The following is a 72,089-nucleotide window of genomic DNA, read 5'->3' as shown; positions in this document are numbered from 1 at the left end:
TCTGAAAAAATATTTCGGCTTCTAGCAGTGTTTGGGACTTGTTCTATTAGTCCATCCATACTGACCTCCATCAGGTTACAAATTCAATATAATTTTTTTCTGCATCGAGCTCTGAAAAAATATTTCAGCTTCTAGCTGTGTGTAGGACTTGTTATATTAATTCGTCTATACTGACCTCCATCTGGTTGCAAATTCAATATAATCTTTTTCTACATCGAGCTCTGAAAAAATATTTCAGCTTCTAGCAGTGTGTGGGACTTGTTCTATTAGTCCATCTATACTTACCTCCATCAGGTTGCAAATTCAATATAACTTTTTTCTGTATCTAGCTCTGAAAAAATATTTCGACTTATAGCAGTGTGTGGGACTTGTTCTATTAGTCCATCTATACTGACCTCCATCAGGTTGCAAATTCAATATAATTTTTTCTGCATCTTGCTCTGAAAAAATATTTCGGCTTCTAGCAGTGTGTGGGACTTGTTCTATTAGTCCATCTATACTGACCTCCATCAGGTTGCAAATTCAATATAATTTTTTTCAGCATCGAGCTCTGAAAAAATATTTCACCTTCTAGCAGTGTGTGGGACTTGTTCTATTAGTCCATCTATACTGACCTCCATCTGGTTGCAAATTCAATATAATTTTTTTCTGCATCGAGCTCTGAAAAAATATTTCAGCTTCTAGCAGTGTGTGGGACTTGTTCTATTAGTTCATCTATACTTACCTCCATCAGGTTGCAAATTCAATATAACTTTTTTCTGTATCTAGCTCTGAAAAAATATTTCGACTTATAGCAGTGTGTGGGACTTTTTCTATTAGTCCATCTATACTGACCTCCATCAGGTTGCAAATTCAATATAATTTTTTCTGCATCTTGCTCTGAAAAAATATTTCGGCTTCTAGCAGTGTGTGGGACTTGTTCTATTAGTCTATCTATACTGACCTCCATCAGGTTGCAAATTCAATATAATTTTTTTCAGCATCGAGCTCTGAAAAAATATTTCACCTTCTAGCAGTGTGTGGGACTTGTTCTATTAGTCCATCTATACTGACCTCCATCTGGTTGCAAATTCAATATAATTTTTTTCTGCATCGAGCTCTGAAAAATTTTTTCAGCTTCTAGCAGTGTGTGGTACTTGTTCTATTAGTCCATCTATACTGACCTACATCAGGTTGCAAATTCAATATAATTTTTTTCTGCATCTAGCTCTGAAAAATATTTCGGCTTCTAGCAGTGTGTGGGACTTGTTCTATTAGTCCATCCATACTGACATCCATCAGGTTGCAAATTCAATATAATTTTTTTCTGCATCGAGCTCTGAAAAAATATTTCAGATTCTAGCAGTGTGTGGGACTTGTTCTATTAGTCCATCTATACTGACCTCCATCAGGTTGCAAATTCAATATAATTTTTTTCTGCATCGAGCTCTGAAAAAATATTTCAGCTTCTAGCAGTGTGTGGGACTTGTTCTATTAGTTCACCTATACTGACCTCCATCAGGTTGCAAATTCAATATAATTTTTTTCTGCATCTAGCTCTGAAATTTTTTTTCGGCTTCTAGCAGTGTGTGAGACTTGTTCTATTAGTCCATCTATACTGACCTCCATCAGGTTGCAAATTCAATATAATTTTTTTCTGCATCGAGCTCTGAAAAAATATTTCAGCTTCTAGCAGTGTGTGGGACTTGTTCTATTAGTCTATCTATACTGACCTCCATCAGGTTGGAAAGTCAATATAATTTTTTTCTGCATCGAGCTCTGAAAAAATATTTTCGCTTCTAGCAGTGTGTGGGACTTGTTCTATTAGTCCATCTATACTGACCTCCATCAGGTTGCAAATTCAATATAATCTTTTTATGCATCGAGCTCTGAAAAAATATTTCAGATTCTAGCAGTGTGTGGGACTTGTCCTATTAGTCCATCTATACTGACCTCCATCAGGTTGCAAATTCAATATAATTTTTTTCTGCATCTAGTTCTGAAAAAATATTTCAGCTTCTAGCAGTGTGTGGGACATGTTGTATTAGTCCATCCATACAGACCTCCATCAGGTTGCAAATTCAATATAATTTATTTCTGCGTCTAGCTCTTAAAAAATATTTCGGCTTCTAGCAGTGTGTGGGACTTGTCCTATTAGTCCATCTATACTGACCTCCATCAGGTTGCAAATTCAATATAATTTTTTTCTGCATCTAGCTCTGAAAAAATATTTCGGCTTCTAGCAATGTGTGGGACTTGTTCTATTAGTCCATCCATACTGACATCCATCAGGTTGCAAATTCAATATCATTTTTTTCTGCATCGAGCTCTGAAAAAATATTTCAGCTTCTAGCAGTGTGTGGGACTTGTTCTATTAGTCCATCTATACTGACCTTCATCAGGTTGCAAATTCAATATAACTTTTTTCTGCATCTAGCTCTGAAAAAATATTTCGGCTTCTAGCAGTGTGTGGGACTTGTTCTATTAGTCCATCTATACTGACCTCCAGCAGGTTGTAAATTCAATATAATTTTTTTCTGCATCTAGCTCTAAAAAAATATTTTGGCTTCTAGCAGTGTGTGGGACTTGTTCTATTAGTCCATCTATACTGACCTCCATCAGGTTGCAAATTCAATATAATTTTTTTCTGCATCGAGCTCTGAAAAAATATTTCAGCTTCTAGCAGTGTGTGGGACTTGTTCTATTAGTCCATCTATACTGACCTCCATCAAATTGCAAATTCAATATAACTTTTTTCTGCATCTAGCTCTGAAAAAATATTTCGGCATCTAGCAGTGTGTGGGAATTGTTCTATTAGTCCATCTATACTGACTTCCATCAGGTTGCAAATTCAATATAATTTTTTTCTGCATCTACCTCTGAAAAAATATTTTGGCTTCTAGCAGAGTGTGGGACTTGTTCTTTTAGTCCATCTATACTGACCTCCATCAGGTTGCAAATTCAATATAATTTTTTTCTGCATCTAGCTTTGAAAAAATATCTCAGCTTCTAGCAGTGTGTGGGACTTGTTCTATTAGTCCATCTATACTGACCTCCATCAGGTTGCAAATTCAATATAATTTTTTTCTGCATCTAGTTCTGAAAAAATATTTTGGCTTCTAGCAGTGGGTGGGATTTGTTCTATTAGTCCATCTATACTGACCTCCATCATGTTGCAAATTCAATATAATTTTTTACTGCATCGAGCTCTGAAAAAATATTTCGGCTTCTAGCAGTGTGTGGGACTTGTTCTATTAGTCCATCTATACTGACCTCCATCAGGTTGAAAATTCAATATAATTTTTTACTGCATCGAGCTCTGAAAAAATATTTCGGCTTCTAGCAGTGTGTGGGACTTTTTCTATTAGTCCATCTATACTGACTTCCAGCAGGTTGCAAATTCAATATAATTTTTTTCTGCATCTAGCTCTAAAAAAATATTTTGGCTTCTAGCAGTGTGTGGGACTTGTTCTATTAGTCCATCTATACTGACCTCCATCAGGTTGCAAATTCAATATAATTTTTTTCTGCATCAAGCTCTGAAAAAAATATATCAGCTTCTAGCAGTGTGTGGGACTTGATCTATTAGTCCATCTATACTGACCTCCATCAGATTGCAAATTCAATATAACTTTTTTCTGCATCTAGCTCTGAAAAAATATTTCGGCATCTAGCAGTGTGTGGGAATTGTTCTATTAGTCCATTTATACTGACTTCCATCAGGTTGCAAATTCAATATCATTTTTTTCTGCATCTAGCTCTGAAAAAATATTTCGGCTTCTAGCAGAGTGTGGGACTTGTTCTATTAGTCCATATATACTGACCTCCATCAGGTTGCAAATTCAATATAATCTTTTTCAGCATTGAGCTCTGAAAAAATATTTCAGCTCCTAGTAGTGTGTGGGACTTGTTCTATTAGTCCATCTTTACAGACCTCCATCAGGTTGCAAATTCAATATATTTTGAAGCATCGAGCTCAGGAAAAATATTTCAGCTTCTAGCAGTGTGTGAGACTTGTTCTATTAGTCCATCTATACTGACCTCCATCAGGTTGCAATTTCAGTATAATTTTTTTCTGCATCTAGATCTGAAAAAATATTTCGGCTTCTAGCAGTGTGTCGGAATTGTTCTATTAGTCCATCTATGCTGACCTCCATCAGGTTGCAATTTCAATATAATTTTTTTCTGCATCTAGCTCTGAAAAACATTTTGGCTTCTAGCAGTGTGTGGGACTTGTTCTATTAGTCCATCCATACTGACCTCCATCAGGTTGCAAATTCAATATAATTTTTGTCTGCATCTAGCTCTGAAAAAATATTTCAGCTTCTAGCAGTGGGTGGGACTTGTTCTATTAGTCCATCTATATTGACCTCCATCAAGTTGCAAATTCAATATAATTTTTTTCTGCATCGAGCTCTGAAAAAATATTTCAGCTTCTAGCAGTGTGTGGGACTTGTTCTATTAGTCCATCTATGCTGACCTCCATCAGGTTGAAAATTCAATAGAATTTTTTACTGCATCGAGATCTGAAAAAATATTTCGGCTTCTAGCAGTGTGTGGGACTTGTTCTATTAGTCCATCTATACTGACCTCCAGCAGGTTGCAAATTCAATATAATTTTTTTCTGCATCGAGCTCTGAAAAAATATTTTGGCTTCTAGCAGTGTGTGGGACTTGTTCTATTAGTCCATTTATACTGTCCTCCATCAGAATGCAAATTCAATGTAATCTTTTTATGCATCGAGCTCTGAAAAAATACTTCAGATTCTAGCAGTGTGTGGGACTTGTTCTATTAGTCCATCTATACTGACCTCCATCAGGTTGCAAATTCAATATAATTTTTTCTGCATCTAGTTCTGAAAAAATATTTCACCTTCTAGCAGTGTGTGGGACTTGTTGTATTAGTCCATCCATACAGACCTCCATCAGGTTGCAAATTCAATATAATTTTTTTCTGCATCTAGCTCTGAAAAAATATTTCGGCTTCTAGCAGTGTGTGGGACTTGTTCTATTAGTCCATCCATACTGACCTCCATCAGGTTGCAAATTCAATATAATTTTTTTCTGCATCGAGCTCTGAAAAAATATTTCAGCTTCTAGCTGTGTGTAGGACTTGTTATATTAGTTCGTCTATACTGACCTCCATCTGGTTGCAAATTCAATATAATTTTTTTCTACATCGAGCTCTGAAAAAATATTTCATCTTCTAGCAGTGTGTGGGACTTGTTCTATTAGTCCATCTATACTGACCTCCATCAGGTTGCAAATTCAATATAATTTTTTTCAGCATCGAGCTCTGAAAAAATATTTCACCTTCTAGCAGTGTGTGGGACTTGTTCTATTAGTCCATCTATACTGACCTCCATCAGGTTGCAAATTCAATATAATTTTTTTCTGCATCGAGCTCTGAAAATTTTTTTCAGCTTCTAGCAGTGTGTGGTACTTGTTCTATTAGTCCATCTATACTGACCTACATCAGGTTGCAAATTCAATATAATTTTTTTCTGCATCTAGCTCTGAAAAAATATTTCGGCTTCTAGCAGTGTGTGGGACTTGTTCTATTAGTCCATCCATACTGACATCCATCAGGTTGCAAATTCAATATAATTTTTTTCTGCATCGAGCTCTGAAAAAATATTTCAGCTTCTAGCAGTGTGTGGGACTTGTTCTATTAGTCCATCTATACTGACCTCCATCAGGTTGCAAATTCAATATAATTTTTTTCTGCATCGAGCTCTGAAAAAATATTTCAGCTTCTAGCAGTTTGTGGGACTTGTTCTATTAGTACATCTATACTGACCTCCATCAGGTTGCAAATTCAATATAATTTTTTTCTGCATCTAGCTCTGAAAAAATATTTTGGCTTCTAGCAGTGTGTGGTACTTGTTCTATTAGTCCATCTATACTGACCTCCATCAGGTTGCAAATTCAATACAATTTTTTTCTGCATCTAGCTCAGAAATTTTTTTTCGGCTTCTAGCAGTGTGTGGGACTTGTTCTATTAGTCCATTTATACTGACCTCCATCAGGTTGCAAATTCAATATAATTTTTTTCTGCATCGAGCTCTGAAAAAATATTTCAGCTTCTAGCAGTGTGTGGGACTTGTTCTATTAGTCTATCTATACTGACCTCCATCAGGTTGGAAAGTCAATATAATTTTTTTCTGCATCGAGCTCTGAAAAAATATTTTCGCTTCTAGCAGTGTGTGGGACTTGTTCTATTAGTCCATTTATACTGACCTCCATCAGGTTGCAAATTCAATATAATCTTTTTATGCATCGAGCTCTGAAAAAATATTTCAGATTCTAGCAGTGTGTGGGACTTGTTCTATTAGTCCATCTATACTGACCTCCATCAGGTTGCAAATTCAATATAATTTTTTTCTGCATCTAGCTCTGAAAAAATATTTCGGCTTCTAGCAATGTGTGGGACTTGTTCTATTAGTCCATCCATACTGACATCCATCAGGTTGCACATTCAATATAATTTTTTTCTGCATCGAGCTCTGAAATAATATTTCAGCTTCTAGCAGTGTGTGGGACTTGTTCTATTAGTCCATCTATACTGACCTCCATCAGGTTGCAAATTCAATATAATTTTTTTCTGCATCGAGCTCTGAAAAAAATATTTCAGCTTCTAGCAGTGTGTGGGACTTGTTCTATTAGTCCATCTATACTGACCTCCATCAGGTTGCAAATTCAATATAATTTTTTTCTGCATCTAGCTCTGAAAAAATATTTCGGCTTCTAGCAGTGTGTGGGACTTGTTCTATTAGTCCATCTATACTGACCTCCATCAGGTTGCAAAATCAATATAATTTTTTTCTGCATCGAGCTCTGAAAAAATATTTCAGCTTCTAGCAGTGTGTGGGACTTGTTCTATTAGTCCATCTATACTGACCTCCATCAGGTTGCTAATTCAATATAACTTTTTTCTGCATCTAGCTCTGAAAAAATATTTCGGCTTCTAGCAGTGTTTGGGACTTGTTCTATTAGTCCATCTATACTGACCTCCAGCAGGTTGCAAATTCAATATAATTTTTTTCTGCATCAAGCTATAAAAAAATATTTTGGCTTCTAGCAGTGTGTGGGACTTGTTCTATTAGTCCATCTATACTGACCTCCATCAGGTTGCAAATTCAATATAATTTTTTTCTGCATCGAGCTCTGAAAAAATATTTCAGCTTCTAGCAGTGTGTGGGACTTGTTCTATTAGTCCATCTATACTGACCTCCATCAAATTGCAAATTCAATATAACTTTTTTCTGCATCTAGCTCTGAAAAAATATTTCGGCATCTAGCAGTGTGTGGGAATTGTTCTATTAGTCCATCTATACTGACTTCCATCAGGTTGCAAATTCAATATAATTTTTTTCTGCATCTAGCTCTGAAAAAATATTTTGGCTTCTAGCAGAGTGTGGGACTTGTTCTGTTAGTCCATCTATACTGACCTCCTTCAGGTTGCAAATTCAATATAATTTTTTTCTGCATCTAGCTTTGAAAAAATATTTCAGCTTCTAGCAGTGTGTGGGATTTGTTCTATTAGTCCATCTATACTGACCTCCATCAGGTTGCAAATTCAATATAATTTTTTTCTGCATCTAGCTCTGAAAAAATATTTTGGCTTCTAGCAGTGGGTGGGATTTGTTCTATTAGTCCATCTATACTGACCTCCATCATGTTGCAAATTCAATATAACTTTTTTCTGCATCTAGCTCTGAAAAAATATTTCGGCATCTAGCAGTGTGTGGGAATTGTTCTATTAGTCCATCTATACTGACTTCCTTCAGGTTGCAAATTCAATATCATTTTTTTCTGCATCTAGCTCTGAATAAATATTTCGGCTTCTAGCAGAGTGTGGGACTTGTTCTATTAGTCCATCTATACTGACCTCCATCAGGTTGCAAATTCAATATAATTTTTTTCTGCATCTAGCTCTGAAAAAATATTTCGGCTTCTAGCAGTGTGTGGGAATTGTTCTATTAGTCCATCTATACTGACCTCCATCAGGTTGCAAATTCAATATAATTTTTTTCTGCATCTAGCTCTGAAAAAATATTTCAGCTTCTAGCAGGGGGTGGGACTTGTTCTATTAGTCCATCTATACTGACCTCCATCAGGTTGCAAATTCAATATAATTTTTTTCTGCATCGAGCTCTGAAAAAATATTTCAGCTTCTAGCAGTGTGTGGGACTTGTTCTATTAGTCCATCTATGCTGACCTCCATCAGATTGAAAATTCAATATAATTTTTTACTGCATCGAGCTCTTAAAAAATATTTCGACTTCTAGCAGTGTGTGGGACTTGTTCTATTAGTCCATCTATACTGACCTCCAGCAGGTTGCAAATTCAATATAATTTTTTTCTGCATCTAGCTCTAAAAAAATATTTTGGCTTCTAGCAGTGTGTGGGACTTGTTCTATTAGTCCATCTATACTGACCTCCATCAGGTTGCAAATTCAATATAATTTTTTTCTGCATCGAGCTCTGAAAAAATATTTCATCTTCTAGCAGTGTGTGGGACTTGTTCTATTAGTCCATCTATACTGACCTTCATCAAATTGCAAATTCAATATAACTTTTTTCTGCATCTAGCTCTGAAAAAATATTTCGGCATCTAGCAGTGTGTTGGAATTGTTCTATTAGTCCATCTATACTGACTTCCATCAGGTTGCAAATTCAATATAATTTTTTTCTGCATCGAGCTCTGAAAAAATATTTCGGCTTATAGCAGAGTGTGGGACTTGTTCTATTAGTCCATCTATACTGACCTCCATCAGGTTGCTAATTCAATATAACTTTTTTCTGCATCTAGCTCTGAAAAAATATTTCGGCATCTAGCAGTGTGTTGGAATTGTTCTATTAGTCCATCTATACTGACCTCCATCAGGTTGCAAAATCAATATAAATTTTTTCTGCATCGAGCTCTGAAAAAATATTTCAGCTTCTAGCAGTGTGTGGGACTTGTTCTATTAGTCCATCTATACTGACCTCCATCAGGTTGCTAATTCAATATAACTTTTTTCTGCATCTAGCTCTGAAAAAATATTTCGGCTTCTAGCAGTGTTTGGGACTTGTTCTATTAGTCCATCTATACTGACCTCCAGCAGGTTGCAAATTCAATATAATTTTTTTCTGCATCAAGCTATAAAAAAATATTTTGGCTTCTAGCAGTGTGTGGGACTTGTTCTATTAGTCCATCTATACTGACCTCCATCAGGTTGCAAATTCAATATAATTTTTTTCTGCATCGAGCTCTGAAAAAATATTTCAGCTTCTAGCAGTGTGTGGGACTTGTTCTATTAGTCCATCTATACTGACCTCCATCAAATTGCAAATTCAATATAACTTTTTTCTGCATCTAGCTCTGAAAAAATATTTCGGCATCTAGCAGTGTGTGGGAATTGTTCTATTAGTCCATCTATACTGACTTCCATCAGGTTGCAAATTCAATATAATTTTTTTCTGCATCTAGCTCTGAAAAAATATTTTGGCTTCTAGCAGAGTGTGGGACTTGTTCTGTTAGTCCATCTATACTGACCTCCATCAGGTTGCAAATTCAATATAATTTTTTTCTGCATCTAGCTTTGAAAAAATATTTCAGCTTCTAGCAGTGTGTGGGACTTGTTCTATTAGTCCATCTATACTGACCTCCATCAGGTTGCAAATTCAATATAATTTTTTTCTGCATCTAGCTCTGAAAAAATATTTTGGCTTCTAGCAGTGGGTGGGATTTGTTCTATTAGTCCATCTATACTGACCTCCATCATGTTGCAAATTCAATATAACTTTTTTCTGCATCTAGCTCTGAAAAAATATTTCGGCATCTAGCAGTGTGTGGGAATTGTTCTATTAGTCCATCTATACTGACTTCCTTCAGGTTGCAAATTCAATATCATTTTTTTCTGCATCTAGCTCTGAATAAATATTTTGGCTTCTAGCAGAGTGTGGGACTTGTTCTATTAGTCCATCTATACTGACCTCCATCAGGTTGCAAATTCAATATAATTTTTTTCTGCATCTAGCTCTGAAAAAATATTTCGGCTTCTAGCAGTGTGTGGGAATTGTTCTATTAGTCCATCTATACTGACCTCCATCAGGTTGCAAATTCAATAAAATTTTTTTCTGCATCTAGCTCTGAAAAACATTTTGGCTTCTAGCAGTGTGTGGCACTTGTTCTATTAGTCCATCTATACTGACCTCCATCAGGTTGCAAATTCAATATAATTTTTTTCTGCATCTAGCTCTGAAAAAATATTTCAGCTTCTAGCAGGGGGTGGGACTTGTTCTATTAGTCCATCTATACTGACCTCCATCAGGTTGCAAATTCAATATAATTTTTTTCTGCATCGAGCTCTGAAAAAATATTTCAGCTTCTAGCAGTGTGTGGGACTTGTTCTATTAGTCCATCTATACTGACCTCCATCAGGTTGCAAATTCAATATAACTTTTTTCTGCATCTAGCTCTGAAAAAATATTTCGGCATCTAGCAGTGTGTGGGAATTGTTCTATTAGTCCATCTATACTGACTTCCATCAGGTTGCAAATTCAATATAATTTTTTTCTGCATCTAGCTCTGAAAAAATATTTCGGCTTCTAGCAGAGTGTAGGACTTGCTCTGTTAGTCCATCTATACTGACCTCCATCAGGTTGCAAATTCAATATAATTTTTTTCTGCATCTAGCTTTGAAAAAATATTTCAGCTTCTAGCAGTGTGTGGGACTTTTTCTATTAGTCCATCTATACTGACCTCCATCAGGTTGCAAATTCAATATAATTTTTTTCTGCATCTAGCTCTGAAAAAATATTTTGGCTTCTAGCAGTGGGTGGGATTTGTTCTATTAGTCCATCTATACTGACCTCCATCAGGTTGCAAATTCTATGTAATTTTTTTCTGCATCGAGCTCTGAAAAAATATTTCAGCTCTAGCAGTGTGTGGGACTTGTTCTATTAGTCCATCTATACTGACCTCCATCAGGTTGAAAATTCAATATAATTTTTTACTGCATCGAGCTCTGAAAAAATATTTCGGCTTCTAGCAGTGTGTGGGACTTGTTCTATTAGTCCATCTATACTGACCTCCAGCAGGTTGCAAATTCAATATAATTTTTTTCTGCATCTAGCTCTAAAAGAATATTTTGGCTTCTAGCAGTGTGTGAGACTTGTTCTATTAGTCCATCTATACTGACCTCCATCAGGTTGCAAATTCAATATAATTTTTTTCTGCATCAAGCTCTGAAAAAAATATTTCAGCTTCTAGCACTGTGTGGGACTTGTTCTATTAGTCCATCTATACTGACCTCCATCAGATTGCAAATTCAATATAACTTTTTTCTGCATCTAGCTCTGAAAAAATATTTCGGCATCTAGCAGTGTGTGGGAATTGTTCTATTAGTCCATCTATACTGACTTCCATCAGGTTGCAAATTCAATATCATTTTTTTCTGCATCTAGCTCTGAAAAAATATTTCGGCTTCTAGCAGAGTGTGGGACTTGTTCTATTAGTCCATCTATACTGACCTCCATCAGGTTGCAAATTCAATATAATCTTTTTCAGCATCGAGCTCTGAAAAAATATTTCAGCTCCTAGCAGTGTGTGGGATTTTTTCTATTAGTCCATCTTTACTGACCTCCATCAGGTTGCAAATTCAATATATTTTTCAGCATCGAGCTCTGAAAAAATATTTCAGCTTCTAGCAGTGTGTGAGACTTGTTCTATTAGTCCATCTATACTGACCTCCATCAGTTTGCAAATTCAATATAATTTTTTTCTGCATCGAGCTCTGAAAAAATATTTCAGCTTCTAGCAGTGTGGGACTTGTTCTATTCATCCATCTATACTGACCTCCATCAGGTTGCAAATTCAATATAATTTTTTTCTGCATCTAGCTCTGAAAAACATTTTGGCTTCTAGCAGTGTGTGGGACTTGTTCTATTAGTCCATCTATACTGAGCTCCATCAGGTTGCAAATTCAATATAATTTTTTTCTGCATCTAGCTCTGAAAAAATATTTTGGCTTCTAGCAGTGTGTGGACTTGTTCTATTAGTTAATCCATACTGACCTCCATCAGGTTGCAAATTGAATATAATTTTTTTCTGCATCGAGCTCTGAAAAAATATTTCAGCTTCTAGCTGTGTGTAGGACTTGTTATATTAGTCCATCTATACTGACCTCCATCAGGTTGCAAATTCAATATAATTTTTTTCAGCATCGAGCTCTGAAAATATATTTCAGCTTCTAGCAGTGTGTGGGACTTGTTCTATTAGTCCATCTCTACTGACCTCCATCAGGTTGAAAATTCAATATAATATTTTTCTGCATCGAGCTATTAAAAAATATTTCGGCTGCTAGCAGTGTGTGGGACTTGTGCTATTAGTCCATCTATACTGACCTCCGTCAGATTGCAAATTCAATATAATTTTTTTCTGTATCTAGCTCTGAAAAAATATTTTGGCTTCTAGCAGTGTGTGGGACTTGTTCTATTAGTCCATCTATACTGACCTCCATCAGGTTGCAAATTCAATATATTTTTTTTCTGCTTCGAGCTCTGAAAAAATATTTCAGCTTCTAGCAGTGTGTGGGACTTGTTCTATTAGTCCATCTATACTGACCTCCATCAGATTGCAAATTCAATATAATTTTTTTCTGCATCTAGCTCTGAAAAAATATTTTGGCTTCTAGCAGTGGGTGGGATTTGTTCTATTAGTCCATCTATACTGACCTCCATCAGGTTGCAAATTCAATATAATTTTTTTCTGCATCGAGCTCTGAAAAAATATTTCAGCTCTAGCAGTGTGTGGGACTTGTTCTATTAGTCCATCTATACTGACCTCCATCAGGTTGAAAATTCAATATAATTTTTTACTGCATCGAGCTCTGAAAAAATATTTCGGCTTCTAGCAGTGTGTGGGACTTGTTCTATTAGTCCATCTATACTGACCCCCAGCAGGTTGAAAATTCAATATAATTTTTTTCTGCATCTAGCTCTAAAAGAATATTTTGGCTTCTAGCAGTGTGTGGGACTTGTTCTATTAGTCCATCTATACTGACCTCCATCAGGTTGCAAATTCAATATAATTTTTTTCTGCATCAAGCTCTGAAAAAAATATTTCAGCTTCTAGCACTGTGTGGGACTTGTTCTATTAGTCCATCTATACTGACCTCCATCAGATTGCAAATTCAATATAACTTTTTTCTGCATCTAGCTCTGAAAAAATATTTCGGCATCTAGCAGTGTGTGGGAATTGTTCTATTAGTCCATCTATACTGACTTCCATCAGGTTGCAAATTCAATATCATTTTTTTCTGCATCTAGCTCTGAAAAAATATTTCCGCTTCTAGCAGAGTGTGGGACTTGTTCTATTAGTCCATCTATACTGACCTCCATCAGGTTGCAAATTCAATATAATCTTTTTCAGCATCTAGCTCTGAAAAAATATTTCAGCTTCTAGCAGTGTGTGGGATTTGTTCTATTAGTCCATCTATGCTGACCTCCATCAGGTTGAAAATTCAATATAATTTTTTACTGCATCGAGCTCTTAAAAAATATTTCGACTTCTAGCAGTGTGTGGGACTTGTTCTATTAGTCCATCTATACTGACCTCCATCAGGTTGCAAATTCAATATAATTTTTTTCTGCATCGAGCTCTGAAAAAATATTTCAGCTTCTAGCAGTGTGTGGGACTTGTTCTATTCGTACATCTATACTGACCTCCATCAGGTTGCAAATTCAATATAATTTTTTCTGCATCTAGCTCTGAAAAAATATTTCAGCTTCTAGCAGTGTGTGGGACTTGTTCTATTAGTCCATCTATACTGACCTCCATCAGGTTGCAAATTCAATATAATTTTTTTCTGCATCTAGCGCTGAAAAAATATTTCAGCTTCTAGCAGTGTGTGGAACTTGTTCTATTAGTCCATCTATACTGACCTTCATCAGGTTGCAAATTCAATATAATTTTTTTCTGCATCGAGCTCTGAAAAAATATTTCAGCTTCTATCAGTGTGTGGGACTTGTTCTATTAGTCCATCTATACTGGCCTCCATCAGGTTGAAAATTCAATATAATATTTTTCTGCATCGAGCTCTTAAAAAATATTTTGGCTGCTAGCAGTGTGTGGGACTTGTTCTATTAGTCCATCTATACTGACCTCCATCAGGTTGCAAATTCAATATAATTTTTTTCTGCATCTAGCTCTGAAAAAATATTTTGGCTTCTTGCAGTGGGTGGGATTTGTTCTATTAGTCCATCTATACTGACCTCCATCATGTTGCAAATTCAATATAATTTTTTTCTGCATCGAGCTCTGAAAAAATATTTCAGCTTCTAGCAGTGTGTGGGACTTGTTCTATTAGTCCATCTATACTGACCTCCATCAGGTTGAAAATTCAATATAATTTTTTTCAGCATCGAGCTCTGAAAAAATATTTCAGCTTCTAGCAGTGTGCTGGAGTTATTCTATTAGTCCATCTATACTGACATCCATCAGATTGCAAATTCAATATAATTTTTTTCAGCATCGAGCTCTGAAAAAATATTTCAGCTTCTAGCAGTGTGTGGGACTTGTTCTATTAGTCCATATATACTGACCTCCATCAGGTTGCAAATTCAATATAATTTTAATCTGCATCGAGCTCTGAAAAAATATTTCAGCTTCTAGCAGTGTGTGGGACTTTTTCTATTCGTACATCTATACTGACCTCCATCAGGTTGCAAATTCAATATAATTTTTTCTGCATCTAGCTCTGAAAAAATATTTCGGCTTCTAGCAGTGTGTGGGACTTGTTCTATAAGTCCATCTATACTGACCTCCATCAGGTTGCAAATTCAATATAATTTTTTTCTGCATCTAGCTCTGAAAAAATATTTCAGCTTCTAGCAGTGTGTGGGACTTGTTCTATTAGTCCATCTATACTGACCTTCATCAGGTTGCAAATTCAATATAATCTTTTTCAGCATCGAGCTCTGAAAAAATAATTCAGCTCCTAGCAGTGTGTGGGACTTGTTCTATTTGTCCATCTTTACTGACCTCCATCAGGTTGCAAATTCAATATATTTTTCAGCATCGAGCTCTGAAAAAATATTTCAGCTTCTAGCAGTGTGTGAGACTTGTTCTATTAGTCCATCTATACTGACCTCCATCAGGTTGCAAATTCAATATAATTTTTTTCTGCATCTAGCTCTGAAAAAATATTTCGGCTTCTAGCAGTGTGTGGGAATTGTTCTATTAGTCCATCTATACTGACCTCCATCAGGTTGCAAATTTAATAAAAAAAATTTCTGCATCTAGCTCTGAAAAACCTTTTGGCTTCTAGCAGTGTGTGGGACTTGTTCTATTAGTCCATCTATACTGACATCCATCAGGTTGCAAATTCAATATAATTTTTTTCTGCATCGAGCTCTGAAAAAATATTTCGGCTTTTAGCAGTGTGTGGGAATTGTTCTATTAGTCCATTTATACTGACCTCCATCAGGTTGCAAATTCAATATCATTTTTTTCTGCATCTAGCTCTGAAAAAATATTTCGGCTTCTAGCAGAGTGTGAGACTTGTTCTATTAGTCCATGTATACTGACCTCCATCAGGTTGCAAATTCAATATAATCTTTTTTAGCATCGAGCTCTGAAAAAATATTTCAGCTCCTAGCAGTGTGTGGGACTTGTTCTATTAGTCCATCTTTACTGACCTCCATCAGGTTGCAAATTCAATATATTTTTCAGCATCGAGCTCTGAAAAAATATTTCAGCTTCTAGCAGTGTGTGAGACTTGTTCTATTAGTCCATCTATACTGACCTCCATCAGGTTGCAAATTCAATATAATTTTTTTCTGCATCTAGCTCTGAAAAAATATTTCGGCTTCTAGCAGTGTGTGGGAATTGTTCTATTAGTCCATCTATACTGACCTCCATCAGGTTGCAAATTTAATATAATTTTTTTCTGCATCTAGCTCTGAAAAACCTTTTGGCTTCTAGCAGTGTGTGGGACTTGTTCTATTAGTCCATCTATACTGACCTCCATCAGGTTGCAAATTCTATGTAATTTTTTTCTGCATCGAGCTCTGAAAAAATATTTCAGCTCTAGCAGTGTGTGGGACTTGTTCTATTAGTCCATCTATACTGACCTCCATCAGGTTGAAAATTCAATATAATTTTTTACTGCATCGAGCTCTGAAAAAATATTTCGGCTTCTAGCAGTGTGTGGGACTTGTTCTATTAGTCCATCTATACTGACCTCCAGCAGGTTGCAAATTCAATATAATTTTTTTCTGCATCTAGCTCTAAAAGAATATTTTGGCTTCTAGCAGTGTGTGAGACTTGTTCTATTAGTCCATCTATACTGACCTCCATCAGGTTGCAAATTCAATATAATTTTTTTCTGCATCAAGCTCTGAAAAAAATATTTCAGCTTCTAGCACTGTGTGGGACTTGTTCTATTAGTCCATCTATACTGACCTCCATCAGATTGCAAATTCAATATAACTTTTTTCTGCATCTAGCTCTGAAAAAATATTTCGGCATCTAGCAGTGTGTGGGAATTGTTCTATTAGTCCATCTATACTGACTTCCATCAGGTTGCAAATTCAATATCATTTTTTTCTGCATCTAGCTCTGAAAAAATATTTCGGCTTCTAGCAGAGTGTGGGACTTGTTCTATTAGTCCATCTATACTGACCTCCATCAGGTTGCAAATTCAATATAATCTTTTTCAGCATCGAGCTCTGAAAAAATATTTCAGCTCCTAGCAGTGTGTGGGATTTTTTCTATTAGTCCATCTTTACTGACCTCCATCAGGTTGCAAATTCAATATATTTTTCAGCATCGAGCTCTGAAAAAATATTTCAGCTTCTAGCAGTGTGTGAGACTTGTTCTATTAGTCCATCTATACTGACCTCCATCAGTTTGCAAATTCAATATAATTTTTTTCTGCATCGAGCTCTGAAAAAATATTTCAGCTTCTAGCAGTGTGGGACTTGTTCTATTCATCCATCTATACTGACCTCCATCAGGTTGCAAATTCAATATAATTTTTTTCTGCATCTAGCTCTGAAAAACATTTTGGCTTCTAGCAGTGTGTGGGACTTGTTCTATTAGTCCATCTATACTGAGCTCCATCAGGTTGCAAATTCAATATAATTTTTTTCTGCATCTAGCTCTGAAAAAATATTTTGGCTTCTAGCAGTGTGTGGACTTGTTCTATTAGTTAATCCATACTGACCTCCATCAGGTTGCAAATTGAATATAATTTTTTTCTGCATCGAGCTCTGAAAAAATATTTCAGCTTCTAGCTGTGTGTAGGACTTGTTATATTAGTCCATCTATACTGACCTCCATCAGGTTGCAAATTCAATATAATTTTTTTCAGCATCGAGCTCTGAAAATATATTTCAGCTTCTAGCAGTGTGTGGGACTTGTTCTATTAGTCCATCTCTACTGACCTCCATCAGGTTGAAAATTCAATATAATATTTTTCTGCATCGAGCTATTAAAAAATATTTCGGCTGCTAGCAGTGTGTGGGACTTGTGCTATTAGTCCATCTATACTGACCTCCGTCAGATTGCAAATTCAATATAATTTTTTTCTGTATCTAGCTCTGAAAAAATATTTTGGCTTCTAGCAGTGTGTGGGACTTGTTCTATTAGTCCATCTATACTGACCTCCATCAGGTTGCAAATTCAATATATTTTTTTTCTGCTTCGAGCTCTGAAAAAATATTTCAGCTTCTAGCAGTGTGTGGGACTTGTTCTATTAGTCCATCTATACTGACCTCCATCAGATTGCAAATTCAATATAATTTTTTTCTGCATCTAGCTCTGAAAAAATATTTTGGCTTCTAGCAGTGGGTGGGATTTGTTCTATTAGTCCATCTATACTGACCTCCATCAGGTTGCAAATTCAATATAATTTTTTTCTGCATCGAGCTCTGAAAAAATATTTCAGCTCTAGCAGTGTGTGGGACTTGTTCTATTAGTCCATCTATACTGACCTCCATCAGGTTGAAAATTCAATATAATTTTTTACTGCATCGAGCTCTGAAAAAATATTTCGGCTTCTAGCAGTGTGTGGGACTTGTTCTATTAGTCCATCTATACTGACCCCCAGCAGGTTGAAAATTCAATATAATTTTTTTCTGCATCTAGCTCTAAAAGAATATTTTGGCTTCTAGCAGTGTGTGGGACTTGTTCTATTAGTCCATCTATACTGACCTCCATCAGGTTGCAAATTCAATATAATTTTTTTCTGCATCAAGCTCTGAAAAAAATATTTCAGCTTCTAGCACTGTGTGGGACTTGTTCTATTAGTCCATCTATACTGACCTCCATCAGATTGCAAATTCAATATAACTTTTTTCTGCATCTAGCTCTGAAAAAATATTTCGGCATCTAGCAGTGTGTGGGAATTGTTCTATTAGTCCATCTATACTGACTTCCATCAGGTTGCAAATTCAATATCATTTTTTTCTGCATCTAGCTCTGAAAAAATATTTCCGCTTCTAGCAGAGTGTGGGACTTGTTCTATTAGTCCATCTATACTGACCTCCATCAGGTTGCAAATTCAATATAATCTTTTTCAGCATCTAGCTCTGAAAAAATATTTCAGCTTCTAGCAGTGTGTGGGATTTGTTCTATTAGTCCATCTATGCTGACCTCCATCAGGTTGAAAATTCAATATAATTTTTTACTGCATCGAGCTCTTAAAAAATATTTCGACTTCTAGCAGTGTGTGGGACTTGTTCTATTAGTCCATCTATACTGACCTCCATCAGGTTGCAAATTCAATATAATTTTTTTCTGCATCGAGCTCTGAAAAAATATTTCAGCTTCTAGCAGTGTGTGGGACTTGTTCTATTCGTACATCTATACTGACCTCCATCAGGTTGCAAATTCAATATAATTTTTTCTGCATCTAGCTCTGAAAAAATATTTCAGCTTCTAGCAGTGTGTGGGACTTGTTCTATTAGTCCATCTATACTGACCTCCATCAGGTTGCAAATTCAATATAATTTTTTTCTGCATCTAGCGCTGAAAAAATATTTCAGCTTCTAGCAGTGTGTGGAACTTGTTCTATTAGTCCATCTATACTGACCTTCATCAGGTTGCAAATTCAATATAATTTTTTTCTGCATCGAGCTCTGAAAAAATATTTCAGCTTCTATCAGTGTGTGGGACTTGTTCTATTAGTCCATCTATACTGGCCTCCATCAGGTTGAAAATTCAATATAATATTTTTCTGCATCGAGCTCTTAAAAAATATTTTGGCTGCTAGCAGTGTGTGGGACTTGTTCTATTAGTCCATCTATACTGACCTCCATCAGGTTGCAAATTCAATATAATTTTTTTCTGCATCTAGCTCTGAAAAAATATTTTGGCTTCTTGCAGTGGGTGGGATTTGTTCTATTAGTCCATCTATACTGACCTCCATCATGTTGCAAATTCAATATAATTTTTTTCTGCATCGAGCTCTGAAAAAATATTTCAGCTTCTAGCAGTGTGTGGGACTTGTTCTATTAGTCCATCTATACTGACCTCCATCAGGTTGAAAATTCAATATAATTTTTTTCAGCATCGAGCTCTGAAAAAATATTTCAGCTTCTAGCAGTGTGCTGGAGTTATTCTATTAGTCCATCTATACTGACATCCATCAGATTGCAAATTCAATATAATTTTTTTCAGCATCGAGCTCTGAAAAAATATTTCAGCTTCTAGCAGTGTGTGGGACTTGTTCTATTAGTCCATATATACTGACCTCCATCAGGTTGCAAATTCAATATAATTTTAATCTGCATCGAGCTCTGAAAAAATATTTCAGCTTCTAGCAGTGTGTGGGACTTTTTCTATTCGTACATCTATACTGACCTCCATCAGGTTGCAAATTCAATATAATTTTTTCTGCATCTAGCTCTGAAAAAATATTTCGGCTTCTAGCAGTGTGTGGGACTTGTTCTATAAGTCCATCTATACTGACCTCCATCAGGTTGCAAATTCAATATAATTTTTTTCTGCATCTAGCTCTGAAAAAATATTTCAGCTTCTAGCAGTGTGTGGGACTTGTTCTATTAGTCCATCTATACTGACCTTCATCAGGTTGCAAATTCAATATAATCTTTTTCAGCATCGAGCTCTGAAAAAATAATTCAGCTCCTAGCAGTGTGTGGGACTTGTTCTATTTGTCCATCTTTACTGACCTCCATCAGGTTGCAAATTCAATATATTTTTCAGCATCGAGCTCTGAAAAAATATTTCAGCTTCTAGCAGTGTGTGAGACTTGTTCTATTAGTCCATCTATACTGACCTCCATCAGGTTGCAAATTCAATATAATTTTTTTCTGCATCTAGCTCTGAAAAAATATTTCGGCTTCTAGCAGTGTGTGGGAATTGTTCTATTAGTCCATCTATACTGACCTCCATCAGGTTGCAAATTTAATAAAAAAAATTTCTGCATCTAGCTCTGAAAAACCTTTTGGCTTCTAGCAGTGTGTGGGACTTGTTCTATTAGTCCATCTATACTGACATCCATCAGGTTGCAAATTCAATATAATTTTTTTCTGCATCGAGCTCTGAAAAAATATTTCGGCTTTTAGCAGTGTGTGGGAATTGTTCTATTAGTCCATTTATACTGACCTCCATCAGGTTGCAAATTCAATATCATTTTTTTCTGCATCTAGCTCTGAAAAAATATTTCGGCTTCTAGCAGAGTGTGAGACTTGTTCTATTAGTCCATGTATACTGACCTCCATCAGGTTGCAAATTCAATATAATCTTTTTTAGCATCGAGCTCTGAAAAAATATTTCAGCTCCTAGCAGTGTGTGGGACTTGTTCTATTAGTCCATCTTTACTGACCTCCATCAGGTTGCAAATTCAATATATTTTTCAGCATCGAGCTCTGAAAAAATATTTCAGCTTCTAGCAGTGTGTGAGACTTGTTCTATTAGTCCATCTATACTGACCTCCATCAGGTTGCAAATTCAATATAATTTTTTTCTGCATCTAGCTCTGAAAAAATATTTCGGCTTCTAGCAGTGTGTGGGAATTGTTCTATTAGTCCATCTATACTGACCTCCATCAGGTTGCAAATTTAATATAATTTTTTTCTGCATCTAGCTCTGAAAAACCTTTTGGCTTCTAGCAGTGTGTGGGACTTGTTCTATTAGTCCATCTATACTGACCTCCATCAAATTGCAAATTCAATATAACTTTTTTCTGCATCTAGCTCTGAAAAAATATTTCGGCATCTAGCAGTGTGTGGGAATAGTTCTATTAGTCCATCTATACTGACTTCCATCAGGTTGGAAATTCAATATAATTTTTTTCTGCATCTAGCTCTGAAAAAATATTTCGGCTTCTAGCAGAGTGTGGGACTTGCTCTGTTAGTCCATCTATACTGACCTCCATCAAGTTACAAATTCAATATAATTTTTTTCTGCATCTAGCTTTGAAAAAAGATTTCAGCTTCTAGCAGTGTGTGGGACTTGTTCTATTAGTCCATCTATACTGACCTCCATCAGGTTGCAAATTCAATATAATTTTTTTCTGCATCTAGCTCTGAAAAAATATTTCGTCATCTAGCAGTGTGTGGGAATTGTTCTATTAGCCCATCTATACTGACTTCCATCAGGTTGCAAATTCAATATCATTTTTTTCTGCATCGAGCTCTGAAAAAATATTTTGGCTTCTAGCAGTGTGTGGGACTTGTTCTATTAGTCCATCTATACTGACCTCCATCAGATTGCAAATTCAATATAATCTTTTTCAGCATCGAGCTCTGAAAAAATATTTCGGCTCCTAGCAGTGTGTGGGACTTGTTCTATTAGTCCATCTTTACTGACCTCCATCAGGTTGGAAATTCAATATATTTTTCAGCATCGAGCTCTGAAAAAATATTTCAGCTTCTAGCAGTGTGTGAGACTTGTTCTATTAGTCCATCTATACTGACCTCCATCAGTTTGCAAATTCAATATAATTTTTTTCTGCATCGAGCTCTGAAAAAATATTTCAGCTTCTAGCAGTGTGGGACTTGTTCTATTCATCCATCTATACTGACCTCCATCAGGTTGCAAATTCAATATAATTTTTTTCTGCATCTAGCTCTGAAAAACATTTTGGCTTTTAGCAGTGTGTGGGACTTGTTCTATTAGTCCATCTATACTGACCTCCATCAGGTTGCAAATTCAATATAATTTTTTTCTGCATCTAGCTCTGAAAAAATATTTCGGCTTCTAGCAGTGTGTGGGACTTGTTCTATTAGTTCATCCATACTGACCTCCATCAGGTTGCAAATTCAATATAATTTTTTTCTGCATCGAGCTCTGAAAAAATATTTCAGCTTCTAGCTGTGTGTAGGACTTGTTATATTAGTCCATCTATACTGACCTCCATCAGGTTGCAAATTCAGTATAATTTTTTTCAGCATCGAGCTCTGAAAAAATATTTCAGCTTCTAGCAGTGTGTGAGACTTGTTCTATTAGTTCTTCTATACTGACCTCCATCAGGTTGCAAATTCAATATAATTTTTTTCTGCATCTAGCTCTGAAAAAATATTTCAGCTTCTAGCAGTGTGTGGGACTTGTTCTATTAGTCCATCTATACTGACCTTCATCAGGTTGCAAATTCAATATAATCTTTTTCAGCATCGAGCTCTGAAAAAATATTTCAGCTCCTAGCAGTGTGTGGGACTTGTTCTATTTGTCCATCTTTACTGACCTCCATCAGGTTGCAAATTCAATATATTTTTCAGCATCGAGCTCTGAAAAAATATTTCAGCTTCTAGCAGTGTGTGAGACTTGTTCTATTTGTCCATCTATACTGACCTCCATCAGGTTGCAAATTCAATATAATTTTTTTCTGCATCTAGCTCTGAGAAACCTTTTGGCTTCTAGCAGTGTGTGGGACTTGTTCTATTAGTCCATCTATACTGACCTCCATCAGGTTGCAAATTCAATATAATTTTTTTCTGCATCGAGCTCTGAAAAAATATTTCGGCTTCTAGCAGTGTGTGGGAATTGTTCTATTAGTCCATTTATACTGACTTCCATCAGGTTGCAAATTCAATATCATTTTTTTCTGCATCTAGCTCTGAAAAAATATTTCGGCTTCTAGCAGAGTGTGAGACTTGTTCTATTAGTCCATCTATACTGACCTCCATCAGGTTGCAAATTCAATATAATCTTTTTCAGCATCGAGCTCTGAAAAAATATTTCAGCTCCTAGCAGTGTGTAGGACTTGTTATATTAGTCCATCTATACTGACCTCCATCAGGTTGCAAATTCAGTATAATTTTTTTCAGCATCGAGCTCTGAAAAAATATTTCAGCTTCTAGCAGTGTGTGAGACTTGTTCTATTAGTTCTTCTATACTGACCTCCATCAGGTTGCAAATTCAATATAATTTTTTTCTGCATCTAGCTCTGAAAAAATATTTCTGCTTCTAGCAGTGTGTGGGAATTGTTCTATTAGTCCATCTATACTGACCTCCATCAGGTTGCAAATTCAATATAATTTTTTTCTGCATCTAGCTCTGAAAAACATTTTGGCTTCTAGCAGTGTGTGGGACTTGTTCTATTAGTCCATCTATACTGACCTCCATCAGGTTGCAAATTCAATATAATTTTTTTCTGCATCTAGCTCTGAAAAAATATTTCAGCTTCTAGCAGTGGGTGGGACTTGTTCTATTAGTCCATCTATACTGACCTCCATCAGGTTGCAAATTCAATATAATTTTTTTCTGCATCGAGCTCTGAAAAAATATTTCAGCTTCTAGCAGTGTGTGAGACTTGTTCTATTAGTCCATCTATGCTGACCTCCATCAGGCTGAAAATTCAATATAATTTTTTACTGCATCGAGCTCTGAAAAAATGTTTCGGCTTCTAGCAGTGTGTGGGACTTGTTCTATTAGTCCATCTATACTGACCTCCAGCAGGTTGCAAATTCAATATAATTTTTTTCTGCATCTAGCTCTAAAAAAATATTTTGGCTTCTAGCAGTGTGTGGGACTTGTTCTATTAGTCCATCTATACTGACCTCCATCAGGTTGCAAATTCAATATATTTTTCAGCATCGAGCTCTGAAAAAATATTTCAGCTTCTAGCAGTGTGTGAGACTTGTTCTATTAGTCCATCTATACTGACCTCCATCAGTTTGCAAATTCAATATAATTTTTTTCTGCATCGAGCTCTGAAAAAATATTTCAGCTTCTAGCAGTGTGGGACTTGTTCTATTCATCCATCTATACTGACCTCCATCAGGTTGCAAATTCAATATAATTTTTTTCTGCATCTAGCTCTGAAAAACATTTTGGCTTTTAGCAGTGTGTGGGACTTGTTCTATTAGTCCATCTATACTGACCTCCATCAGGTTGCAAATTCAATATAATTTTTTTCTGCATCTAGCTCTGAAAAAATATTTCGGCTTCTAGCAGTGTGTGGGACTTGTTCTATTAGTTCATCCATACTGACCTCCATCAGGTTGCAAATTCAATATAATTTTTTTCTGCATCGAGCTCTGAAAAAATATTTCAGCTTCTAGCTGTGTGTAGGACTTGTTATATTAGTCCATCTATACTGACCTCCATCAGGTTGCAAATTCAGTATAATTTTTTTCAGCATCGAGCTCTGAAAAAATATTTCAGCTTCTAGCAGTGTGTGAGACTTGTTCTATTAGTTCTTCTATACTGACCTCCATCAGGTTGCAAATTCAATATAATTTTTTTCTGCATCTAGCTCTGAAAAAATATTTCAGCTTCTAGCAGTGTGTGGGACTTGTTCTATTAGTCCATCTATACTGACCTTCATCAGGTTGCAAATTCAATATAATCTTTTTCAGCATCGAGCTCTGAAAAAATATTTCAGCTCCTAGCAGTGTGTGGGACTTGTTCTATTTGTCCATCTTTACTGACCTCCATCAGGTTGCAAATTCAATATATTTTTCAGCATCGAGCTCTGAAAAAATATTTCAGCTTCTAGCAGTGTGTGAGACTTGTTCTATTAGTCCATCTATACTGACCTCCATCAGGTTGAAATTCAATATAATTTTTTTCTGCATCTAGCTCTGAGAAACCTTTTGGCTTCTAGCAGTGTGTGGGACTTGTTCTATTAGTCCATCTATACTGACCTCCATCAGGTTGCAAATTCAATATAATTTTTTTCTGCATCGAGCTCTGAAAAAATATTTCGGCTTCTAGCAGTGTGTGGGAATTGTTCTATTAGTCCATTTATACTGACTTCCATCAGGTTGCAAATTCAATATCATTTTTTTCTGCATCTAGCTCTGAAAAAATATTTCGGCTTCTAGCAGAGTGTGAGACTTGTTCTATTAGTCCATCTATACTGACCTCCATCAGGTTGCAAATTCAATATAATCTTTTTCAGCATCGAGCTCTGAAAAAATATTTCAGCTCCTAGCAGTGTGTAGGACTTGTTATATTAGTCCATCTATACTGACCTCCATCAGGTTGCAAATTCAGTATAATTTTTTTCAGCATCGAGCTCTGAAAAAATATTTCAGCTTCTAGCAGTGTGTGAGACTTGTTCTATTAGTTCTTCTATACTGACCTCCATCAGGTTGCAAATTCAATATAATTTTTTTCTGCATCTAGCTCTGAAAAAATATTTCTGCTTCTAGCAGTGTGTGGGAATTGTTCTATTAGTCCATCTATACTGACCTCCATCAGGTTGCAAATTCAATATAATTTTTTTCTGCATCTAGCTCTGAAAAACATTTTGGCTTCTAGCAGTGTGTGGGACTTGTTCTATTAGTCCATCTATACTGACCTCCATCAGGTTGCAAATTCAATATAATTTTTTTCTGCATCTAGCTCTGAAAAAATATTTCAGCTTCTAGCAGTGGGTGGGACTTGTTCTATTAGTCCATCTATACTGACCTCCATCAGGTTGCAAATTCAATATAATTTTTTTCTGCATCGAGCTCTGAAAAAATATTTCAGCTTCTAGCAGTGTGTGAGACTTGTTCTATTAGTCCATCTATGCTGACCTCCATCAGGCTGAAAATTCAATATAATTTTTTACTGCATCGAGCTCTGAAAAAATATTTCGGCTTCTAGCAGTGTGTGGGACTTGTTCTATTAGTCCATCTATACTGACCTCCAGCAGGTTGCAAATTCAATATAATTTTTTTCTGCATCTAGCTCTAAAAAAATATTTTGGCTTCTAGCAGTGTGTGGGACTTGTTCTATTAGTCCATCTATACTGACCTCCATCAGGTTGCAAATTCAATATATTTTTCAGCATCGAGCTCTGAAAAAATATTTCAGCTTCTAGCAGTGTGTGAGACTTGTTCTATTAGTCCATCTATACTGACCTCCATCAGTTTGCAAATTCAATATAATTTTTTTCTGCATCGAGCTCTGAAAAAATATTTCAGCTTCTAGCAGTGTGGGACTTGTTCTATTCATCCATCTATACTGACCTCCATCAGGTTGCAAATTCAATATAATTTTTTTCTGCATCTAGCTCTGAAAAACATTTTGGCTTTTAGCAGTGTGTGGGACTTGTTCTATTAGTCCATCTATACTGACCTCCATCAGGTTGCAAATTCAATATAATTTTTTTCTGCATCTAGCTCTGAAAAAATATTTCGGCTTCTAGCAGTGTGTGGGACTTGTTCTATTAGTTCATCCATACTGACCTCCATCAGGTTGCAAATTCAATATAATTTTTTTCTGCATCGAGCTCTGAAAAAATATTTCAGCTTCTAGCTGTGTGTAGGACTTGTTATATTAGTCCATCTATACTGACCTCCATCAGGTTGCAAATTCAGTATAATTTTTTTCAGCATCGAGCTCTGAAAAAATATTTCAGCTTCTAGCAGTGTGTGAGACTTGTTCTATTAGTTCTTCTATACTGACCTCCATCAGGTTGCAAATTCAATATAATTTTTTTCTGCATCTAGCTCTGAAAAAATATTTCAGCTTCTAGCAGTGTGTGGGACTTGTTCTATTAGTCCATCTATACTGACCTTCATCAGGTTGCAAATTCAATATAATCTTTTTCAGCATCGAGCTCTGAAAAAATATTTCAGCTCCTAGCAGTGTGTGGGACTTGTTCTATTTGTCCATCTTTACTGACCTCCATCAGGTTGCAAATTCAATATATTTTTCAGCATCGAGCTCTGAAAAAATATTTCAGCTTCTAGCAGTGTGTGAGACTTGTTCTATTAGTCCATCTATACTGACCTCCATCAGGTTGAAATTCAATATAATTTTTTTCTGCATCTAGCTCTGAGAAACCTTTTGGCTTCTAGCAGTGTGTGGGACTTGTTCTATTAGTCCATCTATACTGACCTCCATCAGGTTGCAAATTCAATATAATTTTTTTCTGCATCGAGCTCTGAAAAAATATTTCGGCTTCTAGCAGTGTGTGGGAATTGTTCTATTAGTCCATTTATACTGACTTCCATCAGGTTGCAAATTCAATATCATTTTTTTCTGCATCTAGCTCTGAAAAAATATTTCGGCTTCTAGCAGAGTGTGAGACTTGTTCTATTAGTCCATCTATACTGACCTCCATCAGGTTGCAAATTCAATATAATCTTTTTCAGCATCGAGCTCTGAAAAAATATTTCAGCTCCTAGCAGTGTGTAGGACTTGTTATATTAGTCCATCTATACTGACCTCCATCAGGTTGCAAATTCAGTATAATTTTTTTCAGCATCGAGCTCTGAAAAAATATTTCAGCTTCTAGCAGTGTGTGAGACTTGTTCTATTAGTTCTTCTATACTGACCTCCATCAGGTTGCAAATTCAATATAATTTTTTTCTGCATCTAGCTCTGAAAAAATATTTCTGCTTCTAGCAGTGTGTGGGAATTGTTCTATTAGTCCATCTATACTGACCTCCATCAGGTTGCAAATTCAATATAATTTTTTTCTGCATCTAGCTCTGAAAAACATTTTGGCTTCTAGCAGTGTGTGGGACTTGTTCTATTAGTCCATCTATACTGACCTCCATCAGGTTGCAAATTCAATATAATTTTTTTCTGCATCTAGCTCTGAAAAAATATTTCAGCTTCTAGCAGTGGGTGGGACTTGTTCTATTAGTCCATCTATACTGACCTCCATCAGATTGCAAATTCAATATAATTTTTTTCTGCATCGAGCTCTGAAAAAATATTTCAGCTTCTAGCAGTGTGTGAGACTTGTTCTATTAGTCCATCTATGCTGACCTCCATCAGGCTGAAAATTCAATATAATTTTTTACTGCATCGAGCTCTGAAAAAATATTTCGGCTTCTAGCAGTGTGTGGGACTTGTTCTATTAGTCCATCTATACTGACCTCCAGCAGGTTGCAAATTCAATATAATTTTTTTCTGCATCTAGCTCTAAAAAAATATTTTGGCTTCTAGCAGTGTGTGGGACTTGTTCTATTAGTCCATCTATACTGACCTCCATCAGGTTGCAAATTCAATATATTTTTCAGCATCGAGCTCTGAAAAAATATTTCAGCTTCTAGCAGTGTGTGAGACTTGTTCTACTAGTCCATCCATACTGACCTCCATCAGTTTGCAAATTCAATATAATTTTTTTCTGCATCGAGCTCTGAAAAAATATTTCAGCTTCTAGCAGTGTGGGACTTGTTCTATTCATCCATCTATACTGACCTCCATCAGGTTGCAAATTCAATATAATTTTTTTCTGCATCTAGCTCTGAAAAACATTTTGGCTTCTAGCAGTGTGTGGGACTTGTTCTATTAGTCCATCTATACTGACCTCCATCAGGTTGCAAATTCAATATAATTTTTTTCTGCATCTAACTCTGAAAAAATATTTCGGCTTCTAGCAGTGTGTGGGATTTGTTCTATTAGTTCATCCATACTGACCTCCATCAGGTTGCAAATTCAATATAATTTTTTTCTGCATCGAGCTCTGAAAAAATATTTCATCTTCTAGCTGTGTGTAGGACTTGTTATATTAGTCCATCTATACTGACCTCCATCAGGTTGCAAATTCAATATAATTTTTTTCAGCATCGAGCTCTGAAAAAATATTTCAGCTTCTAGCAGTGTGTGGGACTTGTTCTATTAGTCCATCTATACTGACCTCCATCAAGTTGAAAATTCAATATAATAGTTTTCTGCATCTAGCTCTTAAAAAATATTTCAGCTGCTAGCAGTGGGTGGGACTTGTTCTATTAGTCCATCTATACTGACCTCCATCAGGTTGCAAATTCAATATAATTTTTTTCTGTATCTAGCTCTGAAAAAATATTTCGGCTTCTAGCAGTGTGTGGGAATTGTTCTATTAGTCCATTTATACTGACTTCCATCAGGTTGCAAATTCAATATCATTTTTTTCTGCATCTAGCTCTGAAAAAATATTTCGGCTTCTAGCAGAGTGTGAGACTTGTTCTATTAGTCCATCTATACTGACCTCCATCAGGTTGCAAATTCAATATAATCTTTTTCAGCATCGAGCTCTGAAAAAATATTTCAGCTCCTAGCAGTGTGTAGGACTTGTTATATTAGTCCATCTATACTGACCTCCATCAGGTTGCAAATTCAGTATAATTTTTTTCAGCATCGAGCTCTGAAAAAATATTTCAGCTTCTAGCAGTGTGTGAGACTTGTTCTATTAGTTCTTCTATACTGACCTCCATCAGGTTGCAAATTCAATATAATTTTTTTCTGCATCTAGCTCTGAAAAAATATTTCTGCTTCTAGCAGTGTGTGGGAATTGTTCTATTAGTCCATCTATACTGACCTCCATCAGGTTGCAAATTCAATATAATTTTTTACTGCATCTAGCTCTGAAAAACATTTTGGCTTCTAGCAGTGTGTGGGACTTGTTCTATTAGTCCATCTATACTGACCTCCATCAGGTTGCAAATTCAATATAATTTTTTTCTGCATCTAGCTCTGAAAAAATATTTCAGCTTCTAGCAGTGGGTGGGACTTGTTCTATTAGTCCATCTATACTGACCTCCATCAGGTTGCAAATTCAATATAATTTTTTTCTGCATCGAGCTCTGAAAAAATATTTCAGCTTCTAGCAGTGTGTGAGACTTGTTCTATTAGTCCATCTATGCTGACCTCCATCAGGCTGAAAATTCAATATAATTTTTTACTGCATCGAGCTCTGAAAAAATATTTCGGCTTCTAGCAGTGTGTGGGACTTGTTCTATTAGTCCATCTATACTGACCTCCAGCAGGTTGCAAATTCAATATAATTTTTTTCTGCATCTAGCTCTAAAAAAATATTTTGGCTTCTAGCAGTGTGTGGGACTTGTTCTATTAGTCCATCTATACTGACCTCCATCAGGTTGCAAATTCAATATATTTTTCAGCATCGAGCTCTGAAAAAATATTTCAGCTTCTAGCAGTGTGTGAGACTTGTTCTACTAGTCCATCCATACTGACCTCCATCAGTTTGCAAATTCAATATAATTTTTTTCTGCATCGAGCTCTGAAAAAATATTTCAGCTTCTAGCAGTGTGGGACTTGTTCTATTCATCCATCTATACTGACCTCCATCAGGTTGCAAATTCAATATAATTTTTTTCTGCATCTAGCTCTGAAAAACATTTTGGCTTCTAGCAGTGTGTGGGACTTGTTCTATTAGTCCATCTATACTGACCTCCATCAGGTTGCAAATTCAATATAATTTTTTTCTGCATCTAGCTCTGAAAAAATATTTCGGCTTCTAGCAGTGTGTGGGATTTGTTATATTAGTCCATCTATACTGACCTCCATCAGGTTGCAAATTCAATATAATTTTTTTCAGCATCGAGCTCTGAAAAAATATTTCAGCTTCTAGCAGTGTGTGGGACTTGTTCTATTAGTCCATCTATACTGACCTCCATCAAGTTGAAAATTCAATATAATAGTTTTCTGCATCTAGCTCTTAAAAAATATTTCAGCTGCTAGCAGTGGGTGGGACTTGTTCTATTAGTCCATCTATACTGACCTCCATCAGGTTGCAAATTCAATAAAAATTTTTTCTGTATCTAGCTCTGAAAAAATATTTTGGCTTCTAGCAGTGTGTGGGACTTGTTCTATTAGTCCATCTATACTGACCTCCATCAGGTTGCAAATTCAATATAATTTTTTTCTGCATCAAGCTCTGAAAAAAATATTTCAGCTTCTAGCAGTGTGTGGGACTTGTTCTATTAGTCAATCTATACTGACCTCCATCAGATTGCAAATTCAATATAACTTTTTTCTGCATCTAGCTCTGAAAAAATATTTTGGCATCTAGCAGTGTGTGGGAATTGTTCTATTAGTCCATCTATACTGACTTCCATCAGGTTGCAAATTCAATATCATTTTTTTCTGCATCTAGCTCTGAAAAAATATTTTGGCTTCTAGCAGAGTGTGGGACTTGTTCTATTAGTCCATCTATACTGACCTCCATCAGGTTTCAAATTCAATATAATCTTTTTCAGCATCGAGCTCTGAAAAAATATTTCAGCTCCTAGCAGTGTGTGGGACTTGTTCTATTAGTCCATCTTTACTGACCTCCATCAGGTTGCAAATTCAATATATTTTTCAGCATCGAGCTCTGAAAAAATATTTCAGCTTCTAGCAGTGTGTGAGACTTGTTCTATTAGTCCAACTATACTGACCTCCATCAGTTTGCAAATTCAATATAAATTTTTTCTGCATCGAGCTCTGAAAAAATATTTCAGCTTCTAGCAGTGTGGGACTTGTTCTATTCATCCATCTATACTGACCTCCATCAGGTTGCAAATTCAATATAATTTTTTTCTGCATCTAGCTCTGAAAAAATATTTCAGCATCTAGCAGTTTGTGAGACTTGTTCTATTAGTTCTTCTATACTGACCTCCATCAGGTTGCAAATTCAATATAATTTTTTTCTGCATCTAGCTCTGAAAAAATATTTCGGCTTCTAGCAGTGTGTGGGAATTGTTCTATTAGTCCATCTATACTGACCTCCATCAGGTTGCAAATTCAATATAATTTTTTTCTGCATCTAGCTCTGAAAAACATTTTGGCTTCTAGCAGTGTGTGGGACTTGTTCTATTAGTCCATCTATACTGACCTTCATCAGGTTGCAAATTCAATATAATTTTTTTCTGCATCGAGCTCTGAAAAAATATTTCAGCTTCTAGCAGTGTGTGGGACTTGTTCTATTAGTCCATCTATACTGACCTCCATCAAATTGCAAATTCAATATAACTTTTTTCTGCATCTAGCTCTGAAAAAATATTTCGGCATCTAGCAGTGTGTGGGAATTGTTCTATTAGTCCATCTATACTGACTTCCATCAGGTTGCAAATTCAATATAATTTTTTTCTGCATCTAGCTCTGAAAAAATATTTCGGCTTCTAGCAGAGTGTGGGACTTGCTCTGTTAGTCCATCTATTCTGACCTCCATCAAGTTGCAAATTCAATATAATTTTTTTCTGCATCTAGCTTTGAAAAAATATTTCAGCTTCTAGCAGTGTGTGGGACTTGTTCTATTAGTACATCTATACTGACCTCCATCAGGTTGCAAATTCAATATAATTTTTTTCTGCATCTAGCTCTGAAAAAATATTTTGGCTTCTAGCAGTGGGTGGGATTTGTTCTATTAGTCCATCTATACTGACCTCCATCAGGTTGAAAATTCAATATAATTTTTTACTGCATCGAGCTCTGAAAAAATATTTCGGCTTCTAGCAGTGTGTGGGACTTGTTCTATAAGTCCATCTATACTGACCTCCAGCAGGTTGCAAATTCAATATAATTTTTTTCTGCATCTAGCTCTAAAAAAATATTTTGGCTTCTAGCAGTGTGTGGGACTTGTTCTATTAATCCATCTATACTGACCTCCATCAGGTTGCAAATTCAATATAATTTTTTTCTGCATCAAGCTCTGAAAAAAATATTTCAGCTTCTAGCAGTGTGTGGGACTTGTTCTATTAGTCCATCTATACTGACCTCCATCAGATTGCAAATTCAATATAATTTTTTTCTGCATCTAGCTCTGAAAAAATATTTCAGCATCTAGCAGTGTGTGGGAATTGTTCTATTAGTCCATCTATACTGACTTCCATCAGGTTGCAAATTCAATATCATTTTTTTCTGCTTCGAGCTCTGAAAAAATATTTCAGCTTCTAGCAGTGTGTGAGACTTGTTCTATTAGTCCATCTTTACTGACCTCCATCAGTTTGCAAATTCAATATAATTTTTTCTGCATCTAGCTCTGAAAAAATATTTCGGCTTCTAGCAGTGTGTGGGACTTGTTCTATTAGTCCATATATACTGACCTCCATCAGTTTGAAAATTCAATATAATTTTTTTCAGCATCGAGCTCTGAAAAAATATTTCAGCTTCTAGCAGTGTGTGGGACTTGTTCTATTAGTCCATCTATACTGACATCCATCAGATTGCAAATTCAATATAATTTTTTTCAGCATCCAGCTCTGAAAAAATATTTCAGCTTCTAGCAGTGAGTGGGACTTGTTCTATTAGTCGATCTATACTGACCTCCATCAGGTTGCAAATTCAATATAATTTTTTCTGCATCTAGCTCTGAAAAAATATTTTGGCTTCTAGCAGTGTGTGGGACTTGTTCTATTAGTCCATATATACTAACCTCCATCAGTTTGAAAATTCAATATAATTTTTTTCAGCATCGAGTTCTGAAAAAATATTTCAGCTTCTAGCAGTGTGTGGGACTTGTTCTATTAGTCCATCTATACTGACATCCATCAGATTGCAAATTCAATATAATTTTTTTCAGCATCGAGCTCTGAAAAAATATTTCAGCTTCTAGCAGTGTGTGGGACTTGTTCTATTAGTCGATCTATACTGACCTCCATCAGGTTGCAAATTCAATATAATTTTTTTCTGCATCGAGCTCTGAAAAAATATTTCAGCTTCTAGCAGTGTGTGGGACTTGTTCTATTTGTACATCTATACTGACCTCCATCAGGTTGCAAATTCAATATAATTTTTTCTGCATCTAGCTCTGAAAAAATATTTCGGCTTCTAGCAGTGTGTGGGACTTGTTTTATTAGTCCATCTATACTGACCTCCATCAGATTGCAAATTCAATATAATTTTTTTCTGCATCTAGCTCTGAAAAAATATTTCAGCTTCTAGCAGTGTGTGGGACTTGTTCTATTAGTCAATCTATACTGACCTTCATCAGGTTGAAAATTCAATATAATTTTTTTATGCATCGAGCTCTGAAAAAATATTTCAGCTTCTAGCATTGTGTGGGACTTGTTCTATTAGTCCATCTATACTGACCTCCATCAGTTTGCAAATTCAACATAATTTTTTCTGCATCTAGCTCTGAAAAAATATTTCGGCTTCTATCAGTGTGTGGGACTTGTTCTATTAGTCCATCTATACTGACATCCATCAGATTGCAAATTCAATATAATTTTTTTCAGCATCGAGCTCTGAAAAAATATTTCAGCTTCTAGCAGTGTGTGGGACTTGTTCTATTATTCCATCTATACTGACCTCCATCAGGTTGCAAATTCAATATAATTTTTTCTGCATCTAGCTCTGAAAAAATATTTCAGCTTCTAGCAGTGTGTGGGACTTGTTCTATTAGTCCATCTATACTGACCTCCATCAGGTTGCAAATTCAATATAATTTTTTTCTGCACCTAGCTCTCAAAAAATATTTCAGCTTCTAGCAGTTTGTGGGACTTGTTCTATTAGTCCATCTATACTGACCTTCATCAGTTTGCAAATTCAATATAATTTTTTTCTGCATCGAGCTCTGAAAAAATATTTCAGCTACTAGCAATGTGTGGGACTTGTTCTATTAGTCCATCTATACTGACCTCCATCAGGTTGAAAATTCAACATAATTTTTTTCAGCATCGAGCTCTGAAAAAATATTTCACCTTCTAGCAGTGTGTGAGACTTGTTCTCTTAGTCCATCTATACTGACATCCATCAGATTGCAAATTCAATATAATTTTTTCAGCATCATGCTCTGAAAAAATAATTCAGCTTCTAGCAGTGTGTGGGACTTGTTCTATTAGTCCATCTATACTGACCTCCATCAGGTTGCAAATTCAATATAATTTTTTTCTGCATCTAGCTCTGAAAAAATATTTTGGCTTCTAGCAGTGTGTGGGACTTGTTCTATTAGTCCATATATACTGACCTCCATCAGGTTGAAAATTCAATATAATTTTTTTCAGCATCGAGCTCTGAAAAAATATTTCAGCTTCTAGCAGTTTGTGGGACTTGTTCTATTAGTCCATCTATACTGACATCCATCAGATTGCAAATTCAATATAATTTTTTTCAGCATTGAGCTCTGAAAAAATATTTCAGCTTCTAGCAGTGTGGGGGACTTGTTCTATTAGTCCATCTATACTGACCTCCATCAGGTTGCAAATTCAATATAATTTTTTTCTGCATCGAGCTCTGAAAAAATATTTCAGCTTCTAGCAGTGTGTGGGACTTGTTCTATTCGTACATCTATACTGACCTCCATCAGGTTGCAAATTCAATATAATTTTTTCTGCATTGAGCTCTGAAAAAATATTTCGGCTTCTAGCAGTGTGTGGGACTTGTTCTGTTAGTCCATCTATACTGACCTCCATCAGGTTGCAAATTCAATATCATTTTTTTCTGCATCTAGCTCTGAAAAAATATTTCAGCTTCTAGCAGTGTGTGGGACTTGTTCTATTAGTCCATCTATACTGACCTTCATCAGGTTGCAAATTCAATATAATTTTTTTCTGCATCGAGCTCTGAAAAAATATTTCAGCTTCTAGCAGTGTGTGGGACTTGTTCTATTAGTCCATCTATACTGACCTCCATCAGATTACAAATTCAATATAACTTGTTTCTGCATCTAGCTCTGAAAAAATATTTCGGCTTCTAGCAGTGTGTGGGACATGTTCTATTAGTTCATCTATACTGACCTCCATCAGGTTGCAAATTCAATATAATTTTTTTCTGCACCTAGCTCTCAAAAAATATTTCAGCTTCTAGCAGTGTGTGGGACTTGTTCTATTAGTCCATCTATACTGACCTTCATCAGTTTGCAAATTCAATATAATTTTTTTCTGCATCGAGCTCTGAAAAAATATTTCAGCTACTAGCAATGTGTGGGACTTGTTCTATTAGTCCATCTATACTGACCTCCATCAGGTTGAAAATTCAACATAATTTTTTTCAGCATCGAGCTCTGAAAAAATATTTCACCTTCTAGCAGTGTGTGAGACTTGTTCTCTTAGTCCATCTATACTGACATCCATCAGATTGCAAATTCAATATAATTTTTTCAGCATCATGCTCTGAAAAAATAATTCAGCTTCTAGCAGTGTGTGGGACTTGTTCTATTAGTCCATCTATACTGACCTCCATCAGGTTGCAAATTCAATATAATTTTTTTCTGCATCTAGCTCTGAAAAAATATTTTGGCTTCTAGCAATGTGTGGGACTTGTTCTATTAGTCCATATATACTGACCTCCATCAGGTTGAAAATTCAATATAATTTTTTTCAGCATCGAGCTCTGAAAAAATATTTCAGCTTCTAGCAGTGTGTGGGACTTTTTCTATTAGTCCATCTATACTGACATCCATCAGATTGCAAATTCAATATAATTTTTTTCAGCATTGAGCTCTGAAAAAATATTTCAGCTTCTAGCAGTGTGGGGGACTTGTTCTATTAGTCCATCTATACTGACCTCCATCAGGTTGCAAATTCAATATAATTTTTTTCTGCATCGAGCTCTGAAAAAATATTTCAGCTTCTAGCAGTGTGTGGGACTTGTTCTATTCGTACATCTATACTGACCTCCATCAGGTTGCAAATTCAATATAATTTTTTCTGCATTGAGCTCTGAAAAAATATTTCGGCTTCTAGCAGTGTGTGGGACTTGTTCTGTTAGTCCATCTATACTGACCTCCATCAGGTTGCAAATTCAATATCATTTTTTTCTGCATCTAGCTCTGAAAAAATATTTCAGCTTCTAGCAGTGTGTGGGACTTGTTCTATTAGTCCATCTATACTGACCTTCATCAGGTTGCAAATTCAATATAATTTTTTTCTGCATCGAGCTCTGAAAAAATATTTCAGCTTCTAGCAGTGTGTGGGACTTGTTCTATTAGTCCATCTATACTGACCTCCATCAGATTACAAATTCAATATAACTTGTTTCTGCATCTAGCTCTGAAAAAATATTTCGGCTTCTAGCAGTGTGTGGGACATGTTCTATTAGTTCATCTATACTGACATCCATCAGGTTGCAAATTCAATATAATTTTTTTCTGCATCTAGCTCTGAAAAAATATTTCGGCTTCTAGCAGTGTGTGGGACTTGTTTTATTATTCCATCTATTCTGACCTCCATCAGGTTGCAAATTCAATATAATTTTTTTCAGCATCGAGCTCTGAAAAAATATTTCAGCTTCTAGCAGTGTGTGGGACTTGTTCTATTAGTCCATCTATACTGACATCCATCAGATTGCAAATTCAATATAATTTTTTTCAGCATCGAGCTCTGAAAAAATATTTCAGCTTCTAGCAGTGTGTGGGACTTGTTCTATTAGTCCATCTATACTGACCTCCATCAGGTTGCAAATTCAATATAATTTTTTTCTGCATCTAGCTCTGAAAAAAATTTTCGGCTTCTAGCAGTGTGTGGGACTTGTTCTATTAGTCCATCTATACTGACCTCCATCAGGTTGCAAATTCAATATAATTCTTTTCTGCATCGAGCTCTGAAAAAATATTTCAGCTTCTAGCAGTGTGTGGGACTTGTTCTATTAGTCCATCTATACTGACCTCCATCAGATTACAAATTCAATATAACTTGTTTCTGCATCTAGCTCTGAAAAAATATTTCGGCTTCTAGCAGTGTGTGGGACTTGTTTTATTAGTCCATCTATACTGACCTCCATCAGGTTGCAAATTCAATATAATTTTTTTCAGCATCGAGCTCTGAAAAAATATTTCAGCTTCTAGCAGTGTGTGGGACTTGTTCTATTAGTCCATCTATACTGACATCCATCAGATTGCAAATTCAATATAATTTTTTTCAGCATCGAGCTCTGAAAAAATATTTCAGCTTCTAGCAGTGTGTGGGACTTGTTGTATTAGTCCATCTATACTGATCTCCATCAGGTTGCAAATTCAATATAATTTTTTTCCGCATCGAGCTCTGAAAAAATATTTCACCTTCTAGCAGTGTGTGGGACTTCTTCTATTAGTCCATCTATACTGACCTCCATCAGGTTGCAAATTCAATATAATTTTTTTCCGCATCGAGCTCTGAAAAAATATTTCACCTTCTAGCAAAGTGTGGGACTTGTTCTATTAGTCCATCTATACTGACCTCCATCAGGTTGAAAATTCAATATAATATTTTTCTGCATTGAGCTCTTAAAAAATATTTTGGCTGCTAGCAGTGTGTGGGACTTGTTCTATTAGTCCATCTATACTGACCTCCATCAGGTTGCAAGTTCAATATAATTTTTTTCTGCATCTAGCTCTGAAAAAATATTTTGGCTTCTAGCAGTGTGTGGGGCTTGTTCTATTAGTCCATCTATACTGACCTCCATCAGGTTGCAAATTCAATATAATTTTTTTCTGCTTCGAGCTCTGAAAAAATATTTCAGCTTCTAGCAGTGTGTGGGACTTTTTCTATTAGTCCATCTATACTGACCTCCATCAGATTGCAAATTCAATATAACTTGTTTCTGCATCTAGCTCTGAAAAAATATTTCGGCTTCTAGCAGTTTGTGGGATTTGTTCTATTAGTCCATCTATACTGACTTCCATCAGGTTGCAAATTCAATATAATTTTTTTCTGCATCTAGCTCTGAAAAAATATTTCGTCTTCTAGCAGAGTGTGGGACTTGTTCTATTAGTCCATCTGTACTGACCTCCATCAGGTTGCAAAATCAATACAATTTTTTTCAGCATCGAGCTCTGAAAAAATATTTCAGCTTCTAGCAGTGTGTGAGACTTGTTCTATTAGTCCATCTATACTGACCTCCATCAGGTTGCAAATTCAATATAATTTTTGTCTGCATCGAGCTCTGAAAAAATATTTCAGCTTCTAGCAGTGTGTGGGACTTGTTCTATTCGTCTATCTATACTGACCTCCATCAGGTTGCAAATTCAATATAATTTTTTTCTGCATCTAGCTCTGAAAAAAATTTTCGGCTTCTAGCAGTGTGTGGGACTTGTTCTATTAGTCCATCTATACTGACCTCCATCAGGTTGCAAATTCAATATAATTCTTTTCTGCATCGAGCTCTGAAAAAATATTTCAGCTTCTAGCAGTGTGTGGGACTTGTTCTATTAGTCCATCTATACTGACCTCCATCAGATTACAAATTCAATATAACTTGTTTCTGCATCTAGCTCTGAAAAAATATTTCGGCTTCTAGCAGTGTGTGGGACTTGTTTTATTAGTCCATCTATACTGACCTCCATCAGGTTGCAAATTCAATATAATTTTTTTCAGCATCGAGCTCTGAAAAAATATTTCAGCTTCTAGCAGTGTGTGGGACTTGTTCTATTAGTCCATCTATACTGACATCCATCAGATTGCAAATTCAATATAATTTTTTTCAGCATCGAGCTCTGAAAAAATATTTCAGCTTCTAGCAGTGTGTGGGACTTGTTGTATTAGTCCATCTATACTGATCTCCATCAGGTTGCAAATTCAATATAATTTTTTTCCGCATCGAGCTCTGAAAAAATATTTCACCTTCTAGCAGTGTGTGGGACTTCTTCTATTAGTCCATCTATACTGACCTCCATCAGGTTGAAAATTCAATATAATATTTTTCTGCATTGAGCTCTTAAAAAATATTTCGGCTGCTAGCAGTGTGTGGGACTTGTTCTATTAGTCCATCTATACTGACCTCCATCAGGTTGCAAGTTCAATATAATTTTTTTCTGCATCTAGCTCTGAAAAAATATTTTGGCTTCTAGCAGTGTGTGGGGCTTGTTCTATTAGTCCATCTATACTGACCTCCATCAGGTTGCAAATTCAATATAATTTTTTTCTGCTTCGAGCTCTGAAAAAATATTTCAGCTTCTAGCAGTGTGTGGGACTTTTTCTATTAGTCCATCTATACTGACCTCCATCAGATTGCAAATTCAATATAACTTGTTTCTGCATCTAGCTCTGAAAAAATATTTTGGCTTCTAGCAGATTGTGCGATTTGTTCTATTAGTCCATCTATACTGACTTCCATCAGGTTGCAAATTCAATATAATTTTTTTCAGCATCTAGCTCTGAAAAAATATTTCGTCTTCTAGCAGAGTGTGGGACTTGTTCTATTAGTCCATGTGTACTGTCCTCCATCAGGTTGCAAATTCAATATAATTTTTTCTGCTTTGAGCTCTGAAAAAATATTTCGGCTTCTAGCAGTGTGTGGGACTTGTTCTATTAGTCCATCTATACTGACCTCCATCAGGTTGCAAATTCAATATAATTTTTTTCTGCATCTAGCTCTGAAAAAATATTTCAGCTTCTAGCAGTGTGTGGGACTTGTTCTATTAGTCCATCTATACTGACCTTCATCAGGTTGCAAATTCAATATAATTTTTTTCTGCATCGAGCTCTGAAAAAATATTTCAGCTTCTAGCAGTGTGTGGGACTTGTTCTATTAGTCCATCTATACTGACCTCCATCAGATTACAAATTCAATATAACTTGTTTCTGCATCTAGCTCTGAAAAAATATTTCGGCTTCTAGCAGTGTGTGGGACTTGTTCTATTAGTTCATCTATACTGACATCCATCAGGTTGCAAATTCAATATAATTTTTTTCTGCATCTAGCTCTTTAAAAATATTTCGGCTTCTAGCAGAGTGTGGGACTTGTTCTATTAGTCCATCTATACTGACCTCCATCAGGTTGCAAATTCAATATAATTTTTTTCAGCATCAAGCTCTGAAAAAATATTTCAGCTTCTAGCAGTGTGTGGGACTTGTTCTATTAGTCCATCTATACTGACCTCCATCAGGTTGCAAATTCAATATAATTTTTTTCAGCATCGAGCTCTGAAAAAATATTTCAGCTACTAGCAGTGTGTGAGACTTGTTCTATTAGTCCATCTATACTGACATCCATCAGATTGCAAATTCAATATAATTTTTTTCAGCATCGAGCTCTGAAAAAATATTTCAGCTTCTAGCAGTGTGTGGGACTTGTTCTATTAGTCCATCTATACTGACCTCCATCAGGTTGCAAATTCAATATCATTTTTTTCTGCATCTAGCTCTGAAAAAATATTTCAGCTTCTAGCAGTGTGTGGGACTTGTTCTATTAGTCCATCTATACTGACCTTCATCAGGTTGCAAATTCAATATAATTTTTTTCTGCATCGAGCTCTGAAAAAATATTTCAGCTTCTAGCAGTGTGTGGGACTTGTTCTATTAGTCCATCTATACTGACCTCCATCAGATTACAAATTCAATATAACTTGTTTCTGCATCTAGCTCTGAAAAAATATTTCGGCTTCTAGCAGTGTGTGGGACATGTTCTATTAGTTCATCTATACTGACATCCATCAGGTTGCAAATTCAATATAATTTTTTTCTGCATCTAGCTCTGAAAAAATATTTCGGCTTCTAGCAGTGTGTGGGACTTGTTTTATTATTCCATCTATTCTGACCTCCATCAGGTTGCAAATTCAATATAATTTTTTTCAGCATCGAGCTCTGAAAAAATATTTCAGCTTCTAGCAGTGTGTGGGACTTGTTCTATTAGTCCATCTATACTGACATCCATCAGATTGCAAATTCAATATAATTTTTTTCAGCATCGAGCTCTGAAAAAATATTTCAGCTTCTAGCAGTGTGTGGGACTTGTTCTATTAGTCCATCTATACTGACCTCCATCAGGTTGCAAATTCAATATAATTTTTTTCTGCATCTAGCTCTGAAAAAAATTTTCGGCTTCTAGCAGTGTGTGGGACTTGTTCTATTAGTCCATCTATACTGACCTCCATCAGGTTGCAAATTCAATATAATTCTTTTCTGCATCGAGCTCTGAAAAAATATTTCAGCTTCTAGCAGTGTGTGGGACTTGTTCTATTAGTCCATCTATACTGACCTCCATCAGATTACAAATTCAATATAACTTGTTTCTGCATCTAGCTCTGAAAAAATATTTCGGCTTCTAGCAGTGTGTGGGACTTGTTTTATTAGTCCATCTATACTGACCTCCATCAGGTTGCAAATTCAATATAATTTTTTTCAGCATCGAGCTCTGAAAAAATATTTCAGCTTCTAGCAGTGTGTGGGACTTGTTCTATTAGTCCATCTATACTGACATCCATCAGATTGCAAATTCAATATAATTTTTTTCAGCATCGAGCTCTGAAAAAATATTTCAGCTTCTAGCAGTGTGTGGGACTTGTTGTATTAGTCCATCTATACTGATCTCCATCAGGTTGCAAATTCAATATAATTTTTTTCCGCATCGAGCTCTGAAAAAATATTTCACCTTCTAGCAGTGTGTGGGACTTCTTCTATTAGTCCATCTATACTGACCTCCATCAGGTTGCAAATTCAATATAATTTTTTTCCGCATCGAGCTCTGAAAAAATATTTCACCTTCTAGCAAAGTGTGGGACTTGTTCTATTAGTCCATCTATACTGACCTCCATCAGGTTGAAAATTCAATATAATATTTTTCTGCATTGAGCTCTTAAAAAATATTTCGGCTGCTAGCAGTGTGTGGGACTTGTTCTATTAGTCCATCTATACTGACCTCCATCAGGTTGCAAGTTCAATATAATTTTTTTCTGCATCTAGCTCTGAAAAAATATTTTGGCTTCTAGCAGTGTGTGGGGCTTGTTCTATTAGTCCATCTATACTGACCTCCATCAGGTTGCAAATTCAATATAATTTTTTTCTGCTTCGAGCTCTGAAAAAATATTTCAGCTTCTAGCAGTGTGTGGGACTTTTTCTATTAGTCCATCTATACTGACCTCCATCAGATTGCAAATTCAATATAACTTGTTTCTGCATCTAGCTCTGAAAAAATATTTCGGCTTCTAGCAGTTTGTGGGATTTGTTCTATTAGTCCATCTATACTGACTTCCATCAGGTTGCAAATTCAATATAATTTTTTTCTGCATCTAGCTCTGAAAAAATATTTCGTCTTCTAGCAGAGTGTGGGACTTGTTCTATTAGTCCATCTGTACTGACCTCCATCAGGTTGCAAAATCAATACAATTTTTTTCAGCATCGAGCTCTGAAAAAATATTTCAGCTTCTAGCAGTGTGTGAGACTTGTTCTATTAGTCCATCTATACTGACCTCCATCAGGTTGCAAATTCAATATAATTTTTGTCTGCATCGAGCTCTGAAAAAATATTTCAGCTTCTAGCAGTGTGTGGGACTTGTTCTATTCGTCTATCTATACTGACCTCCATCAGGTTGCAAATTCAATATAATTTTTTTCTGCATCTAGCTCTGAAAAAAATTTTCGGCTTCTAGCAGTGTGTGGGACTTGTTCTATTAGTCCATCCATACTGACCTCCATCAGGTTGCAAATTCAATATAATTCTTTTCTGCATCGAGCTCTGAAAAAATATTTCAGCTTCTAGCAGTGTGTGGGACTTGTTCTATTAGTCCATCTATACTGACCTCCATCAGATTACAAATTCAATATAACTTGTTTCTGCATCTAGCTCTGAAAAAATATTTCGGCTTCTAGCAGTGTGTGGGACTTGTTTTATTAGTCCATCTATACTGACCTCCATCAGGTTGCAAATTCAATATAATTTTTTTCAGCATCGAGCTCTGAAAAAATATTTCAGCTTCTAGCAGTGTGTGGGACTTGTTCTATTAGTCCATCTATACTGACATCCATCAGATTGCAAATTCAATATAATTTTTTTCAGCATCGAGCTCTGAAAAAATATTTCAGCTTCTAGCAGTGTGTGGGACTTGTTGTATTAGTCCATCTATACTGATCTCCATCAGGTTGCAAATTCAATATAATTTTTTTCCGCATCGAGCTCTGAAAAAATATTTCACCTTCTAGCAGTGTGTGGGACTTCTTCTATTAGTCCATCTATACTGACCTCCATCAGGTTGAAAATTCAATATAATATTTTTCTGCATTGAGCTCTTAAAAAATATTTCGGCTGCTAGCAGTGTGTGGGACTTGTTCTATTAGTCCATCTATACTGACCTCCATCAGGTTGCAAGTTCAATATAATTTTTTTCTGCATCTAGCTCTGAAAAAATATTTTGGCTTCTAGCAGTGTGTGGGGCTTGTTCTATTAGTCCATCTATACTGACCTCCATCAGGTTGCAAATTCAATATAATTTTTTTCTGCTTCGAGCTCTGAAAAAATATTTCAGCTTCTAGCAGTGTGTGGGACTTTTTCTATTAGTCCATCTATACTGACCTCCATCAGATTGCAAATTCAATATAACTTGTTTCTGCATCTAGCTCTGAAAAAATATTTTGGCTTCTAGCAGATTGTGCGATTTGTTCTATTAGTCCATCTATACTGACTTCCATCAGGTTGCAAATTCAATATAATTTTTTTCAGCATCTAGCTCTGAAAAAATATTTCGTCTTCTAGCAGAGTGTGGGACTTGTTCTATTAGTCCATGTGTACTGTCCTCCATCAGGTTGCAAATTCAATATAATTTTTTCTGCTTTGAGCTCTGAAAAAATATTTCGGCTTCTAGCAGTGTGTGGGACTTGTTCTATTAGTCCATCTATACTGACCTCCATCAGGTTGCAAATTCAATATAATTTTTTTCTGCATCTAGCTCTGAAAAAATATTTCAGCTTCTAGCAGTGTGTGGGACTTGTTCTATTAGTCCATCTATACTGACCTTCATCAGGTTGCAAATTCAATATAATTTTTTTCTGCATCGAGCTCTGAAAAAATATTTCAGCTTCTAGCAGTGTGTGGGACTTGTTCTATTAGTCCATCTATACTGACCTCCATCAGATTACAAATTCAATATAACTTGTTTCTGCATCTAGCTCTGAAAAAATATTTCGGCTTCTAGCAGTGTGTGGGACTTGTTCTATTAGTTCATCTATACTGACATCCATCAGGTTGCAAATTCAATATAATTTTTTTCTGCATCTAGCTCTGAAAAAATATTTCGGCTTCTAGCAGAGTGTGGGACTTGTTCTATTAGTCCATCTATACTGACCTCCATCAGGTTGCAAATTCAATATAATTTTTTTCAGCATCAAGCTCTGAAAAAATATTTCAGCTTCTAGCAGTGTGTGGGACTTGTTCTATTAGTCCATCTATACTGACCTCCATCAGGTTGCAAATTCAATATAATTTTTTTCAGCATCGAGCTCTGAAAAAATATTTCAGCTACTAGCAGTGTGTGAGACTTGTTCTATTAGTCCATCTATACTGACCTCCATCAGGTTGCAAATTCAATATAATTATTTTCGGCATCGAGCTCTGAAAAAATATTTCAGCATCTAGCAGTGTGTGGGACTTGTTCTATTAGTCCATCTATACTGACCTCCATCAGGTTGCAAATTCAATATAATTTTTTTCAGCATCGAGCTCTGAAAAAATATTTCAGCTTCTAGCAGTGTGTGGGACTTGTTCTATTAGTCCATCTATACTGACATCCATCAGATTGCAAATTCAATATAATTTTTTTCAGCATCGAGCTCTGAAAAAATATTTCAGCTTCTAGCAGTGTGTGGGACTTGTTCTATTAGTCCATCTATACTGACCTCCATCAGGTTGCAAATTCAATATAACTTTTTTCCGCATCGAGCTCTGAAAAAATATTTCAACTTCTAGCAGTGTTTGGGACTTGTTCTATTAGTCCATCTATACTGACCTCCATCAGGTTGAAAATTCAATATAATATTTTTCTGCATTGAGCTCTTAAAAAATATTTCGGCTGCTAGCAATGTGTGGGACTTGTTCTATTAGTCCATCTATACTGACCTCCATCAGGTTGCAAGTTCAATATAATTTTTTTCTGCATCTAGCTCTGAAAAAATATTTTGGCTTCTAGCAGTGTGTGGGGCTTGTTCTATTAGTCCATCTATACTGACCTCCATCAGGTTGCAAAATCAATATAATTTTTTTCAGCATCGAGCTCTGAAAAAATATTTCAGCTTCTAGCAGTGTGTGAGACTTGTTCTATTAGTCCATCTATACTGACCTCCATCAGGTTGCAAATTCAATATAATTTTTGTCTGCATCGAGCTCTGAAAAAATATTTCAGCTTCTAGCAGTGTGTGGGACTTGTTCTATTAATCCATCCATACAGAGCTCCATCAGGTTGCAAATTCAATATAATTTTTTTTCTGCATCTAGCTCTGAAAAAATATTTCGGCTTCTAGCAGTGTGTGGGACTTGTTCTATTAGTCCATCTATACTGACCTCCATCAGGTTGCAAATTCAATATCATTTTTTTCTGCATCTAGCTCTGAAAAAATATTTCGGCTTCTAGCAGTGTGTGGGACTTGTTCTATTAATCCATCCATACAGAGCTCCATCAGATTCCAAATTCAATATCATTTTTTTCTGCATCTAGCTATGAAAAAATATTTCGGCTTCTAGCAGTATGTGGTACTTGTTCTATTAGTCCATCTATACTGACCTCCATCAGGTTGCAAATTCAATATAATTTTTTTCTGCATCGAGCTCTGAAAAAATATTTCAGCTTCTAGCACTGTGTGGGACTTGTTCTATTAGTCTATCTATACTGACCTCCATCAGGTTGCAAATTCAATATAATTTTTTTCTGCATCGAGCTCTGAAAAAATATTTCGGCTTCTAGCAGTGTGTGGGACTTGTTCTATTAGTCCATCTATACTGACCTTCATCAGGTTGCAAATTCAATATAATTTTTTTCTGCATCGAGCTCTGAAAAAATATTTCAGCCTCTAGCAGTGTGTCAGACTTGTTCTATTAGTCCATATATACTGACCTCCATCAGGTTGCAAATTCAATATAATTTTTTTCTGCATCAAGCTCTGAAAAAATATTTCAGCTTCTAGCAGTGTGTGGGACTTGTTCTATTAGTCCATCTATACTGACCTCCATCAGGTTGCAAATTCAATATAATTTTTTTCTGCATCTAGCTCTGAAAAAATATTTCAGCTTCTAGCAGTGTGTGGTACTTGTTCTATTAGTCCATCCATACAGACCTCCATCAGGTTGCAAATTCAATATAATTTTTTTCTGCATCGAGCTCTGAAAAAATATTTCGGCTTCTAGCAGTGTGTGGTACTTGTTCTATTAGTCCATCTATACTGGCTTCCATCAGGATGCAAATTCAATATAATTTTTTTCTGCATCGAGCTCTGAAGAAATATGTCAGCTTCTAGCAGTGTGTGGTACTTGTTCTATTCGTCCATCTGTACTGACCTCCATCAGGTTGCAAATTCAACATAATTTTTTTCTGCATCTAGCTCTTAAAAAATATTTCGGCTTCTAGCAGTGTGTGGGACTTGTTCTATTAGGCCATCTATACTGACCTCCATCAGGTTGCAAATTCAATATAATTTTTTTCTGCATCGAGCTCTGAAAAAATATTTCAGCTTCTAGCAGTGTGTGGGACATGTTCTATTAGTCCATCCATACAGACCTCCATCAGGTTGCAAATTCAATATAATTTTTTTCTGCATCTAGCTCTGAAAAAATATTTCGGCTTCTAGCAGTGTGTGGTACTTGTTCTATTAGTCCATCTATACTGACCTTCATCAGGTTGCAAATTCAATATAATTTTTTTCTGCATCGAGCTCTGAAAAAATATTTCAGCCTCTAGCAGTGTGTCAGACTTGTTCTATTAGTCCATATATACTGACCTCCATCAGGTTGCAAATTCAATATAATTTTTTTCTGCATCAAGCTCTGAAAAAATATTTCAGCTTCTAGCAGTGTGTGGGACTTGTTCTATTAGTCCATCTATACTGACCTCCATCAGGTTGCAAATTCAATATAATTTTTTTCTGCATCTAGCTCTGAAAAAATATTTCAGCTTCTAGCAGTGTGTGGTACTTGTTCTATTAGTCCATCCATACAGACCTCCATCAGGTTGCAAATTCAATATAATTTTTTTCTGCATCGAGCTCTGAAAAAATATTTCGGCTTCTAGCAGTGTGTGGTACTTGTTCTATTAGTCTATCTATACTGGCTTCCATCAGGATGCAAATTCAATATAATTTTTTTCTGCATCGAGCTCTGAAGAAATATGTCAGCTTCTAGCAGTGTGTGGTACTTGTTCTATTCGTCCATCTGTACTGACCTCCATCAGGTTGCAAATTCAACATAATTTTTTTCTGCATCTAGCTCTTAAAAAATATTTCGGCTTCTAGCAGTGTGTGGGACTTGTTCTATTAGGCCATCTATACTGACCTCCATCAGGTTGCAAATTCAATATAATTTTTTTCTGCATCGAGCTCTGAAAAAATATTTCAGCTTCTAGCAGTGTGTGGGACATGTTCTATTAGTCCATCCATACAGACCTCCATCAGGTTGCAAATTCAATATAATTTTTTTCTGCATCTAGCTCTGAAAAAATATTTCGGCTTCTAGCAGTGTGTGGTACTTGTTCTATTAGTCCATCTATACTGACCTTCATCAGGTTGCAAATTCAATATAATTTTTTTCTGCATCGAGCTCTGAAAAAATATTTCAGCCTCTAGCAGTGTGTCAGACTTGTTCTATTAGTCCATATATACTGACCTCCATCAGGTTGCAAATTCAATATAATTTTTTTCTGCATCAAGCTCTGAAAAAATATTTCAGCTTCTAGCAGTGTGTGGGACTTGTTCTATTAGTCCATCTATACTGACCTCCATCAGGTTGCAAATTCAATATAATTTTTTTCTGCATCTAGCTCTGAAAAAATATTTCAGCTTCTAGCAGTGTGTGGTACTTGTTCTATTAGTCCATCCATACAGACCTCCATCAGGTTGCAAATTCAATATAATTTTTTTCTGCATCGAGCTCTGAAAAAATATTTCGGCTTCTAGCAGTGTGTGGTACTTGTTCTATTAGTCTATCTATACTGGCTTCCATCAGGATGCAAATTCAATATAATTTTTTTCTGCATCGAGCTCTGAAGAAATATGTCAGCTTCTAGCAGTGTGTGGTACTTGTTCTATTCGTCCATCTGTACTGACCTCCATCAGGTTGCAAATTCAACATAATTTTTTTCTGCATCTAGCTCTTAAAAAATATTTCGGCTTCTAGCAGTGTGTGGGACTTGTTCTATTAGGCCATCTATACTGACCTCCATCAGGTTGCAAATTCAATATAATTTTTTTCTGCATCGAGCTCTGAAAAAATATTTCAGCTTCTAGCAGTGTGTGGGACATGTTCTATTAGTCCATCCATACAGACCTCCATCAGGTTGCAAATTCAATATAATTTTTTTCTGCATCTAGCTCTGAAAAAATATTTCGGCTTCTAGCAGTGTGTGGTACTTGTTCTATTAGTCCATCTATACTGAACTCCATCAGGTTGCAACTTCAATATAATTTTTTCTGCATCTAGCTCTGAAAATTTTTTTCGGCTTCTAGCAGTGCGTGTGACTTGTTCTATTAGTCCATCCATACTGACCTCCATCGGGTTGCAAATTCAATATAATTTTTTTCTGCATCGAGCTCTGAATAAATATTTCGGCTTCTAGCAGTGTGTGGGACTTGTTCTATTAGTCCATCTATACTGACCTCCATCAGGTTGCAAATTCAATATAATTTTTTTCTGCATCTAGCTCTGAAAAAATATTTCGGCTTTTAGCAGCGTGTGGGACTTGTTCTATTAGTCCATCTATACTGACCTCCATCAGGTTGCAAATTCAATATAATTTTTTTCTGCATCTAGCTCTGAAAAAATATTTTGGGTTCTAGCAGTGTGTGGGACTTGTTCTATTAGTCCATCTATACTGACCTCCATCAGGTTGCAAATTCAATATAATTTTTTTCTGCATCGAGCTCTGAAAAAATATTTCAGCTTCTAGCAGTGTGTGGGACTTGTTCTATTAGTCCATCTATACTGACCTCCATCAGGTTGCAAATTCAATATAATTTTTTTCTGCATCTAGCTCTGAAAAAATATTTCAGCTTCTAGCAGTGTGTGGGACTTGTTCTATTAGTCCATCCATACAGACCTCCATCAGGTTGCAAATTCAATATAATTTTTTTCTGCATCTAGCTCTGAAAAAATATTTCGGCTTCTAGCATTGTGTGGTACTTGTTCTATTAGTCCATCTATACTGACCTCCATAAGGTTGCAAATTCAATATAATTTTTTTCTCCATCAACCTCTGAAAAAATATTTCAGCTTCTAGCAGTGTGTGGGACTTGTTCTATTAGTCCATCTATACTGACCTCCATCAGGTTGCAAATTCAATATAATTTTTTTCTGCATCTAGCTCTGAAAAAATATTTCGGCTTCTAGCAGTGTGTGGGACTTTTTCTATTAGTCCATCTATACTGACCTTCATCAGGTTGCAAATTCAATATAATTTTTTTCTGCATTGAGCTCTGAAAAAATATTTCAACTTCTAGCAGTGTGTGGGACTTTTTCTATCAGTCCATCTATACTGACTTCCATCAGGTTGCAAATTCAATATAATTTTTTTCTGCATCTAGCTCTGAAAAAATATTTAGGCTTCTAGCAGTGTGTGGGACTTGTTCTATTAGTCCATCTATACTGACCTCCATCAGGTTGCAAATTCAATATTATTTTTTTCTGCATCTAGCTCTGAAAAAATATTTCAGCTTCTAGCAGTGTGTGGGACTTGTTCTATTAGTCCATCTATACTAACCTCCATCAGATTGCAAATTCAATATAATTTTTTTCTGCATCTAGCTCTGAAAAAATATTTAGGCTTCTAGTAGTGTGTGGGACTTGTTCTATTAGTCCATCAATACTAACCTCCATCAGGTTGCAAATTCAATATAATTTTTTTCTGCATCTAGCTCTAAAAAAATATTTCAGCTTCTAGCAGTGTGTGGGACTTGTTCTATTGGTCCATCTATACTAACCTCCATCAGGTTGCAAATTCAATATAATTTTTTTCTACATCTAGCTTTGAAAAAATATTTAGGCTTCTAGCAGTGTGTGGGATTTGTTCTATTAGTCCATCTATACTGACCTCCATCAGGTTGCAAATTCAATATAATTTTTTTCTGCATCTAGCTCTGAAAAAATATTTCGGCTTGTAGCAGTGTGTGGTACTCATTGTATTAGGCCATCTATACCAAGCTCCACCAGCTTTGAAATTAATAATAATTTTTAGCTGCATCTAGCCCTGAAAATAATTTTTCTTCCCAATAGTGGTAGCAATAGAAATATGGGGCGCGCGCCTGGCTAACAAAAATATACGCTTTATAACAAAAAACAACAGCCTATCGCAGTGCATTAATAAGATGGCATCATCGTCTCTCCCAGTGCTAGGCCTACTTCGCCGGCTAGCATTCCTGTGCCTAAAACACAATGTATGGGTCCGCGCTAGCCACGATGCTGAGGGGTCTAAAGCTGCTGCTAACGCTTTATCACAATTTAATTGACAGATTTTCACAGAGCTCTTCCCCAACGCCCACCCATCGGGCAACAGTTGCCCACCCTCCCTATGGGATCTAGTGGCGAATAGTTGATGCCATTAATCAGAGCGTCAGTTGCCCCGTCGATGTGGCAAGCATACGGTAAGGCATGGGAAGAGTAGACTCGACTACTAGCAGGCAGACGGGTTGACCAATATGAACAAGCCAGATCACAAGTCACCATAGAATTTCTCCACCAGCTAATGATGAGGGGCATATCAGGGGCGTCAGCACAGCATTGTCTGACCGGAGTAGCATTTCACTTCTAACTACTGAATTGGGGAGATGTGACAAAGATTCATCATCAGACAATCCATAAAAGGGTGGAAAAGGGGTCAACCAAGTCAGGAGTGTAGCCGTCCCGTCCCGTTTCACTAAAACTGATTTCTCACATCATATCCCTAACACCATTAACATGACACTCACAATTTGAAGCAACACTACTGTCTACTGCATTTGCGATCGCCTTCGTCGGGGCGCTATGCATAAGCGAATTAGTGCCTCAATCCAAAATTACCACCAGTGGAGGCTTATTACACCAGGACGTAGTCATAGCCAATAATGCAATACGTCTATGCATACGCCAATCGAAAACGGTTCCAGCGGGCAGGGGCACTTGGGTACTTCTACAACCCACAAACGGTACACTGAGTCGGGTAACAATAGTAAAAACATATATAACTATCAGATCACAAATTAATTTCTTCCTATCACATATTGATGGAACGCCATTATCAAGATACTAGTTCCAAGCTATATTTAATAAATGCATAACATCGGCAGGGAACCACCCCAAAGATTACGGGACACACTCATTCCGCATAGGTGCGGCCACGGAAGCAGCAAGAGCAGGACTGTCAGAAACGGAAGTTCAGAGGATAGGTAGATGGCGATCCACGTGTTTGGCGAGATACATAAGACCGGACTTTTTATTCTAACGTGGTTTGTTTCTTTTACAGGTGACGCTAAGCCAGCAGTGTGGGTGATAGGCCACTCGTATATATATTGGGCAGAAAAAAGGGCAAAATCTGCCCAGGCGGGAGGAAATTAGAGTTTCATAACACATATTTCAACTGGAGAGGTATTAGAGGCCTGCAATGGCCACAGGTACTAATGGAGGTAATCAAGGTAGGGAGAGAGGCAAGAGGTCTGGTCATCTTAGTTATACAGGCCGGGGGAAACAACCTAGGTCATCACAAGAGCGCATAACTAATGGCAATAATGAAACTAGACACTGAGCGCTTCAGAGAATTTTTCACAAAACTAACTATAGTATGGTCAGAGATTGTGCCGATAGCGGTATGGCAAGGTGCGCGAGACATCACGGCCATCGAACGGACAAGGCGGGTAATAAATATTCGGAAGGCAAAATTTAGAAGAGACAGAGGCGGTGTAGTGATACGACACCGACAACTGGAAGGAGATAAAGCAGGCCTCATACGGCCCGACGGTGTTCACTTAATGGATATTGGACTGGACATATTCCTGTCAGGACTCCAGGATGGAGTGGAACAAGCGTTAAGAGTGATGGGTGGGGGTCAGAGTCCTGCATACGAGTACGCAGGATCCTCCGTGGCCTGGAAATAGAAAGGACATGTTGGAGAGTTACACTTGTTGGCCAACTTGCCGGAGTAGAGACCCAGGGCATGCTGCAACAAGCTGAATTATTTTAGAAATAAAATGTCTTTCTAATGGAATGAGTATAAAGAGTTAATAAAGCTGTGACCGATCCTCACCCATCCAGTTGTAAGAGTTACATTATTGCATTGTCAAGGAAAGGGGTGCGGTAGGGTGGCTGAGCGTCTGGGTTTGGTTGGGGGTCCCCACAGTTTGCCTAGGCTAGAAGCATTTAAAAATTCTTATTAGATACACAGGCTGTGCAGCTTGCTTCGCAGCTGGGCTACTACGCCCAAAGTATTGCCTAGGCTAGATGCAGTTAAAAATTCTACGCTGACTTGCAGACACTGAAGCTTTGAAGCAGACCTCTGAGTAAACAGCTCTTCAGACTCAACCATCTGTGTTACCCCAAGCCATAGTGTATGTAGTTTCTTACAGTTAAAAGGGGGGGGAGCGTCCCAACCCACCTGAAATTGACGATGCCAAAGTCACGTAAGACACAGCAAGGGGACTCCAAAAAGAGTCTCCATTGTTTCCCAAAATTGTGGCACAGACACCACTTAACCCAAGAATGCATACCTGTGGCCTCGCAGGCCCGCCCTGTTAATTGTTTTCTATTTTCTGCAAGATTACTTTAGTTAGAATTTTGAAACTCTAGGTATTCTTCATGTATATAGTTGTTTGTCATTTGAGTTTGAGTTATTCCATGTTATTTGCACACGGGCCTAAAAGGCCCCAGGAATGTGAAAGTGTAGATTTTTATGGTCTTGCGTTCTAGGGTTAAGTGGCATCAATTGCCCTACAGTTGCTTAAAATGGTTGGTGAGGTGATTTTACCAAATCCTCAAGCTTTTAGTCTCCCCAGGATGACACAGGGGTAGAAAAGTCCATGCAATTCCATGATTTGTTCATCTTTATGAACGTGAGTGTGTCTATATTCTCAGTGGACAGCCGCGTGCGCTTATCTGTCAGCACACCACCAGCAGCGCTGAACACACGTTCAGAGAGAACGCTGGCTGCAGGGCGTGAGTGGCGAGCTCCGGCCATTTTTCCAGATTGGAATCCCAAAATGAGGAAGGGTCCAGTGACACAGTCATGGCTTCAATGTTCACTTGGAGATACTCCTGTAGTACCATCCTCTCTAGGCGTTGACTATGTGTTAGACTTCTTGTCTCCAGTGGCCTTGCAAAGGATGGTCTAAAAATGTGGTGAAATGATTCCACAAAATTGCTGTTACCAGCAGATACTGTGTTACTGTTACGGTTTGAGTGATGAAGACTCGACAGTCACATGGTTTGCAAGTTAGAACTGTGAGATTCACTAAGTGCACCACTGGTGTTTTGTGGAAAAGCACATGTAAGATTCTGCAACAGCATCTGCTGATACTCCTGCATGCGTGAATCCCTTTCTATGGCAGGAATTATTTTGGCAAATTTACTTTTGTACCGGTGATCTAAGAGTGTGGCAACCCAGTAGTCGGGATTACTTCGAATTCTGACAATCCAAGGGTCATGTTGCAGGTAGTGCAGCAAGAAGGCACTCATGTGTCTTGCGCATCCAGGAGGACCAAGTCCTTGTTGTGTTGGTAGCGAGGTAAGAATCATACTTCCTTCCTCTGCCCTCTCCCCCCAACCTCGCACAACAGAAATGTGATCAAGTTCTCCCTCATCTGATGAATCTTACATGCCCATCGCCAGTTCGTCCTCCACTTCTTCCTCGGCTCCTGCACCTTCCTCAACAGTTTGGCTGCTACCATGCGCCCTGGTTAATCCCTCTCCCCCACCCTCCCATGCCTGCCGCCTTGGTGCTGCCGACCGTCTGGACCTTGGAGATGTTATCCCTTCCGCATACGACTCCTCCTTTACTTCCTCCACCTCCTCTTGTCCCACCACCTGACTCTGAATTCTGCTTAACGTGTGCTCCACCATGTAAATCACCAGAATAGTCATGCTGATAATGGCATCGTCGTCAGCACTAAACATCTTCGTCGCCATTTCAAAACTGTGCAGAAGGGTGTGTGGCGCCACTGAGGGTTCAGTCGCCACAGAGTTACTGCATCTCACCTAGAGGTGTGGTATCTCACCCTCAGGTAAGGAAGGAGTATGGCTCGGGATCCTAACATCTGCATCCAACACATACCCACAGTGGGGGTAGGGCGAGATTGCTCCTAAGGGAGAACACAGTCCCAGGTCCCTAGCTGGCGGGAGGGTCCTATGTAGTGGGTGCTTAGGGGAGCAGCTTATGGGAGCACATGATAGAGAGTATAAATAGGAAGCCATCTTATAAAGAGCAAGCCAGTCAGAGGAGGAGAAGTGACAGGAGCAGAGGCTCTGCATGAGCTCTGCTCCGGAGGCGGGCCTAGCCTGGGAGGCCCAGGACTGAAGTAGAGAAGAGAGGAGTGGGAGCAGGAAGGCTCCAGGAACCGAAGGGACCCTAGGGGTACGGGCCCTGCAGAAGGCCACCCGTACGCCCGCTGCTACCAGGAGGTAGAGGGGTCAGGCCAGATAAGGGGAACCGGTCCCTCAACTAGCGGAGAAACAGCAAGGCTCAACTAGAAACCGGAGGCTGCAGCATTTCATGTACTGCAGGCCAAAGTCCACACCAGTCTCACTAAGAAGGTAGCCACATAGGACCCAGGGGACGGAACACACGTCGCCCGTCAAGGCCCGAGGATACCGGATAGAAGTGTCACTGGGTGTGAGGTGCAGGGAGAAGGCCAGAGAAAGGACACAAAGAAGGGGGTCCTGCTAAGTACTCTGGAGCTACCTGGGGGTGGACGGAGCCCCTCACAGAGTATGCACAGCACGACGCGGTAGATTGCTCTGCTACCTGTAATCTGGACTGCAACAACTGTGAGTAAAGATCTTGAGACTGCATCACACGGACTCTGTGTTCATTACTGACTCCCTGCACTACAACCACCATCATCCACCCACACTGCCCTGAAGCTACACTCTTCCTGTGGGGAGTAATAATACCATTGCTGCAAAACCCCCAGCTTCAGAGGACTTTTCCGCAGTGGCGGCCCCTTTGGCCGCACTCCACAGGTGGCGTAGTCGGACATTATAAAACCCATATATACAAATTACCCTTGGATTGACCGCCCTGGGTCATGGACCGAGTCACCGCCACAGTGACTACAACCCCCAGCGTCTACCGGCCAGGCTCCGTGTACACCACGGCCCAGGGGGCGCATCAACTTCATAGGTCCCTGATCTGAGACCACTCCTGCAGCGTGATTTGCCCCACCTCTGGATCTCGTTGGCCCAGGCTATACATCAGAACGTATTGCACCAGGGCTTGTCGATGCTGCCACAGTCGCTGCAACATGTGCAGAGTTGAATTCCACCATGTTGGCACATCGCATTTCAGCCGGTGAACTGGCAGGCCCAACGACTTCTGTAGAGATGTAAGTCGTTGAGCTGCGGGATGCGAACAGCGGAAGTGAGCACACAGCGACCGTGCCCTCTACAGAAGGCCATCTAGTCTGGGATAGTGGGCTAAAAATTGCTGGACAACCAGGTTCAACACGTGAGCCATACAAGGCACGTGTGTGACATTGCCCGGGCGAAGGGCCGCAGCCAGGTTTACAGCATTGTCACACACGGCCTTCCCTGGATGCAGGTCCAGTGGAGACAACCATTCATGAAACTGGGTCTCCAGAGCTGACCACAACTCCTCAGCTGTGTGACTCACATTTCCCAGACATTTCAAAGTAAACACTGATGCCGTTGAGGCCTGCTGCCAGCATAGTAAGGAGGTGTGCAGGATTCCTTCTGTGCAGTTAGAAAGCAGGTGGCATTACCAGACAGGCTTTGGGTGCAGGTGGACGACCGAGAGGAGGTTGAGGAGGCAGAAGCAGTGGAGGAACTTCGAGATAAAGAGAATTGATGCACAACTCGTGGGGACGGTAAGACTTGGACAGCAGCCCCTTGCCCTGCTGTCACCATAGTTACCCAGTGCCCAGTCAGCGACATGTAACGCCCCTGTCCATGCCTACTCGTCCAAGTGTCTGTGGTGAAATGCACCCTGTCACACACAGAGTTTCTCAAAGAAGCGGTGATGTTGTGTGCGACATGCTGGTGGAGCGCAGGCACACCTTTCTTTGAGAAGTAGTGCCGAATGGGTATCTGGTACTGGGGCACTGCGACGGACATAAGGTATTGAAAATCCTCTGTGTCCACCAGGCGGAAAGGCAGCATTTCTGTAGCCAACAGCTTGCAGATGGTGAAATTCAACCTCTTAGCTTTGTCATGGCTAGGAGGAAATGGTCTCTTACTTGTCCACATCTGAGGGACCGAGGGCTGGCTGTTGTGCTTAGACGGGGTTGGGTAGGGTGTCCCCGGCAAACTGCTGGTCTGTGAGGAAGATGCAGGCGGACATGATAGGTTGCCTTGATCCAAAGGTGGTGCTCTCGATGTCAGAGAGCGCTCAACACCAGCAGGTGTTTCCACTTCCAAATGAACTGACGACCTGCCAATCAAACTTGCTGTTGCAGATAAAGAGGTGGCAGGTTTGCGTCCAAAAACATGTGTGACTGCTGTTTCCCCAGTCACAGAGGATGAAGAGGCCGCGGATGCACAAGATGGGGCAGACGGTGGTTGGCCCGGCCCGCTAGGCCGCATTGTAGCAAGGGTGAGCTTACCACTGCAACTTATGCTTCATATCCATGTGACGGTTCATGCATGAAGTACTCAAACTATGGATTTTTTGGCCTCTACTTAGCTTTTGGTGACAAATATTACAGATGACACGAGTTGGGTCATCCTTATTGATCTGAAAAAATGCCCAGGCTATGCAAGGCTTAGAGCCCATGCGACCTGAAGAGCCACCACGACTTGTGGTCAGAGGCAGAGTTGTGGTTGAGGATGCAGTTGTTGACGTGCTTCCAGTACTCCGTCTCTGTCCAGGAAGGCGCAACCTAACCTCGTCATCAATAGCATCTGTGATGCCCCGCTGCGCTTGGTATCACAGATCCTAGAAGAGTGCATTGATGGAATCCTCCACAAGAGGCCCCCATAAACATTCACACATCTCCACCTTCCACCTCAGACCAGCAGAGGGAGCCCGTTAGGGATATAAATAGGGAAGGTGGAGCTAGGCAGTTCAGTTCCTCTGAAGAGTTCCTGCAGTATAGAAGCCTAAGAGAGGTCCGTCTGCAGTGGAGCTCAGTCTAGTCTAGAGAACTCAGTTAATAGTTCAGCAGTGGAGCACGAGGCTCCTGCTAGCTAGATTCAGGGAGCCCAGTTACAGCTTAAGGTGTGCCAGCGCCATAAGATCGGTGAAGCACGGCAAGCTGCCGTTAGTGTGTATAGCCAAGTGAGGGCCCGAGTAGGCTAAAGGCGAGTGGCGAGTTAGTACATAAGGGGCAGAGGAGCTTATCCAGCTCACCCCGAAGCAATTACCGGACACCGGATCCGAGCTTACCGTGAACTCTATGACCCAGTAAGGCATAACCGGAATCCCTGGAGAACTACAAGTCCCAGGATCGCTAAGGTGCTGATACGTAACAGAGCCAGGAGACGCTTAGGCCCCGCATACTGGGAGCGTGAACTCCAAGACAAGGCCCTACCATAAGGTCAGCCAGCGCAGGACAGAGACAAAGTTAGGCCTAGCTCCAGGCAGGTCATAAACTTACTACGCAGAGGCAAGAAAGAGGAGGCCCTACACCCGCTCATTGGGGAGGATCCTGATATGCACCCTACACCCTACAGTGCTCCGGTATGTGCCTGAATTTCCACCAGTAAAAGGTACTGAAGTGACTACGTGTCCGTTCCCGTTCTTGCTCTGACCCAGCTGGGTCTCGCCTGTCCTGCATTCCCCCTGCATACGCTTTTCTGAGGCTTAGCTCCACCTGTGGGGAGCTATACCATCGAGCTGCCTTATCACCGGCCTCAGTGGACTGCTGCAGCGCTGGTGCTTCTCACCAGATACCACAGGTGGCATCACGAACTCTTATAAAATTAACAATTATCCACCCTTTTAAAGAGTGACCCCAGGGTACGGGCCCGGGAGCCGACCACCGCGACATCCCCAAGGCCAGGCAAAGGCCCGGGTACCGAGTCATCCCCATCCCCTGGGCTAGTCACATCCTCTTCCACCTCCTCTGCTGACCTCATCGACTGGCTGACTGTGGGTTGACAGTAAGTGGCATCTCCAACCTCGTCATCATCACCTTGTGTGTTCTCACACCCGTCGTCCTCAGAGCCAACCTCTTCCTGCCCTGACCGAAAAGTCAAGTTGTCGCTCCAATCAGGTATTTGAGTCTCATCATCGTCTTCATCATTGTCTCCACCAACAGGAGTTACAGTTTGGGAACGAGGGTCTACATTATGCTCAGAACCTTCTTCTTCTGGTCCTGGATCCGACTTATAAAGATTCTGGGCATCAGTGCAGATCATTTCCTCGTCTGGATTAACAGAAGCTCTGGAGCAGACCTCCGTTTCCCAGGCTATAGTATGAGTAAACAGCTGTGCAGACTCAACCATCTGTGTTACCCCATACTCAGACGGGCAGCTGGAGACCTGGGAGCTGTGAGGAAGCAAGTGCGATTGGGGTGACACCTCTGAGGACTGGAGTATTTGTGATGTTGAAGTTGAGGTGGAGAAGAGCCCACTTGAAGGAGCACTTGATATCCATTGAAGCACCTGCTGTTTTTGTGGCTCCTCTGGAATTTGTAGTGATGGGCGTGTCCGTAAGAATGGGATCATATCACATTGTCCACGAAAAGAAGTAGACATCTTAGTTTGGCTGGAAGATGGTCTTTCTTCTGCAGATGCTACTCCCCCCCCACCGCAGGGGGGCTCGACCCACCAGAGGACAGGCACGAGTATTGGGAGAGGGGGGCTGGCCGTCAGGGTCCACCGCGGCTCTGGCACAAACCCGGCGACACGGAGGTCGCACGGGCAGGAACGGACTGGCCATGTCGGCTTCGCACTTTTTTGGTTTTAGAAGGGCATGACATGCCTATATCTGTGTCTCCCCCTCCTTTTACTCCTCCACCTCTTTTCTTTTCGCATGACTATATGTACTTGTCACTTTTCCATGTGTTAGTTGTGTCTTCTGAGCAGTTTGTCAGCTTTTGGACACCTTTGAAGGTGTTTTCTATGTGTTTCTATGTGTTTTTGTTTGCCTGCCATTGGTTTTAACGGTGTTCGAAGGTGTTCGACGAACAGTTCGACGAACAGTTCGGCGAACATATGGGTTTTTTAATAAAATGCATTGTATCACTAACACAAAATATTTACAAAAATAACTTTTTTTTCCCTCAACTAGGATGTTTATATTGTTTATAATGTCATGCTACCTATAGCATTGCACAATATACTGTATATTTTTTCACCACAAGCAAGTGGTATATTACCATAAGAACATTCAAATGGAATAATTTATTTTAACATTGTTTGCAGTAAAATAGTGCATTGCCGATTTGTTCCCATGTGAATACTGTAGGTTTTATTGATTTAAGTCTCATCCTCTTCAGTTCCCATAACAGCATAACTCTCCTTTCAGAAAGTGAATAAAATAGCGTTTGCAACTAGATAGATACACGTCAACACTGTTTGCAGTTGTATCCAGTTTTGGCATAAAAATGAAATTCAGCATAAAAATAAATATATATTTGCCCTAATGGATTTTGAGCATTTTTTTTGCTTTGCCCATTGAAATTCAGGCATGCATAACTTTTTTTTATTTGCACTGTATGCAGACGTTTACTATCAAATTAGACCCATTATTGTAAAGATTATTTTACTTTATTGTAAAAGTTGTTTTGAGGATATCAAATATATCTATATTATTTTTGTCTTACACTACATTTCTTACAGAAAGTCAAACATTATAATATGTCTGGGCAGGTCCCAATATAACTCTGCCAAGACGTTTTAGAACACCCTCACATAGTCAGAAACTTCATGGAGATTATGCAGCTACTATAGTAAGGAGACAACTATCTGACACGCAGCCTTGAGTCAGTTTCTTCTCCAGAACCTCATTCCTCCATTATTCCTAAGGGTATAGTAATTCCGATGGTGTCCTCAGAATTGGAGGCTGAGATTCGCCAAGTCCAGTCGTCGGCTCCTTCCGCTACTCCTGGATCTAAATTATTTGTGCCCGTGTATCTAAGATTATGTTTGTTGCAAGAGTTTCATGACTCTATCTTGAGTGGTCACCCCGGGGTCACTGCTACTCTGAAGGATAGATGTAGAAACCTTTGGTGGCCATCCATGCTTAGTGACATTAAAAGTTTTGTATCCGCTTGTGAGGTTTGCGCATGCGATAAAGTTTGTAATAACCAGCCAGCCGGGTAATTGGTTCCTTTGCCTATTCCAGAAAGACCGTTAACTCATTTTTCCATGGATTTCATAACTGATCTGCCTTTGTCTTGTGGGAAAACCGTTATTTGGGTGGTGATTGACCGATTCAGTAAACAAGCTAATTTTGTTCCGTTATCAGAGTTACCCAATGCTGAGATGCTTTCCCGGTTATTTATCAATCATGTGGTAAGATTGCATGGCATTCCCTTGAACATTGTATCCGATAGGGGGGTGCAATTTGTCTTCAAATTCTGGAGAGCGTTTTGTAAAAGATTAGGGATTGCCCTATCATTTTCCTCTGCTTACCATCCTGAAACTAATAGTCAGACACAGAGGTCCAATTAGTCATTGGAGCAAATTCTTAGATGCTTCATTGTGGCTCAGCAGGAGGACTGGTCCTCATTCTTACCTCTTGGCTTTAACAGTCGGGTTAGCCAGTCAGCTGGAACCTTGCCTTTTTTTTGCAATTATGGTCTTCATCCTCATTTTGGTGAATTCTCAAAAATGAGTTCTGGTTGTCCAGGAGCAGAGGCTGTCAAACAGAAACTTGGGGATGTCTGGAGGGAGGTTCAAAAGAATATTGGGGTAGCCCAGCATCGCCAGAAACTGAAGGCTGATAGGAAACGTTCAGCGGGCCCCATATTCAAAATTGGTGATAAGGTACGGCTTTCCTTCAAAAATATTAAATTGAAAGTGCCATCAGCAAAGTTGGGTCTTAAGTTTATTGGTCCATATGAGATTTTGGAGGTAGTTAACCCAGTGGCCTTCAGATTAAAACTCCCTCCGCATTCCAAATGTATTCCATAAATCTCTGCTAAAAGAGTTTGTCCATTCCGTTTTGTCTCCTCCATCTCCACCTCCACCAGTTTCCATCAATTACAGTTTGGAGTTTGAAGTACAAAAGGTTGTTGATTCTCGGAAAGTCCGTAATTCCCTCCAATACCTCATTCATTGGGAGGTTGCGGACCAGAGGAGAGATCCTGGGTCCCTGTTCAAGAAGTTAACGCCGATTGTCTAGTCAGGGCCTTCCATCGGAGGTTTCCTGGGAAACCAGGGGGTCCGGTGCCCCCCCCATTGAAGAGGGGGTACTGTCACTATTCCTGCATTCTGTGAGGGATTGATATGCTGTCCTATTGAACTGGTTCTTGCTTTGTTTTGTTGGACCACTTGGCTGTCCAATCCTGTGAGTTGCAAGTTGGGCTCTCGGTGCTTTGACAACTCAGCTGTCCAATCTTTGTCTGAGATTTGCAAGGCAGTCTCCAGGTGTTCCATGTTCTGGAGATTGCCCAAGCTATTTAACTTAGCTGACTGCCCCTGTTCCCTGCCAGATGTAGTTTATGCTTCCTGGTGAGTGTTTGCCTCATTCTGTTGTTGTGTGTTCTGATCTTCTCCTGCCTGAATACGGCTCTCTTGGTATTGACTTCGGAACGTCTGACTATCCTATGCTCTGTGAGTTAGTGACTAGCATCACAGTTTGTCAAGGGACCACAAATTCGCTGCATCTAATTGTCAGAGCCATTATGCAATTGACTGTCGAGGGATGGGCGAGGCTGCCTCCACTACTAGGCCAGTGATTGGGGAACTTAGTGAACGTATGGTATATACACCTCTGATTCCAACGCATGTATATACATATATACCCACAACAGAATGGTCACTGCCAGCTAAATAATAACAAAAAGAGGAACCACTACTAGCTGCCACCACCAATTGTTTATACCGGACACCCGTTACATGCAGCATATGGTTTTCAAGTGTGCAAGAGGAACAGAGCTATTAAACTTTATATATTTAATCCAGAAAGGTAGGCGGTGTTTCTAAAAAATATACAAAGATGATACAATGGGAAACAAGCAATACAATATATACAATTACATGAAATAAAAAGGAATAACGAAACAAAATGACTAAACCTGATGTCATGGAAGTGGTTCAGAGCGGAGGGAACTACTCCGATTGGGAAAATGGAACAATCTCACAGCAAACTATGTCATCCAGAATGAACAAAGACAGAGACCCAAACTTTCATTTTTATTAGCTCAAAGTTACGGCCACATACCTCCCCTTGGTGAGCCCATGTGGGGGCTGGTTGTGGGAGGTACTAGGCCCTTTAGAATTTTATTAGATCCCCAACTTACAGGATATCTTGCCGAGCCTAGTGGCACCTGCCCTTTATAACCCCTGATCATGTCATACTGCCAGTCAATCACTGTAATACCAATATCAAGATGGCTACGGCATTACAGTAAATCGCATGCAATCCCCGCATGCTTATTGGCTGTGCAACAGGTGCCAAACATGCGGGGCCGGGATATAAGTTTGAAATCGAGCACTGGTCAATGCTCGCCGAGTAATGAGTACTTTTGAGCATCCAGAAACTCGAGTGATATCCGAGTATCACCGAACACGTTTGCTTATCCCTAGTCAGTAGCTGCAGTATCTGGCAGGTAACTGCAGCTCAAACCTGACTTCACCATCAGGAGTTCCAGTAAAAAACAGGTAGCCACTTAGCTACGTCCATCGCAGGTAAGTTTGGCCCCATGGCACAGTGGGTCCACCAACCACATGCGCAACCAGCGAAAGTGACAGTAATGACCTAAAATAATGTTATGTCTCATGTAAATACAGGGAAGATTATCTTGAAAACTTATTTCAAAGTACTGTTACTATTTAAGGCAAGAGGCTTTGCAATATACTGGCCATTCTTACTCCTAAGGGCTAGTAGTGCTGGGAAATTGCCAATTACACTAAGCACTAGCATTGCAACTGCACTCAACTATCTAAATCCAGCTTCCTCCTCCATTCACTTTCTTCTTGTACATAATAATTTAAAGTTAAATCATGGCTACCAATGTTATTTAAGAAATGTTACGTTTGATGTTTATTAGGCTGAAAACAAGAAAACATCTCCTATGTGCATGTTGAAATGAAGGTTAATCATGCCATTAATCCGCAGTCTCTTCCTACAACAGTGCTATTTATTAGTTCGTCTGCAAGGTGAAATGGAAGTACTTCTGAGTTGATGCACAGTGCTATTGACTACATGCTACCTTCATTCTCATTACAGACAAAAAAGGATGTTCTCTAAAGAAAGCTTTTTTTCTATCAGTGCATAATGTTCCCTGCTGCTCAGCTGAGACTGTGAGGAGTGGAGCCTAATGAAGCAAGGTGAGGAGGTGAACCTGGCTAATGAGGGCTAGCCTCTGTATTGAGAGATTACTTAGAAATTGCAGAAAATATCGTATGAGCACATTGTTTCCGAAGGTCAAATGCTCCACTCTCTGGATATCATTGTCGAAGTTTTCTTTATGCTCTTCTAACAATTACAGTGTATTTTATCTGATCTTTGTGATAAAACAACATTTACTATGCAACAAACAGACTATTTCTGCATTAAATATGCACTTATTATACCTTCAAATATATGTGGCATTATGAACAAGGTAGCTACAGTTTTTTACAGGTACCAATGTTTCTAGCAAGAAAAGATGTCAAGGCCAATTCCTTCTTAAAATACTTGTTCTCAGAATGAGCATTTATTAAATAGCTTAGGAAAAGTGTACCTCTTAATTGACATGTATATGAAATTCTTCACAATAATTCATTGCAGTATCTAGAGTACTTGTACTACTTTTGCTGCTTAAATTTAGCAAGTAATACCGAATGGTAATGACAAGTAATACAGCAAGTTCTTGATCCAGTCAAAAAGAATGGAATAAACTCCCATTCTACAGATTTCTAACGTAATATGGTAAAATATCAGTGGTCATATCCTCCCAACTCCACTGATTTATGTGATGCCAGTTTTGCTGTCTTTATGACAGCAGATGCAAAACAGTTTTAGTCCAATTCCTGTATTACAATTTGTCCACAATTTTTGGACAAATTCACATATTTTTCATTTCATTGACAATGATATTTGATAAAATCATGGAGGACTTTAACATACATATTGATGATCCCCTCTCCCCATCTGCAATTCATTTTCTTTCTCTAACCTCCTCCTTCAGCATTTCACAGCTTACTAACTCTACTATACATGAAGACGGGAATACATTGGACCTGATCTTCTCCTGGCTCTGCTCAGTGCATGATTTTACTCACTTCCTTCTTTCATTCTCTGTAAATAACTGCCACCCCGCTCAGAACACCCCCATTTACAACATTTCTAGAAATATACATGCCATTAACACCCAGAATCTTATGAAGAATTTGCAGTCATCATTAGCTTCGATCTCCTCCCTCTCATGTCCTGACTCAGCTCTGAAACATTATAATGAAACATTGCAAAGTGCCATGGATGAAGCTATGCCTCCTACACATTGAACAACTTGACACAGACGACCACCACCCTAACACATGCTGCAAACACATCTTCCACCACAGCAGTGCTCCAGGTGTGCTGAACGTCTGTGGAAAAAAATCCCTTTTTGCCAAAGATTTCATTCATTATAAGTTCATGCTTAAAACATGCAACTCTGCCCTTCACCCCTCCAAACCAGCCTACTTCACCGCCTTCATCACCTCAGTATCCAATAATCCTAAAAGACTCCTTAACACTTTTCATTTCCTCTTCAGTACAAGAGGGCAGACTCCAGCCAACAACCTCAGTGCTGGTGGTCTGGCCAACTATTTCAAAGAAAAAATTGACCATATTCAATAGGAAATTTTCTCCCAATCCCCTAATATCATACTTTCTATTCCCTCCTGCACTTCATGTAGTTCACTTTCCGTCTTGGAACCAGTCATGGAAGAAGTCTAACTCTACTATTTCCATCACTGATCCTATTCCCTCACATCTCCTTCAGCCCCTTATCCCTAATGTGACTACTCATCTAACTAAAATATTTAGCCTTTTTTCTCTCATATAGTATCTTTGCTTCCTCTTGCAAACATGGCAGAATACATTCATTACTTAAAAAAACATCCCTTGACCAGAACTGCATTGCTAACTACAAACCTGTCTCTAATCTCCCCTCCATCTCTAAATTTCTGGAAAGTTTGGCCCACAATCAACTAATCTGCTATCTCTCAGATTCTTCTTGACCATTTACAATCTGGTCTCCACTCCTTACACGCTAATGAAACTGACCTTACAAAGTCTCTAATGATCTAATAACAGCTAAATTTAATGGCCACTACTCCCTGCTAATTCTCCTGGATCTCTCTACAGCATTCAACACTGTAGATCACCAGCTCGCTATTCTCCTTTCTATCAGTCTCAAAGATATCGCTCTCTCCTGGTTCTCCTCCTACCTCTATGACTGCTCCTTCACTGTATCTTTTGCTGGCTCCTCTTCCTCTCCTCTTCCCATTACTGTCAGGGTTCTTCAGGGTTCAATCCTAGTTCTCCTCTTCTCTCTATCCACTGCATCTATTGGACAAACCATCAGTAGGTTTTGTTTTCAGTACCATCTGTATGCTGATGGCACCCAATTATACATACACTGTGTGCAGAATTATTAGGCAAGTTGTATTTTAGAGGATTATTTTTATTATTGATCAACAACTATGTTCTCAATCAACCCAAAAGACTCATAAATATCCAAGCTTAATATTTTTGAAAGTTGTAGTGTTTTTTTTTTAGATTTGGTTATCTTAGGAGGATATCTGTTTGTGCAGGTAACTATTACTGTGCAGAATTATTAGGCAACTTAATAAAATCCAAATATAATCCCATCTCACTTGTTTATTTTCACCATGTAAACCAATACCAGTGCACAAAATTTAGAAATAAACATTTCTGACATGCAAAAACAAAAACCCCAAAAATTAGTGATCAATATAGCCACCTTTCTTTATGATGACACTCAACAGCCTTCCATCCATAGATTCTGTCAGTTGCTTGATCTGTTTTCGATCAACATTGCGTGCAGAAGCCACCACAGCCTCCCAGACACTGTTCCGATAGGTGTACTGTTTTCCCTCCCTGTAGATCTCACATTTTATGATGGACCACAGGTTCTCTATGGGGTTCAGAGCAGGTGAACAAGGGGGCCATGTCATTATTTTTTCTTCTTTTAGACCTTTACTGGCCCGCCACGCTGTGGAGTAGTTGGATGCATGTGATGGTGCATTGTCCTGCATGAAAATCATGTTTTTCTTGAACGATACTGACTTCTTCCTGTACCACTGCTTGAAGAAGTTGTCTTCCAGAAACTGGCAGTAAGTCGGGGAGTTGAGCTTCACTCCATCCTCAACCCGAAAAGGTCCCAAAAGTTCATCTTTGATGATACCAGCCCATACCAGTACCCCACCTCCACCTTGCTGGCATCTGAGTCGGAGTGGAACTCTCTGCCCTTTACTGATCCAGCCTCTGGCCCATCCATCTGGCCCATCAAGAGTCACTCTCATTTCATCAGTCCATAAAACCTTTGAAAAATCAGTCTTAAGATATTTCTTGGCCCATTCTTGACGGTTTATCTTATGTTTCTTGTTCAAAGGTGGTCGTTTTTCAGCCTTCCTTACTTTGGCCATGTCCCTGAGTATCGCACACCTTGTGCTTTTTGATACTCAAGTAACGTAGCAGCTCTGAAATATGGAAAAACTGGTGGCGAATGGCATCTTGGCAGCTTCACACTTGATTTTCCTCAATTCATGGGCAGTTATTTTGCGCCTTTTTTGGCCAACACACTTCTTGTGACCCTGTTGGCTATTTGCCATGAAACACTTGATTGTTCAGTGATCACGCTTCAAAAGTTTGGAAATTTCAAGGCAGCTGCATCCCTCTGCAAGACATCTCACAATTTTGGACTTTTCAGAGCCTGTCAAATCTCTCTTCTGACCCATTTTGCCAAAGGAAAGGAAGTTGCCTAATAATTAAGCACACCTTATATAGGGTGTTGATGTCATTAGTCAACACCCCTCCTCATTACAGAGATGCACATCACCAGATTTACTTAATTAGTAGTTGGCTCTCAAGCCTATGCAGCTTGGAGTAGGACAACATGTATAAAAAGTATCATGTGATCAAAATACTCATTTGCTTAATAATTCTGCACACAGTGTATCATATAATAATAATAATAATATTTATTTATATAGTGCCAACATAGTTCGCAGCACTTTACAATTCAGAGATTCATATACAACAGTCATAAGTAACATAGTTAAAGATAATACAATAATTAAAGCAAAAATAACAATGATGAACCTACTCGTAAGAGCTTACAATCTACAATGATATGCAATCATCTCCTGACATCACCTCTGCATTATTACAAAATACCAGTGATTGTCTGTCCGTTGTCTCTAACATCATGTTCTCCCTCTATCTAAAACTGAATCTGTCAAAAACTGAACTCGTTGTGTTTCCTCCTTCTACTAACCTTCCTAAACCCAATATTGTCATTTCTGTGTGTGGTTCTACCATAACTCCCTAACAGCACACCCGCTGTCTTGTCATGTCATGTTATGTCTCAAAAACATCTCTAGAATTCGACCTTTTCTTACCTTTGACTGTGCAAAAACTCTTACTGTTTCTCTTATTCATTCTCATCTGGAGTAATGCAACTCTCTACTAATCAGTCACCCACTTACTAAATTATACCTTCACCAATCCATCCTGAATGCAGCAGCCAGGATCATATTTCCCTCCAACCGCTACACTGAAACCTCCACCCTGTGCCAGTCATTGCATCCACTACAGAGTCCAATAAAATGTATCACTCTCACTCATAAAGCTCTCCACAGTTCTGCAATACCCTACATATCCTCCCTAATCTCTGTCTATCACTCTACCTGTGACCTCCGTTGCATTTATGACCTAAGACTAAATTCCTAAATAATCTGAACCTTTCACTCCCGTCTCTGCTCAAGACTGCTCACATGCTGCGCCAATTCTCTGGAATGCACTACCTTGGTCAATTCGATCAATTTCCAATATCCACAGTTTTAAGAGTGCCCTATAAAAACACATTTCTTTAGACTGGCCTCACCTCACTTATCTAACTTTTCCCGTTTTGCTCTTCAAACATTTTTCTTCCAAATCTGATCCTTTGTAGCATCTGTTTACCCACCCTCCTTTCACTTAATAGCACTTTGTGGCTGAAAACATCACAGAAAAGAAACATGCCTTACCAACACCAAGTCAGATTACCAAAGCACAAGAAGGATGCAGCAAACCCCATGATGAAGTCGACTGACTTGGTGTTGGTAAGGCCTGTTTCTTTTCTGTGATGTTTTTTTAATTCATGTCCTTTTTAGAGTTGAACCACCCCCGTAGTGTTCGGGTTCGGTTCGGTTAGTCGAACACCGGTGTGTTCACCGAACTGTTCGTCGAACACCGTCGAACACCGTTAAAACCAATGGCAGGCAAACAAAAACACATAGAAACACATAGAAAACGCCTTCAAAGGTGTCCAAAAGCTGACAAACTGCTCAGAAGACACAACTAACACATGGAAAAGTGACAAGTTCATATAGTCATGCGAAAAGAAAAGAGGTGGAGGAGTAAAAGGAGGGGGAGACACAGATATAGGCATGTCATGCCCTTCTAAAATTAAGAAAGGCTGGAGTAAAAATCTAAAATCAGCCTACCAACACCCAGACGTCGCGACTAGTGTTGAGCCACCCCCGTAGTGTTCGAGTTCGGTTCGGTTCGTCGAACACCCCCATCCTCCGCATACACTGCCCTGAGGCTATACTCCTCCCGTGGGGAGTTATGCTACGCTCTGCTGCACCCACAACACCAGCCTTAGCGGTCTGCCCTGTAGCGGCGGTTCACTCTGACCGCAATCCACGGGTGGCGTAGTCGGACATTTAAACATCAAAACCACATAAATAGTTCCGCCACTGGTTTGACCGCCCTGAGCCACGGAACCGGATCGCCGCCACGAAGACTACAACCACCAGCATCCACCAAAAAGGGTCCGGCTCCGGGTGTCCCAAGGCCCAGGGGGTGCGTCAGAACATTTTCATCACCTTTCACAATCACCAATGGGACAAGGCAGGGATGTCCTCTGTCCCCTCTCTTATACATCCTAGTGACGGAGCACCTGCTCTCATCAATTCGCCATAACCCCAATATTAGGTGGATTGAGGTGGGAGGCACCGAGTACAAGTGCTCTCTATTTGCTGATGATGTCCTAGTATATATCACTCAATCACATATATCCATCCCTGCTGTTATGGCTGAAATAGATCACTTTGTTACATGGTAAAATTTTAAAATCAATGCAGCGAAGTCTGAGGCCCTCAATGTCTCCCTCCCTAAATCCATATAGGATTCCATCCAGTCCAACTTTCCCTTTGCCTGGCCCTCACAGGGTATCAAAAACTTAGGAATTCCTATTCATAGAGACCTCTCCCATCTATGTTATCTTAATTTTGGGCCCTTTATTGAACAATTCCATACAGACCACGGTTGGCAAGTTAGAACTGTAAGATTCACTACGTGAACCACTGGTGTTTTGTGGAAAAGCACATGTACACCGCGTTCCAAATTATTATGCAAAAAGTGTTTAGGAGTGATAAGGGAAGAATTTGTTTGTTTGTCAGTTAAACTCATTGATGGTGATGTGTGTCAGGGCTCTTTATATCACTGTAAGCAATTGCAGACACCTGTGCTAATTAGTTTGGCAGGTGTGTCCAATGAAAGGCAAGACTACTTAAGAAGGCTCTCTCACATTATTAAGCAGCCTACATTTTCTGCCAAAATGGGAAAGAAAAAGGATGTGTCGGCTGCTGAGAAGCAACAAATTGTGGAGTGTTTAGGTCAAGGCATGACTACAATCAACATTGTGCGATGATCAGGATGAAGTGTCTTGGCAATCAAGAAGTATGTAGCTGATTCACAGTACACACGTGTGCGTGCTGATAAGGGCAAATTGAGGACTCTTTCCTACAGGCAATTACGTCAGGTTGAAAGAGCAGCGGCAAAAAAGCCTTGTCATAGCAGCAGACAAGTTTTTGAAGCTGCTTGTGCCTCCAACGTCCCCCGAACAACAAGATGCAGGGTCCTTCAGAGGTTTGCAGCTGTGCATACGCCATCCTGTCGACCTCCTCTATCCACTTCACACAAGCAGAAACGGCTCCAGTGGGCCAAACATTACATGAAGACTGATTTCAAAACTGTTTTGTTCACGGATGAGTGCCGTGCAGCGCTCGATGGTCCAGATGAATGGAGTGGAGGATGGCTGGTTGGTGGACACCCCACGCAAACACGGCTACAGCGCCAACAAGGAGGAGGTGGAGTAATGTTTTGGGCTGGAATCATGGGGAGAGAGATTGTCGGCCCCTTTAGGATCCCTGAAGGCGCTAAAGATGAACTCCATAATGTATGTGGATTTTCTCAAACAGCACTTCCTGCCATGGTTCAAGAAGAAGAACCGTGTATTTCACAGCAAGATCATTTTTCTGCATGATAATGCACCATCTCATGCTGCACATAAAACATCTGCATCTCTGGCTGATATGGGCATAAAAGGGGACAAACTTATGGTGTGACCCCCATGCTCCCCTGACCTCTACCCCATTCAGAACCTTTGGAGCATCATTAAAAGGAGTGTCTATGATGGCGGGAGGCAGTTCACATCTAAGCAACAGCTCTGGGAGGGTATTCTGTCCTCATGCAAAACAATTGAAGCAGAAACCATCCAAAACCTGACAAATTCAATGGACGAGAGAGTTCAGAAGCTCCTTTCGAACAAGGGGTCCTATGTGAAAATGTAACATCACCTAGAATAAAGTTTTGAGTTGAAAACTGTTTG

This window comes from Phyllobates terribilis, unplaced genomic scaffold (genome assembly GCF_046119375.1).
Source record: "Phyllobates terribilis strain yellow unplaced genomic scaffold, ASM4611937v1 Scaffold_3__8_contigs__length_932513732, whole genome shotgun sequence".
NCBI classification, from domain to species: domain Eukaryota; kingdom Metazoa; phylum Chordata; class Amphibia; order Anura; family Dendrobatidae; genus Phyllobates; species Phyllobates terribilis.
This window is presented reverse-complemented; position numbering follows the sequence as displayed.